The sequence below is a fragment of the Onychomys torridus genome, chromosome 1, assembly GCF_903995425.1.
Source record: "Onychomys torridus chromosome 1, mOncTor1.1, whole genome shotgun sequence".
NCBI classification, from domain to species: Eukaryota; Metazoa; Chordata; class Mammalia; order Rodentia; family Cricetidae; genus Onychomys; species Onychomys torridus.
The window spans coordinates 158,417,606-158,489,694 of record NC_050443.1 but is presented as its reverse complement, the minus strand read 5'-3'; the positions used below and the strand labels follow the sequence as shown (position 1 = coordinate 158,489,694).

Here is a 72,089-nt window from a genome sequence, read left to right as displayed (position 1 = left end):
AACGCTTTCTGTTGAAACTCAAAAGGCTGTAATGAAGAGTAGAAATCTAAAGTCTTGGGTCACCACAAGTCTTCCAAAGCAGTTCTCATCTATTCTTACAAAATTAGAGGGTGGCATCATAGGAGCTACACTACAGCATGCAGCATCTGTAGAAAAAAACACATTCTCACCATGCAGCATTCTTGTCTCAAAGCACAGACTTTGTATGGAATCAAGGGAGATTGGGATACCACAGTATAAGCTAAGATACACTGTTTATGGCATCTCTTTTCTGTGTGAGCCCAGGCCTATTGATTTTATTTCAAATCAAGATCCAATTAATTCTTCAGAGTAAAGCATGAATAAATAATTGAGGAAAAATACATATCTGAAATTATGTCTCATTGAATGAAACAGTCCTCATTCTTCACTATCAGCCACAATAATAGAAAATAAGTATAAAATCAGGATTTGAAGAAGTAGACAAAACTTTGAATTCTATGGTTGTATTATAAAATGCAATGACCTAAATGTTTCTCAACCTGAAACCTTTCTCCTTACTAATTCCCAAAGCAGGACAAGAGGCAAATGTCAGGAAAGTCATAAAACTTTACTGATTTTGACTTTACACTCAATTTTAAAAACATTCTCTTTAGTATTAAAATTTCTGTGAAAGCAGCGTGACTTATATCTCCTTTATTTCTTTTTTAAAATTTTTATTACTAAATTTTTCTATTCATTTTATCTACCTACCACAGATTCCCCTTCTCCCTTTTTCTGCCGCCCAGCCTTCCCCCCAACTCACCCCTCATTCCCACCTCCTCTGAGGCAAGGTCTCCCATGGGGAGTCAGTAGAGCCTGGTATATTCAGTTGAGGCAGGTCCACGCCCCTTCTCCCTGCACCAAGGCTGCACAAGGTGTAACACCATAGGCACTGGGCTCCCAAAAGCCTGCTCATGCACTAGAGATGGATCCCAATCCCACAGTTTGGGGCCCCATAATAGTTCAAACTAAACAACTGTCTCACGTACCCAGAGGGCCTAGTCCAGTCCCATGGGGGCTCCCCAGCTATTGGTATACAATTCATGAGTTTCCACTAGTTTGGCTGGCTGTCTCTGTATGTTTTCCCATCATGATCTTGATATCCCTTGCTTATAGAATCCCTCCTCTCTCTCACTGATTGGACTCCTTTTGCAAATTGCTAGAGGAGCGTAAAGCATACTTGCATTGGTAAAGGTTTGGTGGATATTTTTTACATCTATTTGGAGGATATTACCAATAATTTGTAGAGGAATAGACCCAGGAGAGAGGTTCTCTCTTCCAGAGCTCTGTCTCCAGTGTGAGAGGAGAAGCAGATAGGTCAGAATGAGCAGGAAGACCATGACTGGATCCATAGTGACTCTTATGACTGACACAGATGTGATCAGGTAGCAAAGAATGTTTTTAAGGTAGGTGCAGAACTGACCTCTTGTACTTTGGGGTCTTATTGACTAATCAACTAGGCACTGTTTAAGCTCTCTTCCAAGTAGGCTTTGTCCCAATGATAAGATAATTCAAGTTCTTTAACCTTGTCCTTTTTCATAGTGTGCCATGTAATAATTTTGGCTTAATTTTACTGAGTTATGACCAAATACTGGTGATAAATATTTTTAAAACATATTGATGTCTTGAACGTCTTTCTTTGAAAATAGTGAATTTTAAAAAAGCATTTCATTTTGAGAGTATAGTATAAATAATATCATTCTCCACTTTTCTTTTTTCCTGCAAAAGCTTCCATATTTATATTTTCTTGTTATCTTTCTATTCCATGTTCTCTTTTATTTTTAATTGTTATTGTATACAAACTACATATATGTTTATGGATTTAAACATATATATTGTTTACATCATATATATGTATACATATTTCTAAAGATACAAATACAGCCTGTTAAATCTGTATAACATTGATTGTGTAAAGACTGTCCATTTCAAATTGGATAATTAATTGTTGTTTTCTTCCTTATGGAATCCTATTTCCCATCTGTCATCAGACATTAATTATTATTATTTGCTTGTCATGGGTTGAGGTCTCCTTAGGATCCCATGTCCATGTACACATCTCTATTTGTATTGCCCATCAGATTTTTGGGTAAGATTTTATGGCTGTACCTTCTGACATTCCTAGGAGAAATAATCACATGTGTTAACTTTTTTATAAATAAAGATTCTTCATATCTCTTCATTCTAAGTTTATTGTCATATAGGAGTTAATATTTTATGAATATTTTGTGTATCTTATAATATGTGCTTGTAGCATAAAGTCTTACTGTGTTCCTTAGGCTGGCCTCAAAGTCACAACTGTTCATGTGTTTCCTCCCATGGCTAGGTATATATGCACACCACACCATATGCATATTTAATCAATTTTTAAAATGGTTCTTGCTAAATTAAACCTTTGGACACATGTTCTTAAGAATAGAAGCCGAAAAAGTACATAATATGTACTTTGAGCAATGTAACTAAGACAAAAATACCTTATATTAGTACCAAAACTTATAATAAGAAAAAAAGGTATGTTGTTACTTAGAGAAAGCTATATGGATTTTTCCACTGTGGAATTCAATGATGTAAAATCCAGGCTATTCTTTTTGTTGTTGTTATTTATTTATTTACTATTGGGTACAGTGTAACAGAAGGTCTGCCAGTGTCTCACAGCTCAAGCTAGAATAACTAAGAAATCAATGTGATTGTCTTGTGGCTGCAGGTACTCCATTTGTCTTTCACACAGCTTTGCATGTATTAGATTTCTCTGTCTTTCAGTTCAGAAGTGAGCCTGGCTCAGCATTACAGAGCACAAGACCTATCTGCAAGCTCCTGAGGAAGTGTAACTGGCAGTCTTTGAGTCTTTTCTAGAGACATTACCTCTGTTCTTTTTATTCTGTTATTATTTATATACAGTTGGTACACAGTAATGAGTGTTTGTCAAATGTGGAATAGTTGCCAAGACGGTAATAGAGCATGGATGCTAGATAATATCTTAGTATGAAAGGACCAAAGTGTGAAGAACTGAATGGGTAGAGAAAAGCATTGAAGGGACTTGAATACCAGAAGCATGGCATTTTATTGTGTAAGTGGTAATGGCATTGGGCAAGCAAAGGCTCCATCTCCAAAGAAGTTATGCTTGTTATGATTAAGCAGCTTCTCATAAACCCCCTAAGTATGAGAAACTGTCTTATAGATACACATTAACATCACATTTTATCTGTGATTCCTAAAATGGTTCTGTCAATTTTCACTCTTTCATTTATTTACAATTGATCTTTACTTAGTTTGCTCACTTCTTTACTGAGGCAAAATTATTCCAGTTTGTGGAAGATAACCTGGACAGTTGTCTTTTCAAATAGTACCTATATTAGTAATCATTTAGAGTGAATATCTCCATATAAAGAGAAAGGAGATTTATTAGAATGTTTTATGTGTTTCAGTCCAGTTAATCTAACAATGGCTGCTTGTGAATGAACAGTCGAAGAATGCAGTGGTTGTTAGAGCAGGAGGCTGGATTTCTCCCTGGTCTTTAGTATATGCTTGAATCTCGAAGAAGTAATGGCAATGAAGGAATGGACTTTCTATCAAGGTAAGGACAAGCAGGCAAAGAGCATAATTTCATTCTTCCATGCCTTTTGCAGATTTTCAGTAGAAGTTGTGGCCCAGATTAAAACGTGTGTGTAGCTGATGTTTTTTCCAGTCCTGCCTGGCCCATGGTCAGGACAAATCTCTTTCACACAGCAGTCCCGCAGCTGCTCAGACCCAACCATGTAAACACACAGAGACTTATATTACTTACAAACTGTATGGCTGTCTTTTTCTAAAAGAAGAAAAGGGGATAGTTTAGATATGATAGGATGAAAGGGTAGATTAATGAACGTCCTTTAAAAGAGCAACAACTTGTTTAAAATGTTTTACAATGCTATATATTTTAGTCTATTGATAATACAAGTTTAAGCTTAATTTTGTTATACTGCATATATATATATGTATATATATATATGTATATACATATATATATATATATATATGGTTTCAGGTATTATGTTTATGTATCTCATTTAGATTGTAATGGATAATTAAGAAATACAGATTAATAATTAGGCTTCTACTATAGTTAAACTTGTAGCATGTTAGTTAAGTTTTCTAAGTTTACATAGATATATTTCAGATAGATAGGCAGTCTTCAAACACCTCAAAGACCTACAGAATATGGTATTTAAGTATTTAAAACATTAAAAATTTAGACTTTCTGGACAGTGAGATATGTCTGCTTCTGGCAGCAACAATTTACTTCAGAGAGGAGGATGGGCATCGAAGACACTCTATATGGAGTTTATCTTCTTCTTGGCAAAAATAGCCATTTGTACAAGAAACTGTTCTTGACTGGACTGCTTGATCAGTTGGATATACAGAACTCATAGGAAGGTGATGACTGAACTTTGCTTGGTAAAAATGGTTTTTCAGGTTCTTGCTTCACAGAGGAAACTACTAGACATTCTACAGGACACAAAGAAAAATGACTGAGAAACTAGATCTGTGGGCTGAAGACAGTTACCCAAACTTTACAAAGGAACATTAGGTATTAGGTGACTGTCCAGGCAGCCAACTATCTCTGTCTACTCTTGCAAGATTCCTGAAAGCTGCTTGCATCCTTCTCCCATTTCTCAGGTAATATTATATCCTTCTGGAATCTTTGATGTAGTTGAAGACTAGACAGTTATAATTTCCTTATATGATAAAAGATAAGTTAGATATGAAACCTTAGACTCACAAATATAGTATAGATATGATATCTTCTTTAACTTTGCCTAACGCAAATGGACTAGATATTATAAATCGGCTGGATATTGTGACTGTGGTTCTTGCTTGATAATTGTTTTGCTGTGTAATTTTGCTATGTGAAAGTTAAAACCTTCTTTTTTGAAATAAAAGGAAAAGGGGAAGTGCTGTGGATTTCATCCTATGTAAATAAAATGCTGATTGGCCAGTAGCCAGGCAAGAAGTATAGGCGGGACAAGCAGAGAGGAGAATTCTGGGAAGTAGAAGGCTGAAGTAGAGAGACGTTGCCAGCCGCCGCCATGTGAGAAGCAACATGTTAAGACACCGGTAAGCCATGAGCCACATGGCAACTTATAGATTAATATAAATAGAACAGATACCAAGAAGCCTGCTATAGCCATACAGTTTATAAGTAATATAAGTCTCTGTGTGATTACTTGGTTGGGTCTGAGCAGCTGTGGGACTGGCAGGTGAGAGAGATTTGCCCTGACCATGGGCCAGGCAGGACTGGAAAAAACATCAGCTATAATTCCTTCTCAGGTCTTTGATGGGATTGAAGACTAGTAGTTATAGTTATAAGTTTATATATATACACACATATATTATCTTAGATAGAACGTATGAAGTATTAGATTCAGGTTCTTTAGGATAGGACACCTTTTGGAATGATCTTTGTAACATGCCATTTACCTATGCTCCAGACTTCTCTGGATTTTAGTTTGTGTCTCTTGTTTGATATCGTTTACATTGGTTGTAGTTCCATCTTTTCTAGGTCATTATCCCTTGTTACTCCTGGACAAAATTTGATAATCATTCCTATTGTATATAGTCTTGTATTACGTTAAAACCTTATTTAGACAAAAGGGGGAAATGTAGTGGGTAGCCGTTCCAGCTTTGACCTGGAAATACCACTCACTTTGAGGCTTTGGTAACTGTCATGCCTACAAGGTGGAGCTGAGAGAGGACCCCTGAAGACCTGAGATCTGGATGGGGGATCTCTTGGTTCCTGGACCCTAGATGCTGGAAGTGGACCAAGCAGAGTTCTCCAGAGAACACTGCCAGACTGCTCTACACCTTTCCCAGACCCTGTTACCTATCCCTTTACTTGTAAGTTACCCCACAAAATAAACCTCCCTTTTAACTATGTGGAGTTGCCTTAATATTTTCACCAATATGTGTGACCTCTTACCTCAAGATCCAGATTAGAAGTGGATCTTTTTACTTCAATCAAGGTAAAATCCCCCACTTGTATGTCCTTCATTTTGGTATTTTAGTTAATTTCAGGTTTAGTCCAGTTGACACACAAGATTAGCCATTACAAGTCCATCCCTTCTCAACTTTACACTCAATCATAATTCTTCATACCATGAATAATTTCCAAATGAAAACAATATCCAGGTCATAATAATAACTAAAAATAATATGACTATAACACATAAAATCACATATGTATTATACCTTTAAGCATTCCATAATTATGCCTAACATGATTCAACTGTCCCATGTACAAATGAAAATGCATTGTCAATTTAGAATAGGTGGCAATGTTCCTGGTGGGACACTCTTGTAGAATCTCAAACTGAAATATGATACCCCATATACTAACAGGATGGCAGATGCTATGTTATGTTTTTAAACTGCCATGAACTCAGTAGAACTCAACCATTTATCTCTAAAGCAGCTTAGGCCAGATATTTTGTCCATAGCTAATAGAAAGGCATTAACAATAGTTATGCAATACCAGTGAATTCTTTTTATATGTCCTTTACTTAGACAATAGTTCACAGTGTGCTAACAAGCACATATTCATATCCTCTATGATTAATGCATCCAAAAGTTTTTGAAAATTCTAATTCAATATATTACAAGTGTATCATAGTGTTTTATCATTCCTGGTTTCTAGTCAACTGTAATTTATTGCAGGTGGTGGTGGTGCACACCTTTGATCCCAATACCCAGGAGGCAGAGGCAGGTGGATCTCCTGAGTACAAGGCCAGCCTAGTCTACAGAGTGAGTTCCAGCATAGCCAAGGCTATTACACTGAGAAGCCTTGCCTCAAAAAAAACTAACAATAATAATAAAGAAGAAGAATTTTTTATGCTACTATATTTGGTCTTTGCAAGTATCTTTTCTTCTATTTATTCTTTTTTTTTGAGACAGACTCTCAATTATCCCAAGTTGACCTCAAACTATTTAGCCAAGTATAATTCTGACCTTATGTGCCTGTACTTCCACAATGCTGAGATTTCAGGCATATACCAGCATATCCAGTGGTTTAAGGTGTTGGACAGTGTATATGAAAGAAAACAGCAGCTAGTATAAACTGTTTCAGGGAAGAAGAGACAGGACTATCAGACAGTGTGGACCATGGATGTTGTATTGAAATGGATAGAGAATGGTGTTAGACCAGGTCTACTGCTAAAATCTGAATTTCCCATGTTAAAGATGTGCTTCTCCACCAATGACCTCAACAATTGTAGGTTGAGGCTAGTCTCAATCAGACCTCTTTGGTTTCCCTTGTGAAATCAGTGCCCAGACTGGACTCCCAGCTCAAACATTGAAATACTATTTGATTAATCTTAGTATGCCAGGCACATTGTAAACAATTAACAAAGACGTGTTACAAGAATTAAGTAATTATATAGGCAGTTTGAAATGGGTGTCCAGGAAATGGTACTGACATGCTCATCTGAACTTTGTGGGGACCTGGTATGTGTATGGTACAAAGACTACATGAAAGCAAAACATTTGTACACATAAAGTACAGTAAATAAATCTTTTTTAAAAGGAAAAATATGATATCACGCCATATCACTTAATTGATGTTACATAACATGATAAAGACACCTAGGCACTGGGACATGGAACAGTCCTTAGTGCATGAGCTGGCTGTTTGGAGCCTTGGCCTTATACAGGGACACTTTGCTCAGCCTGGAATGAGGGAACTGGACCTGCCTGTACTGAATCCACCCATTTTAAATGAATCCCCATGGTAGTCTTGGCCCTGGAGGAGACGGGAATGGAGGGGAGGGACTGGGGAGAAGGCGGGGGTGGGATCAGAAGGGAGGAGGGCAGGGGAACCCATTGCTGATATGTAAAATTAAAACACAAATATAATAAAAAAGTAAAAAGAAAAAAATGGGAATTCAAAAAAAAATACCAAATAGCTGTATCAATTTAATTTTAACTAAATACAGCATAAACACTTATGTCAACTATAATCCTCATTTCTGTAGCTGGTCAAGTGGCTTTAACTGGTACAGCTATCTTCCTCCACTACTCATTTTGTTCTTTGCTCCAACCTCAGCAAACATCTCAATTGGTCTTGGCCCTTTTCCTGGCTAAGAAACTCATCCCTTCATTTCTGACTGCTCTCTACCCTTGTCATCCTGCCAGGGGTAGGCTGCTGTTGTTTCCCATGGACCTTGCTCACAGACTTCGCTATCGCCAAGAGATGCTCTAAGTGATCGCCTTTACACCAGACATTCATTTTCCTCTCTCCATTTTGCAGAAGCAGTCTTTTCCCCTTTCTGTAACATAGATCAATCACCCCTCCAAACACTGTTAGTAACTTCTAAGCCTGTTGATTTAAGGGATCCCAAAGACCAAAGTGGCCAGGGCAAATTAGGAGCATCCAGTTCAGAGAAATGTTTGTTGTGGCCTCTGGCAGGAGCATTTTCACAACTGGAACTAAAACTTCTGGGCAAGAAGAACTTAATGTGAGGAGAAAAGAAGCAAACGTTTTTCTAGTGGATCACTATGGGTGATAGTGTGTGCAACTATTTCCTTTTTCTTACCTTGATTCATGGACCAATGGATCTTGGCTACCATATATTAGATGCTGATTCAAAGTATATACTGCCTTCTGGAGAACACTACCCAACCTCTCCAGGATCTGACACTTAATTGGCACTTTAAATGTGTCTTCCAGAAGCTATTTCATCATTTTTATCAGGACATATACTTCATGGTGGTGGGAAACATTGTAAGAAAGTGGATACCATAATATTGGGATTTGAACATGATCACTATTTGTGGAGTGAGTTCCTTGGTCAGAACGAATACTGTATGGACTAACATGGAAATGGATATGCCATTCTGTAAGTTCACAAATGGTGGTTTTAGCAGAGGCATTACAAACAGGAAAGTCAATTCTATAAACAGAATATGTATCTACTCTTGTAAGGATAAAGCATTGTCCATTCCAATGGAACTAGAAAACATCATCCTGAGTGAGGTAACCCAAACCCAGAAGAACAAACATGGTATGTACTCACTCATAAGTGGATTCTAGATATAAAGCAAAGCACAATCAGACTGCAACCCAGTTGTAGTTACAAATTAGTATATATATATTCATATCTTAGATAAAATATAGTAAGTATTAGACTCAGGTTCTTTAGGATAGGACACCTTTTGGAATGATCTTTGTAATATGCCACCTATCCATGCTCTAGACTTCCCTGGATTTTAGTATGTGTTTCTTGCTTGATATTGTTTGGCAAAATGGTCCTTAAAGTTCCTGTTTCACAGAGGAAAGTGCCAGACATTTAACATGAAAGGTAAAACATTCCTTTTTAAATAAAAGAAAAGGAGAAGTGCTGTGGATATCGCTCTGTATAAATAAAACACTGATTGTTCAGTAGCCAGGCAGGAAGTATAGGTGGGACTAAGAGAGAGGACAATTGGGAGAAGAGGAAGGCAGTGGCAAAACCAGCCAGCTGCCGCCATGACAAGAGAGATGTAAGGTACCGGTAAGCCATGAACCATGTGGCAAAGTATAGATTAATAGAAATGGGCTGAATATAAGAGTAATGCTAGACAATGGTAGACCTGAGCTAAAGGCCAAGGTGTTTAAATAATATATGCATCTGTGTGTTTATTTTATAAGTGGGTTGTTGGACCAACAGGGCTTGTGGGGGGTGCTGGAGAGAAGGTCTCCAACTACAGAAAAAAGGCTGGCAATCTACAGAATGGGTCACTCTATCCACTGGATTATTAAACACTTTTTCAATTGAAGTTGCAACTTGATGAGCATTTACATGGGACAAAATTATTTTTATATCCTTCACCAATTTGGAGATAAATATCCTTTAAGTCTCCCATGGGATATCTTGCCTTGGACAAGGTGGGAATGAGAGGTAGGTTGCGGGGAGGGCTGGGGATGGGAGGAGAGAAGACAGGGGAATCTGTGGTTGGTATGTAAATTGAATAGAAAAATCTCTTAATAAAAAATATCCTTAAAGTCTCTCTTATCAATTGTCTAATCATGCTCTGTCCAAATTTTGACCATGCAGCCAATCCAAGAATCAATGAACAATTCCACATTTGGGCATTTCTCCTTCCCAACCAAATGTATAACCATCTGTACTCCACAGTGTCATTTCCACTGTGAAGATTTTCCTTTGCCAGTGTCTTTCAGGGTTGTCCCAGATAGGGGTTGTAGTACTGCACCTGTCTACATCTGGGTAGTGCCTGCGTAATGTGCATGACCACTAGTAAACCCAGTCCTAGTCTTCTCTTCCTCAGTCAACTACTCATAAGGAATACCACATGAGGCTATATACTCATAACAGGCAGTAGATGGCATTGTAATGGGAGTAGAAACAATAAGCATTTGGACAACTCATCATGTAACTTGCTTGTGCTTTCAGTAACTATTTGGAATCTATCTATCTATCTATCTATCTATCTATCTATCTATCTATCACATCCATTTGATAATAGATGGCTGCTGTGCATGTCATACTTTATGACATGTTGAGTCAGGTAATACTGAGCTCATGATGGGCAGCTCAGGTTGCATAGTTACTTGGTAGCCCATTTTCAAAAGTTTAGTTTTTAATAAAGTCCAATAGTAGGTCAAGAGCTTCTCTTTCAAAGGGAGAATAATTATCTGCATACGATTATAAAGACTTAGTCAAAATTCCCCAAATTTTCTTCTGTGATTCACTTACAATGTCTGCCAAAGGCCCCAAACAGCATTCCTATCTGCCAGTGACACTTCTAGTACACCTATCCTCCTATATAATATGGCTCAAGTGATGGAGTAGCATACACAGAAGCCTGCATCTGTCAAAGAGCATTCTTTCATACCAAGCCACACACAAAAGCTAGTAGCTTTTGGAGACACTTTGTATAGGAGTCAAAGTCACACAGCCAATGAAGAATGTGCTATATCCAGAATCCAAAAAGACCCAGTAAATATTGCACTTCTTTCTTATTGGTGAGAGTAGCCATGTAGGTGCAATATATTATCCTTCACATTGGAAGAAATTTCTCTATATTATCCATGTCACTGGACTCCTAAGAAGTTCACTGTGGTTGAGGGCTCTTAAATTTTGTTTGGATTTATTTCCCATCCTCTGATTCACAGATGTGTTTCCAATTAGTTCAAAGTAGCTGCTTATATGGTCCAGTTATTATAATGCCATCACTATAGGCCACTGAGGCAATATTTTGTGGAAGAGACAGATGGTCAATGTGTCTTCTAGCCAAGTTATAACACAGGGCTGGAGAACAAATATGTCCTTCATGTGAAAATGTAAGTGCACACTGCGAGTCTTGCCAACTGAAAGTAAATGACATTCTGTTGGTCTTCATGGACAAGTACAAAATACAGACAATTGCTGGATCAATAGTTGCATACTACGGAGCAGAATATATGTAAATCTGCTCAAGTAAGGACACAACATGTCATTCACAGCTTCAATCAGAGTCACCCCAATTGACTTTTTGATATTCAACTGTATTTTTCACAGTTGATAGTAAAAGTAAAGGGAGATGTTTTGGGAACCAGCATGCCTGCATCTTTCAAGTACTTAATGGTAGCACTAATTTCTGCAATTCCTCCAATAATGTGATAATTTTTGGATTCAAAATTTTCCTTGAAAGAGGCAACTTAAAGACTTCCATTTAGCCTTTCTAGCTATAAGAGCCTTTTCTCTCTCCACAGGTCAGTGAAGGAATGTGAGAATTCTGCCAATTACTAAGTATATCTATCCCAGTTATACATTCTGGGACTGAGGAAATAATGACTAAGTGAGATTGGGACTCACTGGACCTACTTGAAGTCAGACCATAGCCAATTCTCCCCTTCTTATGATCTCCATAAACCTCCACTACTCAGCAGAGAAAAACAATGACATTATGAGGTTTGCAGGCAAACGGATAGAACTAAAAAAATATCATCCTGAGTAAAGTAACCAAGACTCAGAAGGGAGGGGTGGATGGGATCTATATGAACACGCTGGGGGTGAGGGAGGTAATGGAGGGCAATGGACGGGGAATGAGAACAGGTTAAGTTCTTATGAATAAGCATTGCTTTGTCTATGTTGTCCATTATATTAACTACAATTACCTTGCCTTTTGTGATTTAGTGCTACCACATGGCCCTGCAAATAAGGGAGCCAATTTAATGCATTGCATTTAATTCATCCAACTCAGCAGCACCATCTCCAATACTAAGGTTTCCCCCAAGGAAAAGAGCACCAAGTAAACTCTTCAAATGTGTTGGTGTCTCTCTCACTATTTTGTATCTTACATGATTAGTGAAGGTTGTATCTTCTGGGCCTTCATATTGTAGAGGATTGGATTTTATATCTTGTACCCATGCTAACATTACAATTTCTCCAACCTTAAAATCCCTTCAACACTAAGCTAAAGGTTATCAGGCATCTCTAATTATTTTTCAGTAGGCCATCTTTTGACAAATGTTTCACCCAACAGTTCAGACAAGCTTGACACCTTTATATTAAACAGTGAACCTCCATATTAAACCTAGAATCATCACTTAAAGTGGCCATATCAATAACTCAACTGGATCAAATTTTATGTTCCTTTCATCATTATCCCACATTCTTAAAATCCATCCCCACATATATTAACCAAACTTCTACTTAAATGAGTTAGCAAACTCATTAAGCCTTTTGGCAGGGTAATACACCTTGTGAACTACACTTTCTCCCTCCCCTATAGTAGCCTTGTTTAAGTTGGTTATATGTCTAGAGGCAGCTATAGATGGGTCCTGAAGTGACATCAGTATTCACTTGCCTGGCATTTCCTTCAGAAAAAGTCACTGCTTGTTTAACAAACCATGAAGGATTAATTCCCCCAGTTAAAGTGAAAATTCAAGGTCTACTCTAGGAGAGTGCCAGCAGTTAAAATAAGGCCATTAATTGTTAAAGAATGGAATCCTGTGGCTTGGGTTGGAGATATGTGGACAGATCCTACTAAAGCTGGGAACTTTGAGTAAGTATGCACTCACTCATATCAGGATACTTGATGTAAAACAAAGATGAGTAGACTGCTACACAACTCCAGGGAGGTTACCTAGAAAACAGGACCCTAGGAAAGACACAGGGATCACCCAATAACAGAGAAATGGATGAGATCTACATGAACAACCTGGAAGACAGTGGTAGTGATGAAGGGCAATATTTGAGGGAAAGAAAGCTTAGGGGAGCAGAAGATCCCAGCTGGATCAAGAACAGAAAGGGAGAACAAGGAATAACAGACCATGATAAATGATGACCACATGAGAACAGGAATAAGCAGAGTGCTGGAGAGGGCCCCAGAAATCCACAATGATACATCCTCTGTAGACTTCTGGCAATGGTTGAGAGAAATCCTGATCTGACCTAGTCTGGTGATCAGATGGCCAAACACCCTAACTGTCGTGTTGGAACTCTCATCCAATAACTGATGGAAGTGGATGAAGAGATCCTCAGCAAGGCCCTAGGTGGAGCTGCAGACGTCCAATTGTGGAGAAAGAGGAGGGAGTGTCAGAGTGTGAATTGTTGAGACCAAGATTTGAGAGGCACAGGGACAAATAGCCAAATGAATTGAAGCACATGAATTATGAACCAAAGGCTGTGGAGTCCCCAGCTGGATCAGGCCCTCTGGATAAGTGAGACAATTGAATAGTTTGAACTGTTTGGGAGGCAGGCAGGCTGTGGCACCTGGACCTGTCCTTAGTGCATGAGCTGGCTGTTTTGAACCTTGGGCTTACACAGGGACACTTTGCTCAGCCTGGAAGGAGGGGACTGGACCTGTCTGTACTGAATTCACCAGGTTTAAATGAATCCCTAGGGGAGTCTTTGCCCTGGAGGAGATGGGAATGGAGGGGAGGTGATGGGGGAAAGGTGAGGGCAGGGGTGGGAGGTGGGAGGATAGGGGAACCCATTGCTGATGTATAAAATTAAAACACAAATATAATAAAAAATAAATTGTAGTCATTCATATTGCACTCTGAAGAAGGGAGGGTTATGTTGAAATGGCAAATACATAGAAAAATAATGTCAGGAAATGGGAAGTTTTGTTTATACAGACCAATGTTTACTGAAGATAAAGTGGTCTCATCCAAAGTCCAAATACTTCACTGCATTGGAGCTTCATTTATAGACTCTTGGAGTGGAAGCTTTCCAGTGCATTTGTTCAAAGTGTGCCAATGACTCTCTTCATAATCTTGGGGATTTGCCTTTCTTGTTTGAGTCTTCTTTTCCTATGGAATCAGCACCATGGCAAAGGGAAGCTCCCTCCTGGGCCCACTCCTTTTCCAGTTGTTGGAAATATTTTGCAAATGGATATTAAAAATACCATCAAATCTCTGAACATGGTAAGTGTGATTATCTTCCTTTCTGGGGTTTTCAATGAATGAATGGTACATTACTAGTGTTATGATTTGTGACCCCTGTGAAAGACCATAGCCTCAATTCAATTATATTGAAAAAAAATGTGTTGATTACTAAATAGCAGGATGATAGGTTTAAAGCTAAATCCCAGGGATGTCATGATGAGGGGTATAAGGAAGGGTTTTTTTTTTTTTTTAAGTAAAACCACAAAAAGACCTTCAATATCTATGCAAGCAAGCAGAAACTGGTCTGTTCTGCCAAACTGAGAGGTTAATGAAACTCAAAACAATCTCTTAATATCTGTATAAGAAAGTTATAGAAACCAAAAAGCAATTAATCATATTATAACAAGTAGATGGTCATGGCTGTGTATTTCTTGGTGGAGGTCATTCAGTCCTGGTTACTGGCAGCTTATGTATCAGGAACTGGATTTAGGGACAAACAGCTAGTGGGTCCTTAGCATAAAATTAGTTTATTTAGCTATTAAAGTCTCCAGTGGCACTAGATCATATGAATCATATCACTGATTCACATTTATATAGTGCTAAAGGTTTATATTTTAATTGTGTTGAATTTTTTATATATGTGCTTAGCCAGTTTATGATGCAAGAGCCTATGGTAACATTAATAAAAACAGGAGAGCATTTTAGTCCATTACATTACCCACTGGCTCTAGGAAAATGTATTAGGAAATTTAATTTTAGTGCCCCTGATATCTATAGTGTTTGACACTGACATTTACAAATTATGCATAAAAATAGGATATGTAAAGCAGAGAGGCAGAGAAAATAAACTCTTATTTTACTCAGGTATAATTTGGTAGTCACAAAGTAATCCATTAGATTCAAGCCCCCTTCTCGAGTAATCTTTTTGTATGTTTTTGTTACTCTCCAATTTTAACAAGTATTTGTGATAGTGAAGGATCCTGGAAGCAGCATGAGCTTTTATATGCTATAGATATCACAGACATTCATTTGTCTCTTTGTCAGTGACAGGGAAATGGCTTCTTTCATAGAAGGGAACTAGTTTCCCATGGACCTAACATTCCAGCCCTTTGTGGAGATGAACAACAACATACTCTTTTCAGTAAATGCTTCTCAGCTGAAACTAGGACATTATTGTCAGGGCCTTGGAATGCTCAAATGATGATTAAAGGCTGGGACAGGGCAGGGTACATCTGATTTGCTGCCCAGGATCTGTTTGAACACCTGGGGCTAGTGTAGCTTTCACAAGTTTGGAATGCTGGCCCAGTGCTGGGGTTCAAGGTGGCAGGAAATTTCACCAGAAGCATCTGGGTTACAGTGGTTTTCAGCAAGTTCAGGACTTGCTGATTCCAAAGAACCCGCTGAAGTTGGTGTGTTTGGAGCAGTTTGCAGCCTTTAGTAGACTGGAAATCTGCTGGGACAAATGCAGACTACGGATATTGACTTACCTTGCGTGCACCTTTGAAACTTCCAGGCCTGTGGTCCTGGTACTTGGGGGCATGAAAGAAGTCCCAAGATCATGGGAAGACCATGTTTCCTGCTACAATGATAATGAACTAAACCTCTGGACCTACAATCCAGCCACAATTAAATGTTTTTCTTCATAAGAGAGGCTATGATCATATTGTCTTTTCACAGCAATAAAACCCTAACTAAGACACAAGTTAGTACCAGGAGTTGAGCATTGTTACTCTGACCATGTTTTTGTTTGGAGGAATTTGGTCTTTGGGACTTGGGGTTAGGAAAGCACTGGAGTGCTTTAAGCACTGCTTAATGGACCATATTAGTAGAAGCATAGAAGACAGTGGTACTGAGGGTGATTTGTACTATGGGGGTCTGATCAAGAAGTTTCAGAGGATAAAAATTTAAGTATGTTGCCTAGTGAGGTTGTGATATTTTGATGAAGAATGTGGCCATTTTTTGCCCTTGTCTGAAGAGTCTGCCTAAGGCTAAAGTGAAGATATTTGGATTAATTCTGTTGGCAGAGGAAATCTAAAAACAGTCTAACATTGACTCGGTCATGTGGTTACTAGTGTTCACACTTAGGAAGATTTATAATGAAAAGGATTAAGCTGAGTAAGTAAAAAATATAAAATGTGCAGACTGAGGATCAAAGGGGCACCAGGAAGTACAAGAACACTATGTCCTATGTTCAAGGAGATAAACAGATTAACAAATGGAACAAAGGAAATGATGACCTCAGGGAAAGACCCCACACAGCTAAGCTTCTAACTTGTGAAAAGGAATTAAAGAACAGCTTAGGTCCAGGCATGCCAATGCACGCCTTTAATCCTACTACTCAGAAGGCAGAGGCTGGCAGATCTCTAAATCTGAGGCCAGAGTGGCTTACTATCAAGTTACAGGACAGCAAATCTTAGGCAGTGAAAGAAACTATCAAAATCAGAAAGTTGATGCAGATGCAATTGAACAAGCAGGCCGTGTTCTAGCCCCAGCAAGCAGCAAACCTTGGCAGCTTCAGTCATGTAATTCTGGCTTTAGAATTAAGGATAGAAGAGAGGAGTTATGGCATTTCCCTCCACAACTAAGGAAAGCTGCTGATGTCAGCATATGTCAGGGGTGTCCCTGCACAGAGGCTTGCACTGTGGTAAGCTGTGAAGGTGAAGCCTGCATTACCTCTGAAACCCTAAAATTTTGGAGATGCCAGTCATGAGATCCTTTCTGAGAAAAGCTGCTAATGGAGTGGAACCAGCCCAAGAAAAACAAGTGTGTTGCAATCAACAAATCTGAAATGAGTTGGCGATATGAAGAATGCTTTGATATCAGACATGGAGATTCAGTGTTAAAAGTTTTCTCAGCTTGTTTTCAGCCTTGCTTTGGTCCACTATTTCCTCACTATGTCCATCCCCTTTCTTACATTTTTGAAAGGTAATGTATATCTTATGCCATTATATTTGGGAAGTGTGTGATCTGCATTTTGATTTTGATTTTATAGGGGATTATAGTTAAGAGATTAGAGGAATCTTAAAAGAGACTTTGAATTTTGGGCTTTTAAACATGGTTAAGACTGTTATTGACTATGTGGAATTTTGAAGTTGAACTGAATGCGTTTCTGAATTATAATATGGCTACAAGCCTAGGCAGGCCATGGAGTGGAATGTAGTGGTTTGATTAGGAATGACCCTCATTGATTCATGTGTTTGAATTCTTGGACCAAGTGACAGTATTAGGAAGTATGGCCTGGGAGTAGCTGTGGTCATGTAGGAGTAGCTGCGGCCTTGTTGGAGGAAATGTATGACCATAGAAGGCAGGCTTTAAGATCATATATGCTCAAGCTATGCCTGCTGTTTTATAAATCTCCTTTTGCTGCCTATGGATCAAGATGTAGATCTCTCAGCTACTTCTCCTACACATGTCTGCCTGCGTACTGTCATGCTTCCTGCCATGATGATAATGGACCAAACCTCTGGAACTGTAAGCCAGTCTTAATTAAATGTTTTCCTTTATAAGACTTGCTGTGGTCATGGTGTCCCTTCTCACAATAAAACCCTAACTAACTAAGACAGGTAGAGAAGCTTAGGCCGTTGACTAACACAACAGACATACTTATCTGGATTCCATTTGACCTGCTACAGGTGGATCTAAACTGTGACTTCCCAAAGTTTACATGAATTTTTAAAGTTTACAAAAGAGATATCAGCATTATTATTTGCAATCTGTATTGAAACATGCTTTGTAAAAGAAAACAGCAGCTAACATATATCTGTAAGTAGTTGGAATATACTTATGCCTGTCGGTCATATTAAAAGCTTGAGCATGGGACCCAAAAATATTTTGGAGGTTAAAATCATGAACATTCTTTCCTCTGTCCAAAGGATTGGATGCATATAGATTGGACAGACATGTTTTCAGCACAATAAGAAATTGGTTTATTTAATCATTTGTCTTGAAACGTAGGTGGTTGATTAATGAGAGCAGTCATTGGAAAACAAGATTTTTTAAAAAGGAATAGTAAGAGTTGCTTTGAAACCTATTTTTTTTTTTTTTTGCTTTATCTCTTTTAGTGTGAAGCCTGTCAGAATAGTAAACTGCATGAGTTTGCCATTTTTTGGAAGAGACCTAGTAACTTTCAAGAAGGAAGGCCTGGTTTTTATGTGTGCGACAGCCTGAATAGAGAGCTAGAGTCATAGGAGAGGGGAGTTGGGTGCTTGCTGCTACTAAACAGAGAAAGCTACATCCATCAACATCGTCAGAGAACTGAGAAGGATAAGTTTGAGCGGGAGTTTAATACAAATGTCCTTTGTATCAATTAAAATGACAGTGACTTACCTAGATGATTACCATAGGTTTCTCTATGGTGGTTTTTTTTGGGGGGCAGAGGTCTTTGGCAGCCATACAGGATACCATTAAGTTTGTCATTGCCACACAAGGGAGCATTAGAATTCAGTGACAGATTCAGAAGACTCAAGAACTTTCATGGGGATGAGGAACTCACAAGACTTGCCTACCTTGGCCAGGCAATGAGGGGTAGTCAATTTTCCAGTTTCCTGCCTGTCCACAATTTGGGCAGGGTCCTGGTGGTGGGTAAGGCACGGGGCAGTTTTTTTCCTAGTGGTTTGAGGTACCACAATTCAGGTGGAATCATCTGTGTCCCATAGTCTTCTCTGGAGAAGATCTTAGGGCTACCACTAGGATCTGGCAGTTTTGTGTGTCACATTTTAAATGCCATATTCAGCAGATCTCCGAGGCGTTTGAGGGCCATTATTTAATTTATTAAGCAGACCTTATTTTAAATAAACTTTATTTGTTTTAGTGACTTGCTTTATTTTGGCTTCATTTTGAAAACATATACAGCAGACTAAATAAAGCTTGTCCCTGAAAATGAATTACATTTGTACTTAGCATGTTTATAAGCATATTTTTGAGCACAGTAAAGAATTTAATCTTTTTTTTTTTTTTTGGTTTTTTCGAGACAGGGTTTCCCTGTGTAGCTTTGTGCCTCTCCTGGAACTCACTTGGTAGCCCAGCCTGGCCTGGAACTCATAGAGATCCGCCTGCGTCTGCCTCCCGAGTGCTGGGATTAAAGGCGTGTGCCACCACTGCCCGGCCGAATCTAATCATTTTTTAAGGTTACTAATCATTAGCTTGCATGTCTTAAACATCTTTACCAGTTTACAAAAAGTTGGTAGATTTTATAGAATTAGAATATAGTTTTATCCTAGTTAAATTTTAATCTTAAAATTTTGAATTGAAGATTTAATTGAAAATCCTCTGGCAGTAAGTTTAAATTTCAAACCATAAATATAGTCCATAGGGATACTGGGAACCTAACCTGAATTTTTTATAGTGTATCATTATAGAATATTATAGTTTCTTGTACGACTCAGTTTATCCAAATAGCTAAATCTTTTATTTCTATTTTTAATTAATTAATTAATTAATTAATTAATTTTCCAGAGACCTTCACAGTTTCCCCTCCCTCCCTCCTCTCCTCCAAGTGTCCTCCCCAGACCTCCCCCTTCCCCCACATCCATGCCTCCTCCTTCACTTTAGAAAGTGGCAGACTTCCTATGTATATCAGCCAGCCCTGGCATATCAGGTGCAGTAAAACTAAGCACCTCCTTTCCTATTAAGGCTGGATGAGGCAGCCCAGTAGGAGAAAAGGGTCCCAAAAGCAGATAACAGAATCAAAGACAGCCCCAGTTCCCACTGTTAGGAGTACCATAAGAAGTCCATGCTACACAACTGTAACATACATGCAGAGTGCCTAGGTCAGTCCCCTACAAGCTCTCTGGTTGGTAGTTCAATCTCTGAGCTATTATGAGCTCGGCTAGTTGATTCTGTGTGTTTTCTTGTGGTGTCCATGGCTCTTCTGGCTCCTCTAATTCTCCATCCCCCTGTTCCTCAGGATTCTCCAAGGTCTGCCTAATGTTTGGCTCCGAGTTTCCATTAGTTGATAGGTGAAACCTCTCTGATGACAATTGGGCTAGGCAACAAGCTATGAGTACAGCAGAATATCATTAGGAATCATCTCATTGACTTTTTTTTTGCCAGTCATATTTGGTTCTATTCTAGGTCTATGGACTGTTCAGGCTCTGGGTCCCGGCCCTCCAGGCCATGTCAAGGGTGGGCTCCCTCTCATGGTAAGGGTCTCAAGTTGGACCAGTCATTGGTTGACCACTCCAGTAATTTCTGTGCCACCTTTACCCCATAATATCTTTTAGGCAGGGTAAACTGTAGGTCAAAAGTTATGTGGCTCTCCACTAAAAGTAGGAAGTCCGTTTTTACTATGTTAAGCCTAACAATTTATAAGCAAAGGAGAATTTTTCCAATTTTTTTGATAATTTTTTCACTTTTTTCCTTCAAAGATTTAAAGTTCTTGCCTTACAGGTCTTTCACTTGCTTGGTTAGAGTTATTCCAAGATGTTTTAAATTATTTGTGGCTATGGTAAAGGGTGTTGTTTCCTGAATTTCCTTCTGGGTCCATTTATCATTTTTATATAGAAGGGCTGCTAATTTTTTTGAGTTTATTTTGTATCCAGCCACTTTGCTGAAGGTGTTTATCAGCTGTTACAGTTACCTGGTTGCATTTTTTTTGGTTGCTTATGTATACTATCATATCATCTGCAAATAATGATTATTGTATGAATCCCAATTTGTCTTATTATAAAAACTTGGAAGTAGATATTAAGGTGAATGTTAAAAGATCAGAGGAAACAAAGGAACAAACCACTAGAGAAACTTCTCACCACTCCCAAATCCTTAGGCTGAAAGGGAGGCAAGATCCTGTCTCCAGGAATCCTCAGACTAAATGCCTCCAAGTCCTCAGTGGAAATAGCACCAAACTCCTGTCTCCTCCAACCTTACATTCCTTTCTCCATCCAGCCATATCACTTCCTGTCAAACCTTCTTAGTGCTGGGATTAAAGGAGTGTGCCTCCTAATACTGTAATTAAAGGTGTGTGCCACCACTGCTTGGTTCTGTTTCTCTTTTAGACTTGATTAATCTTGTGTGTAGTCCAGGGTGACTTTGGGCTCACAGAGATCTGTCTGGATCTGAGTGCTAGGATTAAGGGTGTGTGCCATCACTGCTTGGCCTCTATGTGTAATCAAGTGGCTGGTTCTGTCCTCTGATCTTTAGGCAAATTTTATTTGTTAGAGTACAAACACCACCACAAACAATACTTCAATTTCTTCCTTTACCATTTGTATCTGCTTGATCTCCTTAGTTATATCATTGCTCTCGCTAAGCTAAAACTCCAAGTAGTATACTGAATAGATATGGAGTGGACAGCCTTGCTTCAACACGATTTTAGTGGAATTGCTTTAAATTTCTCTCCATTTAATTTGATGTTGGCTATTGGCTTTCTCTGTATTGCTTTATCATATTTAGGTATATTCCTTGTATCCCTCATCTCTCCAACACTTTTATCATAAAGGGGTGTTGGATTTTGTTATAGGCTTTTTTAGCATCCAATGAGATGATCATGTGTGTTTTTTTCCCAGTTTGTTTATATGGTGGGTTACATTGACATATTTTCATGTATTGAACCATCCCTGCATCTTTGGGATGAAGCCTACTTGATCATGGTGGATGTTTTTTTTTTTTTTTTTTTTTTTTTTTTTTTTTTTTTTGTGTGTGTGTGTGTGTGTGTGTGTGTTCTTGGATTAAGTTTATGAGTGTTTTATTGAGTATTTTTACATCAATGTTCGTGAGGGAATTTGGTCTGTAATTTCATTTCTTTGTTGAGTCTGTTTCTATTTTGTACAGTATTTTGAGGAGTATTGATAGTAGTGCTTCTTTGAAAGTCTGGTAGAATTCTGCACTAAAGCCACCTAACCCTGGGACTGTTTTGGAGACTTTTGGTGACTGCTTCTAGTTCTTTCAGGGGTTATAGGTCTATTTAAGTTTTCATTTTTTTACATTTCTTTAGATGTTGAATTCTATGGATTACTGGTTTTTGAAGTATGACTTAATGATTCTTTGTATTTCTTTCATGTCAGTTGTGATATACCCATTTTTTGTGTGTCTTATTTGTTAATTTGGATAAACTGTCTCTACCTTTAGTTAGTTTGTATAAGGGTTTGTCTATCTTGTTGATTTTCTCAAAGAACCAACTCTTTGTTTCATTGATTTTTGTATTAGTTTCTTTGTTTCTATTTTATTGATTTCAACTCTCAGTTTGATTATTTACTGCCTTCTACTCCTCTTGAGCATGTTTGCTTCTGTTTGTTCAAGAGCTTTTAGGTGTGCTGTTAAGTTGCTAGTATGAAATCTCTCCAAATTCTTTATGAAGGCACTTAATGCTATGCCCTTTCCTCTTATCGCTGCTTTCATTGTGTCCCCTAAATTTGGGTAAGTTTTACATTCATTTTCACTGAAATCTAGGATTTCTTTAATTTCTTTCTTTTTTCTTCCTTGACCCAGTGGGGGTTCAATAGAGAGTTGTTCAGTTTCCATGAATTTTCTGTTGTTGAAATCCAGCTTTAATCCATGGTGATCTGATATGATACAGGGGGTTATTTCAGTTCTCTTGTATCTGTTGAGACCTGTTTTGTGACAAAGCATTTGATCAATTTTGGAGAATGTTCCATAAGGTGCTAAGAAGATTGTATATTCTTTTGTGTTTGGGTAAAATGTTCTGTAGATGTCTGTTAGGTCCATTTGAGACATAACATCTGTCAGTTTCATGATTATTTCCCTGTTTTGTCTGGATGACCTATCCAAAGGCAAGAATGGTGTACTGAGGTTTACCACAATTAATGTGTAAGTTTCAATGTGTGATTTAAGCTTTAGTAATAAATCTTTTACTGTAGATGAATTCCTAAACAGTCTTATTAATAAAAACCTGGAGCTAGATATTGGGGTAAAAAGCTGAGAGATCTGAAAAGCAGAAAGAAGCCAGCCATATTCTTACCACTTGGAGATCCTCTGCCAAAGAAACCTACTTCTTGTATATCCATGCCTATATGACTTTCTGTTCTGCCTCTCAGTTCCTCTCTCTGCCCAGCTACATCACTTCCTGTTTATCTGTATAGGCCTTCAGACCTCTATGGTTAGTGCTGGGATTAAAGGTGTGTATCACCATGCTTGGCTTTGTTCTCCAGTGTGGCCTTGAACTCACAGAGATCCAGACGGATCCCTGCCTCTCCAGTGATAAGATTAAAGGCATGTGCCACCATTGCCTGACTTCTATGTTTGATATAGTGCCTGGCCTTTTCCTCTGATCCTCAGATAAACTTTATTGGGGGACACAGATAAAATATACCACAATTTACAAATGTGGGTTCCCATGTGTTTGGGTAGAGATGCTGAGAATTGCAATGCCTCTTGGTGAATTTTTCCTTTGATGAGTATGAAATGTGCTCCTTTATGTCATTTGATTAATTTTGACTGGAAGTATATTTTGTTACATAGTATAATAGCTATACCTGTTAAAATTTAAAAGTGGTGTGGGAGATTTATGGGGGTGAGAGGAAGGAAGAAGGCAGTCCCTGGGGATGAGAGCAAAGGAAGAGAAAGAGAAAGAGAGGCGGGGGGGGGGCAGGAGGTGAGCAAAACCCACTTTTTCTCCCCACAATTCTACAATTCTACAGCAGCTTTATTTGCAATATTCCAAAAATCCTTTAAGAATTAATGAGGGAACAGACTATGATACATCAGTACATCAGATCTTGGAATATTGTGAAGGAAGCAACTATTTTTTAACTTTAAACAAAATGTTTATTACATAAAGGTTGTTGCATAATTGGAGACTTTTCTGCTTTAAACACAAATATTCTCACTCTCCACAGAAAGGCTGATTCTGAACTCCTCATCTGGTGACACCTTTTATAAGGAAATGTAGTAAATGTGCACAGGGGATGCTCTTAGTGGCTACAGCTGAGGAAATATCCTGTCAAGACCTAATGTCAGGCCAGGAAGATGCCTAAATGCTAACATTTGGGTATATCCTCAGCTGTAGCCACTAAGAGCATTCTTGTGGGCATTCACTATGTTTCCATATAAAAGGCGGACTCTGCCCATTTTCCTATTTCTCTCCCTCCCTCTCCCCCTCCCTCACCCTCTCTCCCTCTCCCTCCCCCTCCCTCTTTCCTTTTCTCTTTCTCTTTCCCTTCCTTTGCTCTCATCCTCAGGAACCAGTCTCTGCCCCTTTCTTCCCCTCCCCTCAATAAACCTCCCATGTGAGCCCTGTGGACTCCTTCAAACCACTTTATTTATTTATTATATTTGTGTTTTAATTTTACACATCAGCCATGGGTTCCCCTGTCCTCCCCCCTCCTGCCCCCACATTCCCCCCATCTCCTCCCCTCCATTCCCATCTCCTCCAGGGCCAAGACTCCCCTGGGGATTCATTTAAACCTGGTGGATTCATGACAGGCAGGTCCAGTCCCCTTCTTCCAGGCTGAGCAAAGTGTCCCTGTGTAAGCCCAAGGTTCCAAACATGCAGCTCATGCACTAAGGACAGGTCAGGGTCCACTGCCTGGGTGCCTCCCAAACAGTCAGGCTATTCAATTGTCTCACTTATCCAGAGGGCCTGATCCAGTTAGGGGCTCCACAGCTTTTGGTTCATAATTCATGTGTTTCCATTCATTTGGCTATTTGTCCCTGTGCTTTTCCAGTCTTGGTCTCAACAATTCACGCTCTTACAGTCCCTCCCCTTTCTCGACAATTGGACTCCTGGAGCTCCACATGGAGCCTGGCTGAGGATCTCTGCATCCACTTCCATCAGTTATTGGATGATAGTTCCAGCAGGACTGGTAGGGTGTTTGGCCATCTGATCACCAGACTAGGTCAGATCAGGATTTCTCTCAACCATTGCCAGTAGTCTACAGTGGATGTATCATTGTGGATTTGTCTTCCTACCACTTTTAAATAACAACACTAGCTTGCTTCTTAGGTCCATTTGCTTGGAAAAAATCTTTTCCCATTCTTTTACTCTGAGGTAATGTCTATCTTTGGTGTTGAGGTGTGTTTCCTGTATGCAGCAGAATAATGGATCTTTTTTGTATCCATTCTGTTTGCCTGTGTCTTTATATTGGCAAATTGAGGCCACTGATACTGAGAGAAACTAATGACCAATGATTGTTCATTCCTGTTATTTTGTTGTTAGTGTGAGTGTGTATGTGTGTGTGTGTGTGTGTGTGTGTGTGTGTGTGTGTGTGTGTGTTTCCCTTCTTTGAGTTTTGCTTGGGTGAGATTATTTATTGTCTGTGTTTTCATGGGTATAGTTAACCTTCTTGGTTTGGAGGTTTCCTCTTAGTACATTCTATAGGGGTGGGTTTGTGGATAGACATTGTTTAAGTTGGACTTTGTCATGAAATGTCTTGTTTTCTCCATTTATGGTGATTGAAAATTTTGCTGGGTATAGTAGTCTGAACTGGCATCTGTCATCTCTTAGAGTCTGCAAGACATATGTCCTGGACCTTCTTGGTTTTAGAGTTTCCATTCAGAAGTCAGATCCATTTCTAATAGGTCTGCCTTTAAATATTACTTGGCCTTTACCTTTATAGGCTTTTATTTATTTATTTTTATTTATTTATTTTTTATTATTATGTGTTTTAATTTTATACATCAGCCATGGGTTCCTCTGTCTTTCCTCCTCCCACCCACCCCCACACCCCCACTTTCCCCTCTTCCCCTCCCCTCTGTTCCCATCTCCTCCAGGACCAAGAATCCCCTGGAGATTCATTTAAACCTGATGGATTCAGTATAGGCAGACTTCATCTTGTTGGATTTTTCCCTATGATAAATATGTAAAGTCCTCCCAATCTCTTTTGATTGATTTTTGTTTGAAGGCTATTTTATTAGATATTAGGAAGCTACCCCAGCTTGCTTCTCAAATCCATTTGACTGGAAAGTCTTTTTATAGCCTTTTATTCTGAGGTGGTGTCTGTCTTGAAGTTGAGTTGTGTTTCCTGTATGAAGCAGAATGATGGATCTCATTTTCATATCCATTCTGTTAGCCTGTGTTTTTTTATAGTTGAATTGAGACCATTATTATTATTATTATTATTTTATTTTTTCTTTATTATTATGTTTTAAATTTTATACATCAGCCATGGGTTCCCCTGTCCTCCCCCCTCATGACTCCCCCCCTGCCCCCACATTCCCCCAGCCCCTCCCCTCTGTTCCCATCTCCTCTAGGACCAAGACTCCTCTCTCTGGAGATTCATTTAAACCTGATGGATTCAGTACAGGCAGGTCCAGTCCCCTCTTTCCAGGCTGAGCAAGGTGTCCCTGTATAAGCCCAAGGTTCCAAACAGCCAACTCATGCACTAAGGACAGGTCAGGGTCCACTGCCTGGGTGCCTCCCAAACAGTCAGGCTATTCAATTGTCTCACTTATCCAGAGGGCCTGATCCAGCTGGGGGCTCCACAGCCTTTGGTTCATAATTCATGTGCTTCCATTCATTTGGCTATTTGTCCCTGTGCCTCTCCAAACTTAGTCTCAACAATTCATGCTCTTACAGTCCCTCCTCTTTCTCGACAATTGGACTCCTGGAGCTCCACCTGGGGCCTGGCTGAGGATCTCTGCATCCACTTCCATCAGTTATTGGATGAGAGTTCCAAGACGATTGCTGGGGTGTTTAGTCATCTGATCACCAGAATAGGTCAGATCAGGCTTTCTCTCAACCATTGCCAGCAGTCTACAGAGGATGTATCATTGTGGATTTCTGGGGACCTCTTGAGCACTCTGCCTACTCCTGTTCTCATGTGGTCTTCATTTATCATGGTCTGTTGTTCCTCGTTCTCCCTTTCTGTTCTTGATCCAGCTGGGATCTCCTGCTCCCCTAAGCATTCTTTACCTCAAATCTTGCCCTTCATTACTCCCACTGTCATGTAGGTTGTTCTTGTAGATCTCATCCATTTCTCTGTCATTGGGTGATCCCTGGAAAGACCCAGGGATCACCCTTTATAGGTTTTTAATTCTTTTTGTTGTTTTTATTCTATATGTTTTGTGTTTTGATTATTATGTGGCATATAGACTTTTTCTCTCATCCAATCTAGTGTTCTGTAAACTTCTTGTACTTTTATAGGCATGTCCTTTTTTAGGTTAGGAAAGTTTTCTCTATGATTTTGTTGAATATATTTTCTGGGTTTTAGAGATGAATTCTTCTCTTTCTTCCATTCCTATGATTCTTAAGTTTGGTCATTTCATAGTGTCCTTGATTTCCTGGATGTTTTGTGTTGTGAGTTTTTTAGATTTAACCTTTTCTTTGATTGATAAATATATTTCTTCTATTGTATCTTCATTACCTGAGCTTCTGTCTTCTATCTCTCGTATTCTGCTTGCATCTGTAGTTCTTGTTTGCTTTCTCAGATTTTCCATTGAATTCTCTCCACTTGTGTTTTCTTTATAGTTTCTGTTTCCATTTCCAGGTCTTGAACAGCTTCATTTACCCATTTATTTGCTTTTTATTGGCTTTCTTGGCATTATTTAAAGGATTTATTGAGTTCCTACATTTTTTGTTTATCTTCTCCTCAATTTTTGAGGGATTTTTTCATTTACTTTTAATGGAGTTCTATCATCTTTATAAAATTCGTTTTAAAGTCATTTCCTTATGCTTCAGGTGCATTGGAATGTCCAGGTCTGGCTATCATAGGATAGCTGGTCTCTGGTGGTTTCTTATTGCCATTTCTGTTGTTGATTGTGCTCTTACACTGGCATTTATGTTTCTGGGTTTGGGGTGATTATAGTTCTAGTTGTTGATTACTACATTTGTCTTTGTTGTGTGGGTAGTTTTTTCCTTGGTTTCTGTTTCCTCTTTGGCCATATGACCTAAGTAGTCAAAGATTCTGATGACTAGCAAGTCTTCAGGTCCAGTGGGGTGGACCTTGCTGGGGTTTATCTGGTCTGTAAGACTTCTGGTTTGGGGTACTAATGTTACCTCTGCAGTTCCAAATATTTGTGTGGCCTCTGGGGTTCTGGGTACCTGCTTGCTCTCTGGGACTATTAGTATAATGTGGTCTCCAGTACAGCATAAGTTTTCTGTTAAAGTTGTGGGCTGGAATATAGAGCTTAGGGGAGGGGCTGCAGTTGGGGGGATGTTGGGCAAGTTTTAGGTAATGTTAGCTGACTCTGGACAGTATCTTGCTTTTTGTCCCTATATCTGTCCTAGCCTCATGTAAAGTAGAAGTCTTCTACCAAAGCTGTGGCCTGGAATATGGAGCTCAGGAGAGGGGATGCAGTCTGGAGCTGTTGGGTAGGCTTTAATGGAATTTTATCAGGCACTGAGAGATGTCTTACCTGGGGCCCCTAGGATCAGCCTGGCCTCAGTTAAAGCTGTTGTAGTTATAGCTTAGAATATGGAACCCAGAGGAGGGGTACAATTTGGGGCTGTTGAGTGGACTAGGAGTGTTAGTGGTAAGTGGGCAGTGTCATATCTAGATCCCTAGGTCTGACTTGTCCTCTGATAAAGCAGCAAGAGTGGTCCAAATAGCTAAATATTAACTAAATTAGCAAAGACAAAGAAGCTTTACTTATATTTTTAAGTCAGTTATTATAAACCTGCATAGACCTTAGGAATTCAAAAGCTATTTATCAAATACACTTTATTTATTATGTTTTTAATTAAAAATTTTTCCTTTTAGGACAAAAATTATCATATAAAAATTCATCTTAATCCAAAATATTTCACAAACCTGTTGTTGCCTATTTAGTCTAAAAAGGAGATAACAAGGAATCCCCAGGGGTGCCTTGATCCTGGAGGACATGGGAATGGAGGGGAGGGGTTGGGGGTAAGGTGGGGGTGGGGGCTGGAGGGGGGAGGACAGGGGAACCCATTGCTGATGTATAGAATTTAAAACACATAATAATAAAGAAATACTATTTAAAAAAGGAGATAACAAGACTTGATTTCAAGTTACAATTAAGCATGCAGTAACAATAATAAGATTACCTGTGTATAGAATTTTAACTATGAAACTTTTTGATGTAAGTTTAAGCTACCTTTTTTTGCTTGGTGTAGCTGGAAGTTTTCCTATTTCTGGCCTGGTCTGCAGCTTCTCAGACCCAAGTAAATACACACAGAGGCTCATATTAATTAAAACTGCTCAGCCATTAGTTCAGGCTAACTACTGATTAGCTCTTGCACTTAAACTCAGCCCATTTTTGTTAATCTATATCTTCCCATGTATTCTGTGTCTTTACCTGTGTGCCATTACATGCTGCTCCCTGGACAGTGCCTTCCTCTTCCCAGAATTCTCTTTGTCTGCTTACAACACCTGTACTTCCTGCCTGGCTATTGGCCAATCAGCATTTTATTTATCAACCAATCAGAGCAGAACATTCACAGCATATAGAACATCCCACAGCACCTCTCCTTTTCTGTCTAATCAAAAAGGAAGGGTTTAACTTTAACATGGTAAAATTACATATAGTAGAACAGTTACCAAGCAAGAATCACCGTTACAATATTTAGTCCATTTATATTTGGCAAATTTAAAGAAAATATTCTATTTACTCTATATTTGTGAGTCCAAGTTTTCATACCTAACATCTCTTATCATAACCAGGGAAAATCATAATTATAACTATCAAGTTTTCAACTACATCAAAGACCTCAGAAGGATACTCTATTACCTAAGTAAATAGGAAGAGCATTGTAAGCAACTTCCAAAACTCTGGAAACAACAGAGACAGCTATCTACCTAGACAGTCATCCAAAGTTCCTCTGTAGCCTTGGGGCATCCATTTTTAGCCCATCTGCCTAGTCTCTCAGTCACTTTTCTCTGTGTCATGTAGAATGTCTTGCAGTCTCTTCTGTGAAGCAAGAACCTGAATGACCATCTTGTCTTGCAAAGTTCAGTGGTCACCTTCCTTTAGGTCTTGCATGCCCAGTTGATACAACATTTTATTAAGCAGTCCAGGATAGAACAGTTTCTTGCCCAAATGGCTATTTTTGCCAAAAAGAAGATAAACTCCATATGGAGTGACTTCGATGCCCATCTTTCTCTTTGAAGTAAATCGGTGCTTTAAAGAGCAGACATGTCTCACTGTCCAGAAAGTCTAAGTTTTTAAAACACTATAATTGCCATGTTCTGTAGGTCGTTGAAGTGTTTGAAGATTACCTACCTAACTGAATTATATCTTTGTATACCTAAAATCTTAACATGACTATGAGTTTGACTATCATAAAAGATTAATTATTAATCTGTATTTCTTAATTATCCTTTACAATTTAAATAAGTTACATAAAAATACCTTAAATAAGAGTATATATATATATATATATATTCTAACAAAATCAACTCTAAATTTGTATCAATAAACTAAAATCCATAGCAATGTAAAACATTTTAAAACAAGTTGTTGCTTTTTAAAAGTTTGTTCATTAATCTACCCATTCATTCTAATATATCTATATTTTACCTTCCTATACCATATCCTCCTTTCTTGTTTTAGAAAGAGATTGACTATGACCAATAATAGTTTGCAACCAACAACCTAAACAAAGACAAACATCCACAATCCATTTATTAGGATTGTGGGCGTAGTTTTCTAGGCTACTTCCTGCTGATAAAGGGTGCTGTATTCTTATTGGGATCCTGAGAAAATTAAAAATTATGGTCAAGTTCTGACTGGAATAGTCTGTGAGGCTGCTTTGTCTGAGCCAGTTGCCTATAAACTGATTTTGGATATTGGATGATCTGGGCCATGGTATCAATGGAGACCTTTCAGGGGATCTTGACTACTCGAACCATATTTTCCTGGAAGCAATGTACAGGTTCTCATTTTCTGTGGAAACAAAAGCAGAACCTCTTTTCCAAAGCAACATGTTCTTAGACATAGATTTTGAAATCATGATATATTTAAAATATACATATTGTCTTAACTCAGCAGCCTTTTCAATCAAATGTCTCTCCACAGTTAAGAATCCCAAAAACAACACAATCCAGACTCTCTATGTGATATCCTTCTTTATATGGCTTACCTTTTATATTACCTTTACTGTCTCTTTAAAGACTTTATTTTTTAAAACTACTTCTTTATATAACTATATGTACCTTGGAATTTTACAGGTTCCCCTCTGCCCTCCCTTTGTAATGGTCTTACATGTCCCAAGAAAAAGAAAGTTTACATTTCAACAAGAGTTTTGAATATCAATGACATTTAATGGGGAACATTTTTTAAAATTTATTTTTATTTTTATTATTATGTGTTTTAATTTTATACATCAGCCATGGGTTCCCCTGTCCTCCCCCCTCCTGCCCCTACCCTCACCTTCCCCCCAGCTCCTCCCCTCCATTCCCATGTCCTCCAGGACCAAGACACCCCTGGGGATTCATTTAAACCTGGTGGATTCAGTACAGGCAGGTCCTGTCCCCTCCTTCCAGGCTGAGCATGTGTCCCTGTGTAAGCTCAAGTTTCCAAACAGCCAGCTAATACACTAAGGACAGGTCCTGGTCCCATAGCCTGGGTGCCTCCCAAACAGATCATGCTATTCAATTGTCTCGCTTATCCAGAGAGCCTGATCTAGCTGGGGGCTCCACAGCTGTTGGTTCATAATTCATGTGCTTTCTTTTGATTGGCTGTTTGTCCCTGTGCTTTTTGCAATCTTGGATTCAACAATTTATGCTCTTGCAGCCCCTCCTCTTTCTCGACAGTTCGACACCTGGAGCTCCATCTGGGGCCTGGCTGAGGATCTCTGCATCCACTTCCATTAGTTATTGGATGAGAGTTCCAAAATGACTGTTAGGGTGTTTAGTCATCTGATCACCAGACCAGGTCAGATCAGGCTTTCTCTTAACCATTGCCAGCAGTCTACAGAGGATATATCATTGTGGATTTCTGGGGACCTCTCCAGCACTCTGCCTATTCCTGTCCTCACATGGTCATCATTTATCATGGTCTGTTATTCCTCATTCTCCCTTTCTGTTCTTGATCCAGCTGGGATCTCCTGCTCCCCTAAGCTTTCTTTCCCTCAAATCTTGCCCTTCATTACTCCCACTGTCTTCCAGGTTGATCATGTAGATCTCATCCATTTCTCTGTCATTGGGTGATCCCTATGTCTTTCCTAGGGTCCCGTTTTCTAGGTAGCCTCCCTGGAGTTGTGAGCAGTCTAGTCATCTTTGTTTTACATCTAATATCCTCCTATGAGTGAGAACATACCATGTTTGTCCTTCTGAGTCTGGGTTACCTCACTCAGGATGGTATTTTCTAGATCCATCCATTTGCCTGCAAACCTCATGATGTCATTGTTTTTCTCTGCTGAGTAGTACTCCATTGTGTATATGTACCATATTTTCTTTATCCATTCTTGAGTTGAAGGTCATCTAGGTTGTTTCCAGGTTCTGGCTATTACAAACAATGCTGATATGAACATAGCTGAGCAAATGCCCTTGAAGTATGATTGAGCATTCCTTGGGTATATGCCCAAGAGTGCTACAGCTGGGTCTTGGGGGAGATGGATTCCCAATTTTCTAAGGAAGCGCCATATTGATTTCCAAAGTGGCTGTACAAGCTTGCATTCCCACTAGCAGTGGAGGAGAGTTCCCCTTGCTCCACATCCTCTCCAGCATAAGATGTCTTCCGTGTTTTTGATCTTATGAGAACCAAGGAAGGGGGAAGAAGTCAAGGAAGTAGACATCAATAATATACATTTAGCCATCCTAATTTTGCACAATCCTTTTGGTTTAGAACATTTTAATAACATGAGACATACCAGTAACAAAATAAATTTTCCATTTGTTATAACAAAATTTTCCTAAGTGGGTGGTCAACACTCTGGACCCTTTATCCAGTACATAAAACAGCTTTCCCATTGTTGCATAGGTGCACTCAATCCTTATTCTTAATTTTTACCCTGTATACCATAGTTTTCCCTTAAAACCTGAGGCCTTATTAATTATGGCCTATTTGCATGCAACTAGGTAGGAGGAGTGCCTGGATACTTAGGTGAAGGTCCAATGACCTTTATTGTCTTCTTCATTTTGAAGGAACATTAACTTTTAAAAGGTTCATCTCTGATTATTTTAAGCAAGTGTATCCGGAATTATCGTTGAGATTTTAGTCAGAGGGTTTTGTTTTATTTGATAATCAGTTGTGTGTCTGCAGATGGAGGCAGATAATTGAAAAGCTTAATAAGTATTTAATTATAATGTCATTAAGTTGGAGAATGATATAATTATCTGTAACATAGAGGCCATAAAACAGAAAACTATTAAAAACCAGACATCTACAGGAACTCAGAAAATGTTGACATCATTCTTTTTGTTTTCTTTGTGGATTTTAAACTATATTCAATAAGCTTTCAAATCTTAATTTACAGAAAGTTTATATTTTAGATGTTTCAAAGCTCATAGCATTTTTTCTTGGGCTGTTTTGTTTCTATTTTTGCCCTAGAGTCAGATGGCCCTCTGACTTAGGACAGAGATATTGGAGGAAATTTTTAAGCAAACATCTTTTTGGACTGTGAGAGGTTAGGTATTACATAACTCCAGAGCAAGCTTTTTAATATCATACATAGATCAGTGTAAAACTATATTTCAATATTATCCATATGGGAAAGAAACATAAATCCTTGCAAAACTGAATCTATTGATCAGCAAAAGAGAGACCAGAGCGAGCAGAGAACAAAGAAGGTTTAGAGATACAAAATTCTGGGCACAGGCCAGCTATAAATACAGAGAGCAGTAGGCGATGGAAAAGGGGGATTATGGTGCACTCTAGGACTGTGTGCTGGGGGCACCCACATTGTCACAGCCTGGTAGCATGGGGATTGACAACAGCCAGAGCTCCATGGTCAGAGAGAGGAGCCAGCTAGGAGATAGAGAAAGCAGGGAAAAGACATTCTTCTGAAGCAAAGCCAAGGAAAAATATTGCAAACAAGTGGGAATAGGGAGCAGGCTGCAGAAAGCCAGTGTGTGTGTGTGTGTGTGTGTGTGTGTGTGTGTGTGTGTGTGTGTGTGTGTGTGTGTGTGTGTGTGTGTGAGAGAGAGAGAGACAGAGAGACAGAGAGAGAGACAGAGAGACAGAGAGAGACAGAGAGAGAGAGACAGAGAGAGAGAGAGAGAGAGAGAGAGAGAGAGAGAGAGAGAGAGAGAGAGAGAGAGAGAGAGAGAAACTCCATGGGGAGAGCTAGAATGGAGGCAATCAAGAGCAGTATGCCCTGTGGACATCCTGAAAATGGCATACAGCTCAGAGGTGATTGGGCTGTGTTCAGTCTGTCATCCCTGCAACAAACTTGAAAACATAAATATAACAGAAAAGATAACAGCATGAAAGACAATACAACGGAATCAGGGTGACCAAATAAACTCCATCATGTGGTAGCCACCTTCATTCATATACCAAACCCAGAACAGGCAGGAATCACCTCTATTATGGAAACTGGGCCTATGATTACGTCAAATCTCACCTTTCTCTCCAAATGTCTGGACTCCAAAAAAAGAACAGAACAACTCACTTATATGTTAGAGCTTCAGAATCATGTTACCTGGAAAATTGTACTTTTGTTTTGCTTTCAATTCGCAAATGTAGGGTAATTGAAACCTAGGCTCCCTGGGGCCTATTAAGCCCAGCTTTGACTTGTTCCCTCTGGGGCCTCTCCCCTATTAGCAACCTTTAATTTGTGGCAGCCGTGTAGTCTGGGCTTCAGGACACATAAGTCTTCCAGGGCCTCTCCCAAACCCAAGGCCTGAAGTCTAGTGTCTCCTAAGGATCTTGCTGGTGCACTCAAATGTTGTGGAGTTTGTGACCCCTGGAAAAAGACCATAGACTCAATCCAAGTATAATTGAATGATTTATCAATTAGCTGCTAGAAGGGCAATGACTATAATGTTGAATCTCAGGCATGCTGTGAAGGAGGGGATAAGAATGTTTTTAAATGTAAAAACTGCAAGGCCTTAAATATCTACCCATGCAAGCAAAATCTGCATGCCAAGTTAAGAGGTTAAGGTTACTCAAAATAATATTTAGGTATCCAAGTAAGCAAGGTACAATCCCCCCAAAAGCATTTAGCCATATCACAACCAATCAATCATATGGTCTCAATATCTGGGTGAGGGGGTATTCACTGAGTCAGGGTTACTGGAACTTACCTTTTCAGGGACTGGAGTGAGAGATAAGTGGCTAGTGGGTACCAAGATGGATGTCTAGCATAAAATGGAATTTCTTTTCCCACTACACTTAGTACTAAATAATATGTGGTTCCAAATTCCATTCAGATGTTACCAGGGGCCAAGAAGAAAAGCTTAACACTTACGTTTTCAACTGGTTAATTTTTATCATTTGTCTTTAAAGAAGTGTGGGAATAGACGTTAACAGTATGACAAGGTGTAGCAGGAATCTTAACAGGTCGTATTAATAAAATCAAACCTGGAGCCAGGTATTGGGGTGAATGCTGAAAGATCAGAGAAGCAGAACAAGCCACAGCCACCTCACCTCACCAGTTCCTCTGCTGATCCTGTTTCCTTAGACTGGAAGCCTTTCAGTCCTCATCCAGAATGATTTGCAGCTGAACTGTTACTCAAAAGCCTAAAAGCTTAACCAGCTCTAGTTCCTGGTTTTCACACCTTATATACCTTTTTGCATTCTGACATCACTTCCTGGGATTAAAGGCGAGTTACCATGCCTAGATGTTTCCAGTGTGGCTTTGAACCTCACAGAGATCCAGACAGATTTCTGCCTCCAGAAGGCTAGGATTAAACGTGTGTGTGCCACCATTTTCTAGCCTCTGTATCTAGTGGCTGTTCTTTTCTCTGACCCCAGATAAGTTTATTAGGGTGCACAATATTTTGGGTAACATAATACCACCAAAACAAGGAAAGGTATTTTAATATTACTGTAGCCAGTCTGACAGAGAGAGATCCAGGAGCTTTCTTTGGGTTGACAGTTTTGAGGTTTTTTACAAGTGAAAAAACAAAACAAAACAAAACAAAACAAAACAAACCAAAAAACAAAGGCAGGCTTGAAGGGTTTTAACATCACAGTGTTACTTATCAGTGTTGAGGAAATTTCTGGTTTCTGAGGGTAGAGGATGATGCTCATCTTATGCTGAGAAAATTGATTTTATTTACTTTTTTTTGTCCAAGAAGTTGCTAAACTACTCAGGGACAATCTCCTGGGATTCTGGATGGGGTACTTTGGCTGCCATGATGTGGCCACTCTTTGTAGAGTGTGCTGTCTGCAGAGAACTGCTGTTCCTGGTGGTTTAGCATAATACCTAGAGGCTTCCAGGGTCACTGTAGAGGCTCTGTAACAGAACCTGTGAGCTTGAAAAGACCTTAGTCATGTCTATGACTTCAAGCTCGAAGCAGGGGGATTGGCCACTTCAGATAAATGCTTAACTATCATTCAGGTAGAGACCAACAGGAATTGAGCCACAGGTTTTTTTTTTTTTCATTTTACTTATTCTTATATTTGTGTTTTAATTTTACACATCAGCCATGGGTTCCCCTGTCCTCCCCCCTCCCGCTCCCACCCCCACCTTTTCCCCATCCCCTTCACAGTTTAAGGTAAAGGGGGCAGGTACATACTGAAGGCAGTGTGTTAAGTTTTTTTTACTGTGTTTAGTTACTCATCAGGTATCTGAAGGCCCAAGAGAAGAGTGATTGTGTGTGTTTCTGATGTGTATGCATGCATATGTGTGTAGATATGTGTGTTTGAGTGGGTGCACTTGTGTCACATTGAGGAGCAGTCAGAGGACAATCTTGGGTACATGTCCTATTTTGAAACTTTCATCATTTTGTTGACTTTGAGACAGTACCTTTGTCACTGGTGTATATCAGTCACTGCTGTGTATCTCTGGCTTGATGGCTGTGAGTTTCTGAGGATTCTCCTTGTTGTCTCCTTTCTTGTTGTGGGAGTGACACGGCATGTGTCTGTGACTGTGCTCTGCTTTATGTGAGCATAGCAAGTGCTTTATACATGAAACCATTTCCCCAGCCCAAGAATGATAGAACTTTTTAAAGACAAACCTGAGCAGCTGGCAAAGTCTTGTTCTACATAATACTAGAAGGAGATGAGCTCGAGGAGGTGATTTTTTGACACTGTCTGGGGCAGAACAGTCTCTGTTCACATCCTGTCCAAGGTCCCTTTTCAGTAAAGCAATTATTCTCTGATGATCTGCAGTTTAAATGGAACTGTGTTTACTTATATTAATCTGTTGATTTATAAGTTCTCAAGTCTACATTTTCCTAGAGTAAAAATTGATTTGAAGCCAAGGACATAACTAGGGATTCAGGAGTTTTGAGTTATTATCACATTTTCTTGATAATGAGTCAATGACTGCTGTATCATTGATTCAAGTGGCAGTCATTCACTGAAGCTTAAAGGAATGACCAGAAATATATCTTTTCTCTGAAACAGCCAGTCACTATAGCACTTACTGCCCCTACATAGCTCCTCGTTCTTGGGCTAGATACACTGAATTACATCATGACTTGGGGCAAATTTTAAAATCTTTCTGAACTTTAATTTTTGTTTCCTTAACATGCAATTATCCTCACAGATTACTTGACTGTGCTTGCATTCAATAGTGATGAATAGTTGCTTGGCATCAGGTACCATGCTCTGTGCATGCAGCTGAATTTAAGGATGATTAGAATGTATGAAGCCTTATAGAAGGTACAGTCAGGAGATCAGGAATTCCCTTCCTTCTGTATTCTAAATACTGTTAAAACTCAGAGACCTGACCATAAATGATGACATGGAAAATGGATGACAGAAGATGATTATTAGTTTATAGGTGGGGTACCAGAGAATGATACCCTGTACTCAGGAAAAGAAACATATCATGTATTGCAAGATCAGGCAGGAAAAGAAATGTGATACAATTGTATGTTAGACAGGGAAAAGTAAAAATGAAACTTGGACAAATATGCTGCATAGAATAGTAGTAATAGCAATGTTAGAACATAATTACTATGGCTGTTTAAGTGAAGTTTCTTATTAAATTACTGGGTCTAAAGATAATTAGTGGGCAAATATTAAAATGTCTCTTCATCATGAATGAAAGTATTTCTCTCATGTCACCCCTGCTCTGTTTCCAGCTAGCGGAAGAGTATGGCCCTGTATTCACTGTGTATCTGGGAATGAAGCCCACGGTGGTGCTGCATGGATATGAAGTACTGAAGGAAGCTCTGATTGACCGGGGAGATGAGTTTTCTGGCAAGATGCAATCACCATTACTCTGTAAAGTCAACCAAGGATTAGGTATAGCTCTGTGTTGGGCACTTCCAGGTCTATACAAGTGGGAATGAAGTTATATAGATAAGGAAACTGAGAAACTAGAAACAGAAAAAATGAGGTATTGTTTTTAAGATTCTGATACTTTTACTTGAAATAATAACTTAGAGTTCCCTCCATTTTGCTGTAAACGTGATATTATTTTGCTTTGTGTTTGGACAAATTTTTATTCACACACACTAGTAGATGTTAATGGCATTTTGTGTTCTATTTCAGTACACAGATACAGCATCCACTGTCCATTTATAAATTCATGTTCTTTTTTCTTACCTTTTCCCATCCCCCATTCCCTCTAGTGATCCCTATTGAAATTAGCATTAATCCATTTTCTAAACTGATTAACATTATACACACTGTCCTTATGAAAGATTAAGATCAAACTTGTGACTAAGACATAATATTTTAAGTTACGTGAAGTAAACATAATGATAAAGATAATTAGACAAAAGAAAGGAAAAGAAAGAAAAATGACAAAACATCCGAGTCATCAAATATTATGCCTAATGTACTGAAGCATGAGTCTATAGTGATTTTAAAAGTGTGTATATCAAGGTAACTAGTATAGATATGAATAGTTTATGGCCTGTGATATGGATCTAGATCGGTGGTTATCAACCTAGGGGTTGTGGACCATTTGTAGGTCAAATATCCGGCATCCTTTTTATCAGATATTTACATTATAATTAATAACAGTAGAAAAATTAAAGTTATAGAATAGCAATGAAATAGTTTAATGGTTGGGTGTCACCACACATGAGGAACTGTCTTAAAGGGTCATAACAACAGGAAGTTTGAGAACCACTGATCCAGATGATTTTAAAAATGTATGTGGTGTGGGAACCATTATAGATACAAATATTTCCAGACTTGTACCCAGTCTTTTATTTTAAAAAATCATGAGTAATATTTGAATGTAGCGGAATGGGAAAGAAAACATAGCCATACTACTTTAAGAGAGGTCCATAGGGACACTCAGTGTTTATGTAGTGCATTGATATTGTAAATGCTTTTTTTCTGTAAATCATTTCTAAGACTATATTAACGTAATTATAACATTTCTCCCTCCCCTTTCCTTCTTCAAACCCCTAGCAAAGAAGCCAGAAGCTGAAAACTGATAGCTAGAAACCAAATATATGCTAGTTATTGGTTTTTGGAGCTGATATAAAGATGTTCAGTTTTGTGATAGAACACTGGGTACCTGCAAAAGTGACAAGGGATCTTTTGTTCTCTGCATTGTTCTCTAAGACTCTTCCTTGACAGTCTTTGGTTTTTAAATGAGCTCATTTTGTACCTTGATCATGTTTTAAATTTAGAGAATTCATGTTAATATTTCTAGATGCAAGGCTAACAGAATACATGAAAAGTTTAAGCAAGCAGAGAGTGAATGTTAAATACAAAGAACAATCTGCCAGTTACCATCTCCCTTATCCAGGAACACAGTTTTATGAGAATATTTCCAATGCAGATGTCTTGTACTCCTACCCCATATCTGCTCCAGGTTAGGCAATGACTTCACTACCCATACTTATTTCAGTATTCACTTCTCTGGAGAATTTCCTTTTGATGATTTTTTAAAAATTGACATACAATCTGAAAAGCTAGCTCTGACTTGGTTTCACTACAATTTATTATCTATGTGATCATAAAGGAAACATTTTACTTTCATGGTCTACATCACTGTCAGCAAAATGGAGGAGACCAAAGATTTACAGAATTACACTGAGGTTTTGAGATATTAATGGGGAAAACAAGTTTTTCAGTATTTGAAATCCAGACTCCTCATGGTAAAGTACTAGTTTGTGTTAAGAGAGGTATCAGGTAAGTGAGTCTGACACAACCTTGTCTTCTATGTCTGAATAGGAGTCAGTATTATTTCCTGAGATGAATGCTCTCAACTAGAATTCATGACAAAAGATTTTTTTTTGTTCCAACAGGAATCATTTTCAGCAATGGAGAAATATGGAAGCAAACACGGCGTTTCTCCCTCACAGTCTTACGGTCTATGGGGATGGGAAAGAAAACTATTGAAGACCGAATTCAGCAGGAAGCACTTTGTCTGGTGAAAGCATTGAGAAAAACCAATGGTGAATTGCTATTTCTGTAATCAACAGATAGGGAAGAAGAGCTATGGCAAATAGGCTGTTTATAAAAGTCATGGAGTCAGAAGTATGATTGAAGGTTACTCTTCTTACATGACAACAGTAAGAAATAAATAAGTTACAATGCCAGCTTTTCCAAGATCCATGCTGACTAACTTTTGCCCAATTAACTTTCAGTATTATCCATGGTTCTTGTTTTCTTTTGATTATGGAAGGAGAGAAAGCTACATAAAATGAAATATTTTTAAAGTTAGACACGAAAGTAGCACAGAAAATTAACCTTACATTAGTAGGCTCTATCTAGTAACAGGACCCCATGTAACTACAGGAGGTTGTTGGAAAAGTTCCAATGAACACAGGAAGGAAAACATGCAGTTTGGATACATTAGTTTTGAAAAGTAAGAAAGCTGTCAATTAATTTCTTGAGAAACGTTACAGGATGACCAAATTATCTAATATGTCAGGTACAATTATTTACATGGGAGGATATGAAATGATGGATCAGCTACAGGACAAATCTCAGTGCATGACTGTGTGCACATATGCAGGTATAAGGCATGAGGAAGGAGAAAGGGTGGGCAGGAGAGCAGGTAGGAGGGGATGAGGTCAGGGTCACAAAAATATATAGTTCTAGGACTTCGGTATCTAAATATTTTTAACATCATTAAAATAATAATATTTTGGTTTCTGTGTTGAATAATGTTTTAAATCAATATTCTAAAATTGTTTAAATACATATTTACCATTTTTATTGCATAAAATGCAACTATTACAGATAATGTTCACATAATGTGGTTGATCTGTGGAAAAATATGTGGAAGTGAAATAAATGTGTCAATGAAGGTTATTTGGATGATATATGCAGAAATAAAAAGCATACTGCATGTATTATGTATGTTATTTTTATGAATTCATTTAAAAATGAAATGTGTTGTTTATCCTCATGTGTTTACCACTTGATGGATTTCAGAATGTTAGTAGCTGAGTAGTATAGTGTTCTGCAGATTTAGATGCAGTATAGTTCACTCAATCACTCTACTTCTGGTTGATAAATTTATCTCACTCAGTCTTTGATGTTAGGCACATAAAAATATACAATATATGAAAATCACTGTAGATGTTTGAGATCTTTGTCAATTTCTTAAAATAATATTTTTTTCTTTTTAAAATTTTTCCTTACTAAGAAATTTTCTACCCACTCTACATACTACCCACAGAGCCCATCTCCTCCCTCCTTGAACCTCTAGCCCTCCCTCCCAAGCCACTTCACATCCCCACATCCCACAAATCAAAGTCTCCCATGGACAGTCAGCAGAGCACAGCACACAGAGCCTAGGCAGACTGAAGCCCCTCCCCATTGCACCAAGGCTGGGCAAGGTGTCACACACAGGCACTGGGCTCCCAAAAGCCTCCCCATGCACCAAGGATGGATCCCAATCCCCCTGTCTGGGTGCCCCCCAAACAGTTTGAGCCAAACATCCTTCTTCCATATCCAGAGGGCCTAGTCCAGTCCCTTGGGGACTCCACAGCCACTAGTCTATAGTTCATGTGCTTCTACCAGTGTGGTTGGTCATCTCTGCATGTCTTCCCATCATGATCTTGACATCCTCCTCCTGAAGAATCCCTACTCTCTCATCCATTGGATTCCTGGAGTTCAACCTGGCTCCTGGCACCTGGCTGTGGATCTCTGCATCTGCCTCCATCAGTCACTGTACAAAGGCTCTATGATGATGGTTAGGGTATTCACTAGACCAGTCACCAGAGTAGACCAGTCTAGGCACCCTCTGGACCACTGCCAGTACTCCTAGGTGGGATCATCCTTGTGGATTCCTGAGTGCCTCCTTGGCACCCTGCCTCTTCTTATTCCCCTGATATCCTCATCTATCATGGTATCCCCCTCCCTGCCCTCCCACCCAGTCCCTGTTTCAGTTCAACCCTCCCATTTCCCTATGTCCTCATCCCCCACTCCTCACCCCCACACCCCCACACTCCCAGTCTGCTCATGTAGATCTCATCAATTTCTTCATTGTTGGGCTATCCATGTGTCAATCCTAGGGTCTTTCCCTGTTAGCTAGCCTCTCTGGAGCTATAGTTACTATAGTTCTATAGTAGAGCTTGAGGTCAGAAATCTGATGCCGCTAGAGGTTGCTTTATTATACAGGATCCTTTTAGCTATCCTAGGTTTATTGGTTTTCCATATAAAGTGAAGTATTGTTCTTTCCAAGTCTGTGAAGGATTGTGTTGGGATTTTGATGGGGATGTTATTGAATCTGTAGATTGCTTTTGGTAAGACTGTCATTTTTACTATGTTAATTTTACCTATCCATGAACATGGGAGATATTTCCATTTTCTGATATTTTCTTTGATTTCTTTCTTCAGAGACTTAAAGTTCTTATCATACAGGTCTTTCACCTGCTTAGTTAGAGTTATCCCAAGGTATTTTATATTATTTGTGGCTATTATAGAGGGTTATGTTTCTCTGATTTCTTTCTCATCCCATTTATCATTTGTATATAGGAGGGTTACTGATATTTTTGAGTTAGTCTTGTAGTCTGCCACATTACTGAGGAAATTTATCTGCATTTGGAGTTCCCTGGTAGAATTTTTTTTTGGTCTCATATGCATACTATCAGATCATCTGCAAATAGGGAAAGTTTGGCTTCTTCCTTTCCAATTTGTATCCCATTGATCTTCTTTCATTGTCTTATTGTTCTGGCTAGAACTTGAAGTACTATGTTGAATAAGTATGGGGAGAGTGGACAGCCTTTTCTTGTTCCTGATTTTAGTGGAATCATTTTGAGTTTCTCTCCATTTAATTTGATGTTGGCTGTTGGCTTTCTGTAAATTGCCTTTGTTATGTTTAGGTGTGTTCCTTGTATTCCTGATCTCTCTAGAACCTTTATCATGAAGGGGTGTTGGATTTTGTCAAAGGCTTTTTCAGCATCTAATACGATGATCACATGTTTTATTTTCTTTCAGTTTGTTTATATTGTGTACTACACAGACAGATTTTTGTATGTTGAACCATCCTTGCATTCCTGGGATAAAGCCTACTTGGTCATCATGGATAATTTTTTGATGTGTTTCTGGATTTGGTTAGCTAGTATTTTATTGAATATTTTGGTATGAATGTTCATGAGGAAGATTGGTCTGTAGTTCTCTTTCTTTGTTGCATCTTTGTTTGGCTTGGTATTCTGGGTAATTGTAACCTCATAGAAGGAGTTTGGTAATGTTCCTTCTGTTTCTATTGTGTGCAACAATTTAAAGAGTACTGGTATTATCTCTTCTTTGAAAATGTAGAATTCTGTACAGAAATCATCTGGTTCTGGGCTTTTTTTGGTTGGGAGACTTTTAATGACTGTTTCTATTCCTTAGGGGTTATTGGTGTATTTAAATAGATTATCTGGTCTTGATTTAACTTTGATATGGGGTACCTATCCAGAAAATCATTCATTTCTTTCAGATTTTCCAATTTTGTGGAGTACAGGTTTTTGAAGTATGACCTGATGATTGTCTGGATTTCCTTGTTGTCTGTTGTTGTGTCTCCCTTTTCATTTCTGATTTTGTTAATTTGGATGCTCTCTCTCTGCTTTTTGTTAATTTGGATAAGGGCTTGTCTATCCTGTTGATTTTCTCCAAGAACCAACTCTTTGTTTCATCAATTCTTTGTATTACTCTCTTTGTTTCTATGTTATTGGTTTCAGCCTTCAATTTGATTATTTCCTGGTGTCTATTCCTCCTGGGTGAGTTTGCCTCTTCTGTTCTAGAGCTTTCAGTTGTGTTGCTTAGTTGCTAGTGTGAGATTTCTCCAACTTCTTTTGGTGGGCATTTGGTACTATGAATTTTCCTCTTAGCGCTGCTTTCATTATGTTTCATAAGTTTGGGTATGTTGATGTTGTACATTTGTTTTCATTGAATTCCATGAAATATTTAAATTTTTATTTGTTTCTTCCTTGACCCCATTGGTGATTGAATTGGGCATTATTCAGTTTCCATGACATGGTAGGCTTTCTGTAATTTTTGTTGCTGTTGAAATCTAACTTTAAGCCATTGTGGTCCAATAAGATACAGGAGGCTATTTCATTTTTTTTTTTTTTGTATCTGTTGAGATTTTAGAGAAGGTATATTCTTTTGTGTTCAGGTGGAATATTCTGTAGACATCTATTAAGTCTATTTGAGTCTGTTAGTTCCCTTATTTTTCTGTTACATTTCTGTCTGACAGACGTGTCCATTGGTGAGACTGGTGTGTTGAAGTCTCCCACTACTAGTGTATGGAGTTTGATGTTCAATTTAAGCTTTAGTAATGTTTCTTTTACAAATGTTGGTGCCCTTGTATTTGGGGCATAAATATTCAGAATTGAGACTTCATCTTGTTGGATTGTTTCCCTATGATAAATATGTAAAGTCCTCCCAATCTCTTTTGATTGATTTTTGTTTGAAGGCTATTTTATTAGATATTAGGTAGCTACCCCAGCTTGCTTCTCAAATCCATTTGACTGGAAAGTCTTTTCATAGCCTTTTATTCTGCGGTGGTGTCTGTCTTGAAGTTGAGTTGTGTTTCCTGTATGAAGCAGAATGATGGATCTTATTTTCATATCCATTCTGTTAGCTTGTGTCTTTTTATAGTTGAATTGAGACCATTATTATTAATGGATATTAATGACCAGTGATTTTTTAAACTTTTAAAAATTATACTTGTGTTTTAATTTTACACATCAGCCATGGGTTCCCCTGTCCTACCCCCTTACGCTCCCCCCCCCCCACCTTCCCCCCATCCCCTACCCTCTGTTCCCATCTCCTCTAGGACCAAGACTCCTTTGGAGATTCATTTAAACCTGATAGATTCAGTACGGGCAGGTCCAGTCCCCTCTTTCCAGGCTGAGCAAAGTGTCCCTGTGTAAGCCCAAGGTTCCAAACAGCCAACTCATGCACTAAGGACAGGTCCCGGTCCCACAGCCTGGATGCCTTCCAAACAGTTCAAGTAATTCAATTGTCTCACTTATCCAGAGAGCCTGATCCAGTTGGGGGCTCCACAGCCTTTGGTTCATAATTCATGTGCTTCCATTCATTTGGCTATTTGTCCCTGTGCCTCTCCAATCTTGGTCTCAACAATTCATGCTCTTACAGTCCCTCCTCTTTCTCGACAATTGGACTCCTGGAGCTCCACCTGGGGCCTGGCTGAGGATCTCTGTATCCACTTCCATCAGTTATTGGATGAGAGTTCCAGCACGACCATTAGGGTGTTTGGCCATCTGATCACCAGACTAGGTCAGACCAGACTTTCTCTCGACCATTGCCAGCAGTCTACAGAGGATCTATCATTGTGGATTTCTGGGGACTTCTCCAGCACTCTGCCCATTTCTGTTCTCATGTGGTCATCATTTATCATGGTATGTTATTCCTTGTTCTCCCTTTCTGTTCTTGATCCAGCTGGGATCTTCTGCTCCCTACAGGGGCTGGAGAGATGGCTCAGCGGTTAAGAGCACTGACTGCTCTTCCAGAGGACCTGGGTTTAATTCCCAGTAACTATATGGTGGCTCACAACCATCTGTAGTGAGATCAGATGCCCTCCTCTGGTGTGCAGGTGTACACACAGACCAGTGATTGTTAATTCCTGTTATTTTTTGGTGGTAGTGTTGTATGTTTCCTTTCTTTGGTATTTGTTTGTGTGGGACTACCTATTGCCTGTGTTTTGTGTGTGTATCTAAACTCCTTAGGTTGGACTTTTCATTCTAGTGCTTTCTATAGGGCTGGATTTGTGTAAAGATATTGTTTAAATTTGGTTTTATCATGGAATGTTTTGTTTACTCTGTCTATATTGATTGAGAGTTTTGCTGGGTATAATAGTCTGGGTTGGCATCCATGGTCTTTTACTGTCTGCATAACTTCTGTCCAGGACATTCTGGCTTTTAGAGTCTCCACTGAGAAGTCAGGTGTTATTCTTATGGGTCTGCCTTTATAAATTACTTGGCCCCTTTTCCTTGCAGCTCTTAATATTTTTTCTTTATTCTGTATGTTTAGTGGTTTGATTATTATGTGATGAGGACTTTTTTTTTTTTTTTGGATGCAGTCTATTTCGTGTTCTGTAACCTTCTTGTATCTTTCTAGGCCTTACCTTCTTTAGGTTGGAAAAGTTTTCTTCTATGATTTTATTGAATATATTTTCTGTGCCTTTGAGTTGGTATTCTTCTCCTTCCTCTATCCCTATTATTCTTAGGTTTGGTCTTCTCATGGTGTCCCAAATTCCCTGGACATTTTGGGTTATGACTTTGTTGGCTTTAGTGTTTTCTTTGACTGATGAATCTATTTCTTCTATCGTATCTTCAGTGCCAGAGATTCTCTCTTACATCTCTTGCATTCTGTTGGTTATACTTGCATGTGTAGTTCCTGTTCATTTACTCAGATTATTCACTTCCAACATTCCCTCAGTTTGTGTCTTCTTTATTGTCCTGATTTCAGTTTCCAAATCTTGAACTGTTTCCCTCACTTGTTTAACTGCTTTCTCCTGCCTTTCTTTAAGGGATTTATTAATTTCTTCCTATTTTTTGTTTGACTTTTCCTTGATTTCTTTAAGAAAGTTTTTCATTTCCTCTTCAAAGATCTCTATTATCTTCTTAAGGTAATTTTTAAGATCAATTTCTTCTGTGTCTTCTGTGTTGGGATGTTCAGGTCTTGCTGATGTAGGTTCTGATAGAACCATATTGTTTTTTATGTTGTTGACTGTATTTTTGCACTGGCATCTACCCATCTCTTCCTCCACTTGGTACAAGTGGTGTCTGTGTCTGAGGGAGCCTCTCTTGGTCTGATTGACACTCTTGGTCCAGTGGGAGCTCTTGGTCTAATAGGTGCTGATGGACTACTCTATGTCTCAAGGAGCAGGTAGTAGTCCAATTGGCACTCCTTGGCTCTGTCTCAGGGAGTAGCTGAAATCTTGCCCATGGGTGGGTTGGGGGTGGGTGGGGCTTGTGGATTACAGGGTCTGGTGGGGGATGGTGGTAGTCTGTCCTGTCTGCAGGAGGTCTGCCTGTTGAGTGGACTGAAACTGGGACTGCAATGTGTGGTGATATAGGAGTGCATGGTTGTGACCCTGGGCCCAAAGCCTAGGGGCTGGGGTATTGGTGTATGAGGATAGAGACTCACTTCTTAGTCCAATCAGGTGCTGGAGGGCTCTTTAAAATAATATTTTGAAGGCTGAATAAATAAATCAATGTATTGGAATTAAAGGATATATGGGAAGTGACTTTGCATATATATAAATTTTAATATAACAATTTAGTATAATAAAATACAATAAAAATCTTGTCTGCAAATGCTGTGAAGAACAAGGAAGAGGTAGTGCTTTGAATATTCCATCTTAAGAGGTGGGTCTAGGATGTGGAGTCTCTGTGTCACCCAAGGCTAGCATGAGTTGAATTTATTGCCTGCATTAAACTAATGCACACTGGGTCTTTTAGTCCATGTGTCCACATGTATGTGCAAAAGGTTTAGTATGGGATGGACCTGAGAGCTGGTAATGTGTGCATCACATTCTTTAGTACATTCCTCAAACTACCACTTACAGTTTAAAAATTTAGCTATATTTACACTTTCTGTCATCCTTACATCAGAAAAACCCATTTAAGCTGTCTTAAATGTACTTTGTTTAATGCAGTTGCATGTTTCTTATGTCTGTCGATCCACATTACCAATTACTGATGTCTTTATTTCAGGGTGGGTTATGTGGAAAACAGCACACAAGAATACATACTTTGGAGTTGGCAGTACCTCAGAGGACAAGGACATCTGCTACAGGAAATTATCCCTTATACACATCAGGAAAAATGTACTGATGAACTCTCAATGATATGTTGCCTGAATAAGAGCAGCATATACAAGTATTATTTTTGAGAACTTGGCACATGAGCCCTGGTCTATATCACTTACACTACCTCCCCCCAAATTTATGATCTCTTCTTTATTGTTTTTATTATTGTTACACATATAAACACATGTATGCACACTTGCATACTCAACCTACTGAGTCCATTTATTGTAGCTTTTATGTACGTATGCCCAGAGCTGACCACTGGGAAATGGACAACCTCTGTGGGAGTTTATCCTTGGAATAATGATTGTCCATCTCAGCAGTCATTGATTGCTTGTAGCTTTTTCATCTATAGATAGGAACATGTGGGATTTTCATTGTCCTGGTTGCCAAGTTAACTATGGTCATTATGCTGCTGTTATTCAGGCAACCACATCCTTGAAAGTTCTTCAGTGTATTTTTTTCTGTCATGTCTAGGGGATAATTTTTAATAGCAGATGTCCTTGTTCTCTGTCTCCTACTCTCTCTTCTATTCCTTTTGTGTGATTTTTTTCCTGAGCCTTAGGTATAAAGTCAGCGTTGCAGATACATCAGTTAAGGGTACCCCAGAGTCACTTATTCTCTGCATTCAGTTGTGGATTCTGTAATAGTCTCGATCTGGCAAAAAAGAAGCTTCTGTGAAATACGAGGATAATTATCCATGATATTGTTATAAGTTAATTAAGAATCTAATTAAGATTTTTTATTCAGAAAATGATTAGAAATTGATATTTCTACTTCCTCTCTAACATCAGAAAGCTCTGACCTGTTATCTAAGCTTCCCCACAAATAGAGGGACTGTATTTCCTTATGCATAGCAGGTCTCAGCCTATGTATTAGTGAAATTATTAAGGCCACTTCATGTAGTTGAAAGGGGGTTTATTTTGTGGGGTAGCTTACAAATGAAGGGATAGGTTGTAGGCCCTGGGAAAGGTGTGGCACAGTCCAGCGGTGTTCTCTGGAGAACTTCAGCTTCCAGGGTCCTGGAACCAAGAGAAGCCTCTCCTTTTGATCCTGGGTCTTTAGCATCCTCTCTCATCCCCGCCTTGAAAGCGTGACCATTACCGAAGCCTCAATGGGGGTTGGAACTTCCAGGCCAAGGCTGGGATGGCTACCCACTGCACCTATGTGCCCTGCATTCTGCCTTGTTATCCCCCACTTCCTTCACTCCAGTATTTACTAGGAAATTGAGGAGCCCCATTCTCGTGGAACTGTGAAAGTAGATGAGCTGCAAATATAAGGAATACCATGGGTTTGCCGAGAATGTGAATATCTCATTTCCAAGTTGAAAATATTTATCACACACTGGCTCCTTTGAATATTTTGGATTTAATAAAACATATTATAAAAGTTTTTGGAAGAAAAGAAATTGCTTTAAAACTTAAATCTTTAAGATTTCTGTAGACTCTATGAGGAACAGCCATAATTAGATTTAAATTGAATGCATTTATACATATTTTAAAATGATCTATCTTTATGGTTTTCCTATTCTGAATGTGGACTTAAGGAGCCTATTTAAAAGAAGAAAATGTTTACAAATTAGATGGAGCTTATCAGATAGTTTATTTGGGGGACACAGAATAAAGTGTCTCTCAGGCCTATGGAGGTCACAGTGATGATTCTTCTCTAAGTATCTCATACTCCCAACTGTTTTAATTTGAAATTTTAAGGTCTATATGAGGATTGGATATTAACTTTGAACTTCATTTGTTCTAGGGTCTCCCTGTGACCCAAACTTCCTTCTGGCCTGTGTTCCCTGCAATGTGATCTCTGCTGTCATTTTCCAGCATCGTTTTGACTACAATGATGACACTTTCAAAGGCCTCATGAACAATTTTCAAAGAAATATTGAAATTTTAACATCTGCTTGGATCCAGGTGAAGTTCAGTTTTATTTATATGTGGTGGTTTGAATAGGGGTGCCCCCTGCCCAGACTCCTGTGTTTTAATGCTTTGTCCACCGACAGTGGCACTATTAGGAGGTGTGGCTTTGTTGGAGGAAATGTGTCACTAGGGTGTTGGCTTTGACTTCTCAGATGCTCAAGTCACTCTCTGGTTATCACTGTCTTCTCCTGCTGCCTGCTGATCCACATGTAGAACTCTTAACTCCTTCTCTAACACCATGTCCACCTGCATGCTGGCATGCTTCTCACCATGATGATAATGGACTACACCTGTGAAACTGTAAGCCAGCCCCAATTAATTGTTTTCCTTTATAAGAGGTGCTGTAGTCATGGTGTCTCTTCACAGCAATAGAAACCCAAACTAAGACATTGTATGTGAAAATATTATGTGACACAAGTCTATGCCTTCACTGTTCAAAAGCTAATATTCTGGTTATGACCTTTGTGCATCTGAAATCAGATTTTTGAAGGGCTGGAACTCTGAGAAAATGTGGGTAGTTTTCACCTTCAAAAAAGAGGCCATTTGAGTAAACTCTGGATTATGAAATGTCTTCTACAGGGTGTTGAGGGGAGTAAGAAAGTGTGCACTGACTGGTGCATTCTCTTCTATAACTGTCCGCTTTACTGGAGGATCTTTTTTTTTCCTCTTTGACTCTCTTCTTTCTTTTCATCCTTTCCTCCTTACCTCCCTTATTTATTTATTTTCTGTAAGAATATACTTGCACAAAACTGATTTTCATATGATAGGTGATTTTTGTAACTATTTAGCCAAACACATCCTTGCATTAGTTCTCCATTTAATGATCACTATTAGGAATTCCTTGGCTCACATATTATAACATAGCCAATGGGAGATTAGTATGTTGGTATGCTTTGTAAACTGCAATATTTGTTTGTATTATTATTTTCTGTAAGTTTCAAAATATACCCAGGCTAATCTTGAACTCTTGATCTTTCTGATTTAGTCTCCTGAGAAGTTAAAGTTACAGATACAATCCTGTTTAGTGTTTAGCATTTTAATAGGCATAGGCCCCAGGTTCCTAACAGCCAGCTCATGCACTAAGGACAGGTCCCAGTCCCACTGCCAGGGGACCTCCCAAACAGTTCAAGCTAATCAACTGTCTCACTTATCCAGAGGGCCTGATCCAGTTGGGGGCTCCACAGCTATTGGTTCATAGTTCATGTGTTTCCACTAGTTTGGCTATTTGTCCCTGTGCTTTTTGCAATCATGATCTCAACACTTTTTTTTTTGATTTTTTGTTTTTTGTTTTTTGAGACAAGGTTTCTCTGTAGCTTTGGAGCCTGTCCTGGCCTCGAACTCACAGAGATCCACCTGCCTCTGCCTCCTGAGTGCTGGGATTACAGGCGTGTGCCACCACTGCCTGGCTCAACAATTCTTAATCATACATCCCCCCCCCTATTTCTCACCGACTGGGCTCCTGGAGCTCCACCTGGGGCATGGCCATGGATCTCAGCATCTGCTTCCATCAGTAATTGGATGAGAGTTCTAGCACAACAGTTAGGGTGTTTGGCTATCTGATAACCAGACTAGGTCAGTTAAGGTTGTCTCTTGACCATTGCCAGTAGTCTATTGTGGAGGTATTTTTATGGATTTCTGGGGACCTCAATAGCACTTTGCTTCTTCCTATTCCCATGGGGGCTTTATTTATCATGATCTCTTTTTCCTTATTCTCCCTCTCTATTCATGATCCAGCTGAGCTCTCCGTTCCCCTAAGCTCTCTTTCTCTTGATCCTTGCCTTTCATTACCCCCACTCACATCCAGTTTGCTCATGTAGATATCATCTATTTCTCTGTCATTGTGCAAACCCTGTGTCTTTTTTAAGGTCCTGATTTCTAGGTAGCCTCCCTGGAGTTGTGAGTAGCAGTCTAGTCATCCTTTGTTTTACATCTAGCATCCTTTAAGTGACTACATAGCATGTTTGTCTTTCTGAGTCTGGGTTACCTTACTCAGGATGATTTTCTTCTAGATCCATCCATTTGCCTCCAAACCTCATGATGTCATTGTTTTTCTCTGCTGAGTAGTACTCTATTGTTTATATGTACCACATTTTATTTATCCTTTCTTCAGTTGAAGGGCATCTCGGTTATTTCCAGGTTATGGCTATTACAAACAATGCTGATATGAACATAGCTGACCATGTACCCTTGTGGTATGATAGAGCACTCCTTGGGTATATGCCCAAGAGTGGTATAACTGGATCTTGGGGGAGATTGATTCCCAATTTTCTAAGGAAGCACCATATTGATTTCCAAAGTTGGATGTACAAGCTTGCATCCCCACCAACAGTGGAGGAGAGTTCCTCTTACTCCACATCCTCTCCAACATAAGCTGTCTTCAGTGTTTTTGATCTTAGCCATTCTGATGGGTGTACGATGGTATCTCAGTGTCATTTTTATTTCCATTTCCCTCATGATTAGTGATTTTGAGCAATTTCTTAAATGTCTTTCAGCCATTTGATCTTCCTCTGTTGAGAATTCTCTGTTTAGTTCTATAGACCATTTCTTAATTGGACTGTTGGGCAATTTGATGTCTAATTTCTTGAATTCTTTATATATTCTGGATATCAGCCCTCTGTCAGATGTGGGGTTGGTGAAGACCTTTTCCCATTGTGTAGCCTGTCACTTTGTCTTGTTGACTGTGTCCTCTACAAAAGCTTCTCAGTTTCACGTGGTATCATTGATTGATTGTTTCTCTCAGAGTCTGTGCTACTGGTGTTATATTTAGAAAGTGATCTCCAATGCCCATGGCGTTCAGGACTACTTCCTAATTTCTGTTCTATCAGGTTCAGTGTAACTGGATTTATGTTGAGGTCTTTAATACACTTGGACTTAAGTTTTGTGCACAGTGACAGGTATGGATCTATTTGCAGCCTTCTACAAGTTGACATCCAGTTATGCCAGCACCATTTGTTGAAGATACTTTCTTTTTCCCATTGTATAGTTTTGGCTTCTTTATTGAAAATTGCATGTTCATAGCTGTGCGGATTAATGACAGGGTCTTCAATTTGATTCCATAGGTCCACATGTTGGTTTTTATGCTGGTACCAAGCTGTTTTTATTACTATAGCTCTTTAGTAGTGCGTGAGGTCAGGGATCGTATTGCCTCCAGTGGTTGTTTTATTGTACAGGATTCTTTTGTCTATCCTAGGTTTTTTGTTTTTCCATTTGAAATTGAGTATTGTCCTTTCTAGTTCTCTGAAGAATTGTGTTGGTGATTTTATAGAGATTGCATTGAATCTGTATATTGCTTCAGGTAAGATTGCCATTTTTACTATTTTAATCCTGCCTACCCATGAGCATGGGAGATCTTTCCATTTTCTGACATCTTCTTCAATTTCTTTTTTCAGGGATTTAGAGTTCTTGTCATATAGGTCCTTCACTTGCTTAGTTAGAGTTAGTCCAAGGTATTTTATATCATTTGTGGCCATTGTAAAGGGTGATGTATCTCTGATTTCCTTCTCAGCCTATTTGTCAATTGTGTATAGGAGGGCTACTGAAGTTTTTTGAGTTGATCTTGTATCCTGTTATGTTGCTGAAGGTGTTTATAAGCTGTATCAGTTTCTTGGTTGAATTTTTGGGATCACTCATTGTACTATCATGTCATTTGCAAATAGGGAAAGCTTGATTTCTTCCTTTCCAATTTGTATCCCCTTAATCTCCTTATGTTGTCTTATTGCTCTGTCTAGATCTTCAAGTACTATATTGAATAATTATGGGGAGAGTGGACAGTCTTGCCTTGTTCCTAATTTTAGTGGACTTGCTTTGACTTTCTTTCCATTTAATTTGATGTTGGCTGTTGGCTTTCTCTGGATTGCCTTTATTATGTTTAGGTATGTTCTCTGTATTCCTGATTGCTCCAAGTCCTTTATCATGAAGAGGTGTTGGATTTTGTCAAAGGACTTTTCTATGTCTAGTGAGATGATCATGTGTGTTTTTTTTTCCTTTCAGTTTGTTTATATGGTGTATTACATTGACGGACTTTCATATGTTGAACCACTATTTCTTCACTGGGATGAGGCCTACATGATTGTGGTGGATAATTGTTTTGATGTGTTCTTGGAGTCTGTTTGCCAATATTGAGTATTTTTGCATCAATGTTCATGAGGGAGATTGGTCTGTAGTTCTCTTTGTGTGTTGCATCTTTGTTTGGTTTAGGAATCAGGGTAATTGTAGCCTCATAGAAGGAGTTTGGTAATATACCTCCTGCTTCTATTGTGTGGAACAATTTCAAGAGTATTGGTATTAAGTCTTCTTGAAGATCTGGTAGAATTCTGCACTGAAACCATCTGGTTGTGTATTTTTTTTTTGGTTGGGAGACTTTTAATGACTGATTCTATTTCCTTAGGAGTTATTGGACTATATAAATAGTGTATCTGGTTTTGATTTAACTTAGGTATGTGGTACCTATCCAGAAAATTACCCATTTCTTTTAGATTTTCCAGTTTTGTGGAGTACAGGTTTTTGAAGTATGACCTGATGATTCTCTGGATTTCCTCATTGTCTGTTGTTATGTCTTCTTTTTCATTTCTGATTTTGGTAATTTGGATTCTCTCTCTCTCTCTCTCTCTCTCTCTCTCTCTCTCTCTGTCTGTCTTTTGATTAGTTTGGATAAGGGCCGGTCTATCTTGTTGATCTTCTCAAAGAACCAACTCTTTGTTTCATTAATTTTTTGTATTGTTCTCTTTATTTCTATTTTATTGATTTCAGCTCTCAATTTGATAATTTCCTGGCATCTGTTCCTCCTGGGAGACTTTGCTTCTTCCTGTTCTAGAGCTTTCAGGTGTGCTGTTAAGTCACTAGTGTGAGATTTCTCCAACTTCTTTATGTGGGCATTTAGTGCTATGAATTTCCCTCTTAGCACTGCTTTCATAGTGTCCCGTAAGTTTGGTTATGTGGTGTATTCATTTTCATTGATCTCTAGGAAGTCTTTAATTTCTTTCTTTATTTCTTCCTTAACCCATGGGTGATTCAGTTGAGCATTATTCAGTTTGCATGAGAGTGTAAGCTTTCTGTAGTTTTTGTTGTTGTTGAAATCTAACTTTAAGCCATGGTGGACTGATAGAAAGCAGGAGGTTATTCCAATTGTTTTGTATTGATTTGAATCCCCAAGGGAGTCTTGGCCCTTGAGGAGATGGAAATGGAAGGTAAAATTAAAACACAAATATAATAAATAAAAAAAGGAGGAAAAAAAAAGAACAAGAACAAATCTATAAGGAGATGGGCAGACGTCAAGGCAGAAGTACATACAACAAAATAAAGCATCACCAGAACCTAGCCCTCCTCCAACAGCCAGACCTGAACTCACAAAATGGAAGAAGCAGAAGAAAGCAACCTTAAGAATAACATCATGAAGATGCTAGAGAATTTTAAAGAAGAAATCAAAACTAAAATTGTGGAAAAGACAAACAAAAAATGGGAAGAATGCTAGAAAACTAGAGGAAAAGACAAATAAACATAAGAAAACAATAAATCCCTGAATGAAAACCATGAAAAAGCAATGGAGCAGATGAAGGAAACAGCCCAAGAGCCAGAAAGGGAAATGGAAAAAATGAAGAAGACACAAACAGAGGGAATGATGGAAATAGAAAATCTTAGTAAATGAACATGAAATACACATAAAAGTATAACATCAGAATGTAAGAAATGGAAGAGAGAATCTCTGGTGATGAAGATACAGTAGAAGACATAGATTCATCAGTCAAAGGAAACACTAAAGCCAACAAAGTCATGACCCAAAATGTCCAGGAAATTGGGAACATCTTGAAAAGACCAAACTTTCAAATAATAGGGATAGAGGAAGGAGAAGAATACCAACTCAAATGCATAGAAAATAATTCAACAAGATCATAGAAGAAACTTTCCCAGCACAAAGAAGGAAATGCCTATGAAGATACAAAAAGCCTATAGAACACCAAACAGACTAGATCCCCCCCACCCCAAAGTCTCCTTGCCACATAATAATTAAACAACTAAACATACAGAATAAAGAAAGAATAATAAGGGCAGCAAAGGAAAAAGGCCAAGTGACTTATGAAGTCAAACCCATCAGCATAACACCCAATTTCTCAATGGAGACTTTGAAAGCCAGAAAGATCTGGACAGATTTAATGCAGACACTAAGAGACCATGGATGCCAGCCTAGACTAATATATCCAGCAAAACTATCAATCATCTTGGACTGAGTGAACAAGACATTCAAAGACAAAGCCAGATTAAAACAATATTTATCCACAAACCCAGCCCTACAGAAAGCACTAGAAAGAAAATTCCAACCTGAGGAAGTCAGTTTCACCCTCAAAAACACAGACAATATATAACACCACAGCAGTAAACCCCAAAGAAGAGAAGTACACATACACTACCACCAAAAAATAAAAATAATAACAGGAACAAACAATCACTTTATATAAGCCCTCTGTCTGATGTGGGGTTGGTGAAGACCTTTTCCCATTCTGTAGGCTGTTGCTTTGTCTTGTTGACTGTGTCCTTTGATCTACAAATGCTTCTCAGTTTCAACAGGTCCCATTGATTGGTTGTTTTTCTCAGTGTCTATGCTACTGGTCTTATATTTAGAAAGTGATCTCCAGTGCCAATGAGTTCAGCAATACTTCATACATTCTCTTCTATCAGTTTCATAGTAACTGGATTTATGTTAAGGTCTTTGATCCACTTGGACTTAAGTTTTGTGTACAGTCACAGATATGGATCTATTTGCAGCCTTCTACATGTTGACATCCAGTTATGCCAGCACCATTTGTAGAAGATGCTTTCTTTTTTCCATTGTATAGTTTTGGCTGCTTTGTTGAAAATCATATGTTCATGGTGTGTGGATTAATTTCAGGGTCTTCAGTTTGGTTCCATTGGTCTACATGTTGGTTTTATGTCAGTACCAAGCACTTTTTATTACTGTAGCTCTATAATAGAGCTTGAGGTTGATGATCATGATGCCTTCAGAAGTTGTTTTATTGTACAGTATTCTTTTGGCTATCCTGGGTTTGTTTCTTTTTCCATATGAAGTTGAGTATTATTCTTTCCAGGTCTGTGAAGAATTGTGTTGATAATTTGATGGGGATTGTGTGGAATCTGTAGATTGCTTTTGATAAGATCGCCATTTTTCTATGTTAATCCTGCCTATCCATGAGCATGGGAGAGCTTTCCATTATCTGACATCTTCTTCAACTACTTTTTTTCAGGGAGTTAAAGTTCATGTAATATAGGTCCTTCACATGCTTAGAGTAACCCAAAGGTATGTTATATCTTTTGTGGCTATTGTAAAGGGTGATGTATCTCTGATTTCCTCTCAGCCTGTTTGTCTATTGTATATAGGAGGGCTACTGATTTTTTTGAGTTGATCTTGTGTCCTGCTATGTTGATGAAGGTGTTTATGAGCTGTATCAGTTCCTTGGTTGAATTTTTGGGGTCACTCATGTATACCATCATGTCATCTGCAAATAGGGAAATCATGACTTCTTCCTTTCCAATTTGTATCCCCTTAATGTCCTTATGTTGTTTTATAGCACTGGCTAGGACTTCAAGTACTATATTGAATAAATATGGGGAGAGTGGACGGCCTTGCCTTGTTCCTGATTTTAGTGGTATTGCTTTGAATTTCTCTTCTTTTAATTTGATGTTGGCTGTCAGGTTTCTGAAGATTGCCTTTATTATGTTTAGGTATGTTCCCTGTATTCCTGATCGCTCCAAGACCTTATCATGAAGGGGTGTTGGATTTTGTCAAATGCCTTTTCTGTGTCTAATGAGATGATCATGTAGTTTTTTTCTTTGAGTTTGTTTATATGGTGTATTACATTGACAGACTTTCGTATGTTGAACCACTCTTGCATCCCTGGGATGAAGCCTACTTGATCATGGTGGATAATTGTTTTGATGTGTTCTTGGAGTCTGTTTGCCAGAATTTTATTGAGTATTTTTGCATCAATGTTCATGAGGAAGATCGGTCTGTAGTTCTCTTTCTTTGTTGCATCTTTGTTTGGTTTAGGAATCAGGGTACTTTTAGCCTCATAGAAGGAGTTTGGTAATGTTCCTTTTGTTTCTATTGTGTCCAACAATTTAAAGAGTATTGGTATTAAGTCTTCTTTGAAGGGCTGGTAGAATTCTGCACTGGAACCATCTGTTCCTGGGCTTTTTTTGGTTGGGAGTCTTTTAATGACTCATTCTATTTCCTTAAGGGTTATTGGGCTATTTCAGTGGTTTATATGGTCTTCATTTAACTTAGGTATGTGGTACCTGTCCAGAAAATTTTGCATTTCTTTTAGGTTTTCCAGTTTTGTGTAGTGGAGGTTTTGGAAGTATGACCTGATGATTCTCTGGATTTCCTCATTGTGTGTTGTTATGTCTTCTTTTTTGTTTCTGATTTTGTTAATTTGGATGCTCTCTCTCTCTCTTTTGGTTAGTTTCAATAAGGGCTTGTCAATTTTGTTGATTTTCTCAAAGAACCAACTCTATGTTTCAGTAATTTTTGTATTTTTCTCAGCTCTCAATTTGACAATTTCCTGGCATTTGTTCCTCCTGGGAGACTTTGCTTCTTCTTGTTCTAGAGCCTTCAGGTGTGCTGTTAAGTCACTAGTGTGAGATTTCTCCAACTTCTTTATGTGGGCATTCAGTGCTATGAATTCCCCTCTTAGCACTGCTTTCATAGTGTCCCAGAAGATTGGGAATGTGGTGTATTCATTTTCATTGAACTCAAGGAAGTCTTTAGTTTCTTTCTTTAATTCTTCCTTAACCCATTGGTGATTCAGTTGAGCATTATTCAGTTTCCATGAGATTGTAGGTTTTCTGTAGTTTTTTTTCCTTTTTCTTTCTTTCTTTTTCTTGTCTTTTTTTTTTGTTGTTGTTGTTGTTGTTGAAATCAAACTTTAAACCACAGTGGTCTGATAGAACACAGAGTTTATTCCAATTGTTCTGTATGGGTTGTGATTAGCTTTGTGGCCAAGTATGTGGTCGAATTCAGAGAAGGTTCCATGGGGTGCTGAGAAGAATGTATATTCTTTTTTTGTTTGGGTGGAATGTTTTGTAGATATCGCTTAAGCCAGTTGAGTCATAACATCAGATACATCCATTATTTCTCTGTTAAGTTTCAATTTGGCGGATCTTTCCAGAGGTGAGAATGGTGTGTTGAAGTCTCCCACTATCTATATGTGGGGTTTTATATGTGATTTAAGCTTTAGTAATGTTTCTTTTACATGTGTGGGGGCCCTTGTGTTTGGGGCATGAATGTTCAGAATTGAAACTTCATCTTGGTGGATCTTTCATGTGACAAGTATTTAATCAATATGGCGCTTCCTTACAAAATTGGGAATCCATCTCCTGTAAGACCCAGCTGTAGCACTCTTAGGCATATACCCAAGGAATGCTCAATCATACCAAAAGGACATTTGCTGAGCTATGTTCATATCAGCATTGTTTGTAATAGCCAGAACCTGGAAACAACCTAGATGCCCTTCAACTGAAGAATGGATAAGGAAAATATGGTACATATACACAATGGAGTATTACTCAGCAGAGAAAAACAATGACATCATGAGATTTGCAGACAAATGGATGGATCTAGAGAAAATCATCCTGAGTGAGGTAACCCAGACTCAGAAGACAAACATGGTATGTTCTCACTCATAGGAGGATACTAGACATAAAACAAAGATGACTACACTACTACACAACTCCAGGGAGGCTACCTAGAAAATGGGACCTTAGGAAAGACACAGGGAACACCCAATGACAGAGAAATGGATGAGATCTACCTGACAATCTGGATGACAGTAGAAGTAATGAAGGACAAGGTTTGAGGGAAAGAAAGCTTAAGGGAGCAGGAGATCGCAGCTGGATGAAGAATAGAAAGGGAGAACAAGGAATAACAGACCATGATGAATGAAGACCACATGAGAACAGGAATAGGCAGAGTGCTAGAGAGGTTCCCTGAAATGCACAATGATACATCCTCTGTAGACTGCTGGCAATGGTCAAGAGAAAGCCCGATCGGACCTAGTCTGGCGATCAGATAGCCAAACACCCTAAGAGTCATGCTGGAACTCTCATCCAATAACTGATGGAAGTGGATGCGGAGATCCTCAACCAGGCCACAGGTGGAGCTCCAGGAGTCCTATTGTTGAGAAAGAGGAGGGACTGTAAGAGTGTGAATTGTTGAGCCCAAGATTGGAAAGAGCATAGGGACAAATAGCCAAATGAATGGAAGCACATGATTTATGAACCAAAGGCTGTGGACCCCCCCCCCCCAGCTGGAACAGGCCTGCTGGATAAGTGAGACAATTGAATAGTTTGAATTGTTCAGGAAGCATCCAAACTGTGGGACCTGGACCTGTCCTTAGTGCATGAGCTGGCTGTTTAGAACCTTGGGCTTATACAGGGACACTTTGCTGAGCCTGGAAAGAGGGGACTGGACCTGCCTGTACTGAATCCACCAGGTTTAATTGAATCCCCAGGGGAGTCTTGGCCCTGGAGGAGATGGGAATGGGGGGGGAGTACATGGGAGAACGTGAGGGTGGGTGCGGGAGGGGGAGGATAGGGGAACCCCTGGCTGATGTGTAAAATTGAAACACAAATATAATTATTAATAATAATAATAAGAAAAGAAAAAAAGGTCTTACAACATCATTGTAATAAACACACAAGCAATGGTTTTTGTATGTGTATGTGTGTTTACATGCAGATATATGTGCTCAAGGAGACAGAATAGAGAATCAGAATAACTGTAAGCATACAAATAAACACTATTCCTAGAATAAAAGTGAAATAATATTTGCAGATGATAGGATTTCTATACTGCAAAATGCCATTGAAAGGCAACCAAAATTAATGAATATAACAAAGAATTCAATTTACCCCATATACATGTATTTGCTCTAATAGTTATTAGTTAACTAGATCTATAAATAAGTTGGATGAACATTTCCATGAGATTTAATGTAATGATTTTCAGTATTTCTAAAAGTACCAGTTTATATTTACTACTGAGTGGCCATTGCACAGCTAACAAGCCACTCTTAAATATTATAAAGTCATAAGAGATATGTGGACATAGTAACATATAAAGGTTGGCATTTAAAAGTAATCTGAATATCATTAAATAGATAGACATGTACTTAAATAGGAAATAAATTTGAAAGTTATAGAATAGTTGAGCAATAAGGTATTATGAGTTATGTTTAGACGTTTATAAAAACATCAATAATATGTCATATAAACAGCACATACTGATGAGTTAACTTTAAACTCATACATGCATATACTTATTTTTGTGTATATGATGTTATATGGAGACATGTGAAGTACGGAACAGTAGCTCTGGAGAAAGATAGGAGAACAGTACCCTTTGAAACAGATATTCAAGTTTTATCTCATGTTACTCCTCTTGGTAGGCATGATCTTCCCTTGCTATCTCCCTGTGTGCATACACAGACATCTGCCAGTGTGCTTATATACATAACCATTCACATCACTTATGAAGATTTGTACATATAATCATACTTTAATAGGTTATGGAGAAAAGACAAAACATACACATGACACATTATCAAGAGATTATTCTAGTTAGTGACACATGAGTGAGTGATGATTGGGTTCCATATTTAATTAGTTTTCTTGACAATCACAGAATAAGTTCTGTTCGCTAATTTTTACTAAAACAAGACATGTATTGTCCATTTACTCTGCACCCAAATGAAAATGTAATGATCTGACAAACACTGCAACAAAATAAAATTTCATTAGTGCTGAATCAGTGAGGGTTTTTAATATCTGAAAATTGGAACTGGTTCCTACAAATTGAAAAAATTTTAGTATAGTTCAGAGGTAGCAGCTCTGCCATTAAGAAAGATTGCAAGGTACAGGCATATAGGACAGGAAAGACCTGTTTGCTCACACATAGAAGCAGGGTCTCAGTCATCTATAAGAAAGACTACCCAACTTCAGACTGGAATAAAACAGAGCTCATAGGATGGAGGCAAAGACAACAGGCCATTTTGAACTGGGGTGGTATCAATATCCTCTGGATTGACCAGAGGTTTTAGAGTAAAATGCTGTAAAATGCTGGTAAGGGTTAAAAACAATTCCATGAAGGCCAGACCTTCTCCAATACAAGCTCTTCTTCCTAAAAAAAGAAGTGGCAACTGATAAGTCATTTAATTCTGATTCTGAATTAACACACATAGAATAGATGCTAGTGAATGACTAATTAATCCAGAATAACGGCCAAACAACTGACTGCATTTTTGCACTGTCTTGATTTCTTTCCTGTCCTTCCATTCCTCAGGACAAATTTCTTTTATTTACATTTTTCAAATCCTTTTTGGGTTTTTTCTTATTTTAATATTTTTTTATTTCATAAATGAGCAAAGTATTTGGATCATTTTTATCCCTCCATTTCCCGACTTCTAGTGCTTCTGTGCCCCACCTTTCTCACTCTTAAAATGGTGACTAATTTAATTATTCTTTTTTTTTTCCCAAGACAGAATTTATCTATGTAGCCCTGGCTATGCTGGAACTTTCTGTGTAGACCAGGCTGACCTTGAGTCACAGAGATCCACTTGCCTCTTCCACCTGAGTGCTGGGAATAAAGGCATATGCCACCATGTCTGGTTGATTGTTCTTGTTAAATATATGCATGTATGTGTACTATGAATATATAGAGAGAACCTACTGAGTCCATTTTGTGTTGCTTAAATGTAGATGTGTTTAATCTGAGTATTTTTATATTTTGACATTAATTTATTAATTGATAATTTCATACATGTACATAATAAATTCTAGTCACACTTATTCTTCCATACACTTTCCAAATTCCTCAGGGCAAGATACCACCCTGCAAAGCATACAGTTTCTAAAAAGGAATTGAGGAAAAGCTTACACCTGAGAATGGTGAGTCATGCCTTTATTCCCGCACTCAGGAGGCAGAGGCAGGAATATCTCTGATTTTGTGGCCAACCTGGTCTACAAAGCTGATTCCAGGATAGCAAAGTGTAGTTGAAGTTTTCCTGTGTCCCTGCTGGCCAGCAGTAGGAACAATTCTCTCTCACCCGCCAGTCCCACCACTGCTCAGAACCAAGTATACACACAGAGGCTTATATTAATTATAACTGCATGGCCATGGCTCAAGCCTTTTGCTAGCTAGCTTTTGTATCTTAAACTAGCCCTTAACTATTAATCTATGTATTGTCACATGTTCTGTGGCTTTACCTGTGTTCCATTACATGTTGCTCCTTGGGCAGCTCAATGGCATCCCTCCTAGGCTTCTTCCTGTCTCTCCCTTTGAATTTCCTGTCTGCCTCTAAGCTGCCTTGCCATAGGCCAAACAGCTTTATTTATCAACCAATCAGAGCAACACACATTTGCAGTGAACAGAAAGACATTCCCCCATCAATGAAGCTTGGAAAGTGAAGGAAACCACAAAAAACAGGAAGATGGTTAAAACGTATTTGAACAAGGGGGCGACATTCCAACCCCAGCAACCAGAACTTAGCTGCTTCCAGCCACTGGTTCTGGTTTTAGAGTCCAGGATATAAGAAAGAGGTTGTGGAATACCCCTCCACAGCTAAGGAAAGCAGGCGAGTCAAGGTGTGCAGCATGGGGTCCTTTCATAGAGGTGCAGAGAAGTCAGTGTGTGAAGCTAAAAATGAATCATGGATTTCAATGCCAATCCAAAGACATTGAAAATGCCCTAATCATGGGATGCTGTGGAGCTCACAAAGATTCCAACTTGTGGTTTGTTTCTATTTAGACTCAAGGTCAGAGAGTCAGAGTTTATGTTGCTCTCCAAGACTGCATAATGGGATATTTTGGCCAAAGGCATGCTTACCAGTTGCCTTATGCTTCAGGGCCTAATTATCAGGTGCTTTGACTTTAGGCATGGCTGCCAGGTGTTTAAAGAATTAATAAAGGGTCTATACTTGTTTGTACTTTGTACTTTGATCTTGAAAGGGGGAGGTCTCTTGCATCACACCTTGCTAGTGTATAAAAATTCCATAAGGGATAAACTTGAGGCAACTGGGTATTGACCCAGAGCACTCCCTAAGCTATCTTATGTCTCTATCATTGTCTCCGTTTATGTCTATATCTTTTCCTATCTAGCATTTCTTAATTCCTGACTCCCTACTTCAAGGACCCTTTGATAGGTCAGGGCAGGACCCCAACAGGATACCTGCCAGGGAAAACTGCTAACAGGGTGTGCAACCATCACAAGAAAGAAAAGTATGTTGCAGTCGGACAAAGGAGAAAAGAGATCTGGGGATCTGAAGAGCTCTTTGACGTCAGACATGGAGATTCAGTGTTTGGAGTTTGGATGGTGTTTGGTCTTGCTTTGGTCCAGTATTTCCTTACTATGATCACTTTGCTCTCTTTTAGAATGGTTAATGGGTATCCTGTGCCATTATATGTTGGAAGTATGTGATGCGCTATTTTATTTTGATTTTACAGGAGTGATTACAGTTAAGAGATTGCTATGAGTCTCCAATAGACTTTGAACTTTGGAGTTTTAAACAGTGATGAAACTGTGATAACTATGGGGACTTTTGAAGTTGCACTGAATACATTTTTGCATTAGGATATGGCTACAAGCTTACAGGGGCCAGGGAGTAGAATGTGGTGCTTTGGATGTGGAATGGCTGTTATAGACTCATATATTTGAATTCTTGATCATTAAGAAGTGGCACTACTTGACAAGCATTAGGATGTGTAGTCTTGTTGGAGTTGTGTGGCATTACTGGAGGAAGTGTGCCACTGGGGGTAGACTTTGGGGTTTCAAATGCTCAAACCAATACCAGTGTCTCTCTCTTCTTGATGCCCGCCAATCCAGATATAGAATTTCCAAATACCTCTCTAGCATCATGTCTGCTTATGTTTTACCATGCTCGCTATCATCAGAATAATCAACTAAAGCTCTGAAACTATAAGCCAGCTCCAATGAAATGCTTTCCTTTATACAAGTTGCCATAGTCATGGTGTCTCTTTACGTAATAGATCAATGAGGCAGACACTCTATGTTCTTTGGGTTTACAGTTGCCTGGGGCCTCTGTATGGAGAGAAAGGACTCAGAAGAATAGTATTTCTTTTAGAAAGAGTTCCTGAGAAGCACAACTCTAGGACTGGAATCAGAATCAGTGGGTGAAGCCTCTAATCTGATGAGAATCACCCTTCACCTTGGGGTTGCTGCCTCTGGCCTCATGGAGATAGCTATTTATACCACCCATGCACAGCTCTTATCACCTCTCCTGGACTCTAAAACACTTAGAAACAAAGCTTGCTTGCCTGCTGAGAAAGCCATGAAGTAGTCACTCTTCTTGAAGTTGCCTCTCTCATCCAGAAAATGGCCAGGGTCAAACTTCTCTGGGTGGGGAAATTCTTTGTCATCATTCAGGACAGAAGTCAGACATATCATTACTCTTGTACCCTTGAAAGAAAGAGAACCAAAGTCATTTATGATGAAAGTTGTAAACCTAAGAAAAGTTCCAACATCTCTCATTTGATCTCTTTGTTGTGTAGATGAGCAGATTAAGGCACAAAAATGAAGGCATTTGTTCCATGTTAAAGAATATGTCAATACCAGGCCTTGCTGTAGGATAATGCTTTTGTATATTGGTTTAATAAAATGCTGATTGGCCAGTAGCCAGTCCGAAAGTATAGGTGGGATAAGCAGACATGGATAATTCTGGGAAGAGAAAGGCTGAGTCAGGAGATGCCAACCTGCTGTCCAGGGAGCAGCATGTAATGGCACACAGGTTAAGACACAGAGCATGTGGCAACATATAGATGAACAAAAATGGGCTGAATTTAAGTGTAAGAGCTAGTCAGTTGTAGGCCTGACCTAATGGCCGAGCAGTTTTAATTAATATAAGCCTTCTGTGTGTTTACTTGGGTCTCAGCAGCTGCAGATCCAGGCAGAACACAGAAAAACTTTCAGCTACAAGACCTAATGGTCTTATATACTATAATTCTTTTTCCAGGTCTCTGTGCATTGTCTTCACAGCCACCTTCACTAATTTTTGGTCTGCTGTCAGCAGCTTGCAGAATTGAAGAAGGTTCCTTGAGTGCATCAGTCTTGATGATACTCATCAGTGTCATCTCACAGTGTATTGCCATTGAAAATTATATTTGACTTGGTAGAAGAGGAGGTTCAAAGGTTGCAAGAGCCAGTTGGGAATGAGGATACCAAGGAAACAAGGACTTCTAGACACAACAGTACTGGCATGTTTGCAAACTAACCAAGACTGACTGCTGCACAGAACCATCAACGGTCTAAGGCATATATAGTACAAACTCTGAGAAGGGAAGTTGACATATGCCCCCATCCTTAAACCAGAAACTATCTCAAATTAATAACCACTCACATAGTAAAAATTAGTTTTCCCCAAATGTCTCATTGGGGAAGCCAACCACAGTTTATAGCTGGCAATGTGCACAATAGTAAATAGCCAACAGAAAACTGACTCAATGGTATTTTTGGAGCATTATTTCATTAATAATTTATTCTCTTGGCATTTTTTAAACTTACATGTCTTTTGTTTATATATTATGGCTTCTGCTTTGTGTTTTTATGTAACTTCTCTGGTTGCAAATGTGTGCCTCTGCATCTGTGTATTTCCTGTGCTTTTTCTTTGTCTCCTTTTCTTTTGTTTGTTTTGTTCTATTCTGGTTTGTTTTTGTTGGTAGTGGGTGTTTTGTTTGTTTTGTTTGTTATCTATTTTTGTTGTTTTGTTTGGTTTTTAGTTGCCCGTTTGTTTTCTGATGAGAGAGAAAAAGTGCAATCAGAATTCAGTGTATGAAAAAAATCTATTCTAATCAAAATGACAATTTATCTCATTGACTTCAGAATAAAAGGTGAGTCATTTTTCAAAACCACATTACCAATTTCTTCAAAAACCTTCTGTCTTCCATCATGTGAGCAGCTGAAAAGGACCTCCTCTCTGACTGTGTTCCTCCACAAGCAAATTGTACGATTCTGATGGAAGGAGGAAAGCACTTCCAAATTCAAGATTATGTTTTTGCTGAGAGTAGTAGAATTATAGATGAATACAATGAATTTGAGTTTAGTTCTCGGAATCAATGGAGTCTTAGCCTGTCTTAGCCTTAAACTCTGTAACCATCTAGAGGTCAGCATTTCAGTGGTTCATTTTAATCACACAAAAAATTATCACACTTGTATCAGATCAGTGCTGCTATACAGTAACAATATATAAAATGCTTTTTTATCTTAGGTATTAGAGGTTATATACTGGAATTTCCACATGCTAAGAGCATTATGAGAATTATAGCATCATAGACATAGACAGCTATGATAGGTCCATGAAGGTAAAGTGCTTTCAAATTTGACATCTCTCCTGTATCCATTTAGAGAGGGAGTGGGTGCTCTGGCATGATGTATCATAGCTTAGGGTACAGGGAATGTGTTATTTGGAGGCACTACATAAAAAATAAGGCCACAATTCAGGGTCACTTTGGCTGTAAACCAGGGCTTGGCTGCTTGATGTTACAAAAGGCAGATGAATCAAGGCCACATCAGCCTTTACTTACCAACTCTCTTTCTGGAGAGAGTTTCAGAGGAACATATCCTGATTTCTGGGATTGAGGAGGCTGCACCTAGAGTGTTTCTAACCTAACAGCACCTACAGTAAAGAGGGTACAGAGAGAAGGAGGGACTTGAAAGGACAGTGGATCTTGAAAAGCATAGTAGCATCTCTTCTGTAAGGCTCTGGCTGGGGGATTGATGGCTTACATGAAGGAGGGAATCCTATGGCACTATAATAGCACCACAGCTCAGAGGGTGAGAGCTGAGATCCATACACTATTGTTGAGCAATACCCCAAGAAAGGAGAAGCTGAGGTCCCAATATGTCCAGGGCAAAGTGAATATGAACAGACTACTGGATATTATATGGTAACTCTCAAATTGCCCCCAAAACCACTTGACAGAGAAACCCAACCTGAGTTAATTCCTGTGAAAATGGCTAAACCACAATGGCAAGAATAGCGCTGAGACTAACACAAAGAGAACCATCTGCAAGTAGTTTAACTTCCTGTGAAAATACCAACCAACATCCTTACAGGAAGACAGTATAACAAACTGCCCTAAAACAACATTCAAAATGCTTAACAAAGCATCAAAGAAAACAATTAGTAGGCATGGAAAAGAAGGAAATGCAGCTTTAATGGAGAAAAAACTATCAGTCAATGACAACAGGCTGTATGATTGTATTGCTTTAGAGTGATCATACAGACTACTAAATATAGCTGTTACAAATGTACCTAAGTTCTTGTAGGAACAGTTGTAAAGAACATAGAGCCACTGCATTTGTAAGTGAAGAAGTTTGTCATTAATATAACCAAGTACTATAAAATATTGAATATTAATAAATGGAAAGTCCAAAGACTTAAATTCTAGAACTAAGAAAAGCAGATTTGAGGATTAACTACATGAAAGGAAAAGCATGGGAATACAAAACATAAAGACATTTGTGAGCATAGAGGTATATAAACTGAGTGCCAGCACTCTACATGAAGGTCTCCAGTATACACATATGTTCTTAGAATGGAACATTGACAAAACTGTGGATATTCTGGAACATAGAAGTTTCTCGTAAAAGGAAAATAATACAAAGTGGTGTTTCCATGATTGTGGTATTATACAGGTGGCTTTTTCCAAGAGGAAAGGATTAAATGACTATATCTTGGCTTTAGAGCATTAGTCTCACTGCTTAAGCAACCAGTGTCAAGCTTCCCTTGTAAGGCCCACACAGAAGCCAAAAGGGAAGGGAGTACATCCCAGAAGCAGAAAGGCCATAGTATGAGAACCCTAAACTTTCTGGGTGAGATCAAGAACATCTTTGGAGACTTTTATGAATTAGGGATGTTTAGACAAATGATAAATGTATGGTTAATTACTCAAAACATTTCTTGTGACCCCTACTGAATCAGACATTTTCAGACATAGATAAGCTCTGTCATTGCCTCCAGCAAAATCAAATTTCAACAAATATTAATCAATATTCAGTAATATTAATAATATAAAGGCCAGGGTATTGTTTCAGTGGAAAAAGTGCTTACCTAGCAAATTTAAGGATTGGGCAGCTGTTTGAGTGGCTTATTTAAACCAGCTGTGTGATGTTTTTAACTTGTGAGTTAATTGAATATAGTGGTTGTATTTACTAAAAGCAATAAAATAAGTGTTAATTAAAACTAAGTAGGAAATGGTGGCACAAGCCTGCAAACTCTAGTGTTCAGGAGCCTAGAGATGGAATATTATTTTTGGATCCAGAATACACTCAAGTTTCAAAATTACATATATATATATATATATGTGTGTGTGTGTGTGTGTGTGTGTGTGTGTGTGTGTGTGTGTGTGTATGTATGTATGTAATATCAACATGGTTGACAATACACCAACTTACTAAGATACATTGATGAGTTCATTGAAAGCAAGGAAGATGAAATCCACTGTTAGATTGATCTCTCTTAAGTGAAACAAAATATGAAAATGGAAATATACAGTTGTGGCTAATTGGCAAGAGTATTAAAACACACTGGAAAGCAAGGATGTTGACAGCAGATTGCATTAACAGACAGGAAGTGTGTGAACATATCAACATACTGAAAAGTTTGTGAGAACCCAAGTCTGTGACATTTAGAAAACTGTATCAACAGATGACAGGCAAAGGAGCATAAAGTGAGAGGGTGAGATGTTCGAGGTTTGATTCTGGTATGCCTGTGAATGGTCAAGCCACCTACAATAATATTAATTGATTGTTGACAGGCAAAGATGCCTAGTGAGGTAATAGATAAAATGTATCTCACCTTGGGAATGTGGTATCCTCTGAACTCCACATCCTGTGTTGTTTCACGAGGCAAGGGAATGGGTACAAGATCAATGCATCTCTGAATCTCATGGAGCACAGCATTTGTGTAGGGCATGTGGTTCTTGTCCTGCATGCAGGGGCTCCGGTGTCTGCCAATCACTTGTTCAATTTCTTCCCGAATTTTAGCTTCCAGGGCAGAAATCATAATTTTTATAAAACGGAAAAGAATTATTTTTGTAATGGGGAAAAGAAGATGCCTATTCACTATACAGTGCTGTTAAAACTGGACATCCATTTGCAGAAGAATGAATTATGTTTATGCTTTTCTCTCTATGCGAAATTAATCAAACTAGATCAAAGCCTTTAATTAAAACCTGAGATGATGAGACTTCTAAGGAAATCATCAAAAATACACTTCAAGAAGTAGTTGTTGGGGCTGGAGATATGAGTCAGACATTAAGAGCACTGGGTGCTCTTCCAGATGTCCTGAGTTCAATTCCCAGCAACTACATGGTGGCTCAAAACCATCTATCCTCATATTGAGTGCCATCTTCTGGCATTCATGCATACATGCAGGCAGAACACTGTATACATAATACATAAATACAGATATATATTTTTTAAAATAGAAAGTGTAGGCCCAAACTTTCTGAACAGTGCTTTGATAACAGGGTACTGGACCCAAGAATCAACAAGACTCTTAGGAGCACATGAAATAACAAGTTTCTGCATAGCAAAAGAAACTAACAGCCAGCTATTTTTCAAACAGGGCACTAATATTCAAAAACTACCAAAAAACTTTAAAGAATAAGCAAAAAAATTCTGCCAATCTGCAAGTGGGCAGATGAATACCAGTTCTTATAAGAAGGAACACAACTAGCTCAAAAATATTTTTTAAGTGTTCAACATCCCTAATCAGCAGGAAAATGCAAATTAAAATACGTTGAGATACTAGTCAACCCAGTCAGAGTGGCTATCCTTAAGGAATCTGACAGCAAATGTTGCTGTGGATATAGGGAAAGGGACCTTTATATCTGCTGATATGAGTGCAAATTAGTGCAGCCATTATGGAAATGATTAGGAGGTTCCTCTGTAAGATGAAAATATATCTACCATATGACCTTACCATACTTCTCCTGAACATATTCCCAAGAACTCTGTATGCTACCACATACACATTTATAAATACCCAAGAACTCTGTGCTTCCACAGACATATGTATAGATCCTTATTTTTTAGTAGCAAAGAAATGGAGCTAACCTAGATGTTCATCAATGGATGAATGGATGATGAAAATGTAATACATATAGAGAAGAGAAGAGTTTTCAGCTGTGAAGCAAAACTACAACATGAAATTGTTCAGTAAAAGGAATGGATAAGAAGAACATAATCCTGAGGTGAACCAAACTCAGAAAGGAGAACTGCATGTTCTTCCTCGTTTGTGGATCCAAACTCATTATGTCTGTACGTATTGTGTAAACAGTTGTAAGTGTGAAGACCAAACCAGGGTAGTATTAGACGATAAGGAAGGATGAAACACAGATAAAAAGAACACAGGGGCGTGAAGGAGGAAAAGAATGTTGGGCAAGTGTCATGAGCCATGGCACAATATAGCACATGGCAATTTACATTCAAGCATCAACCCAGCAGGTGAATAATTCAAGCAAGGGGAACCTCATTCAAGCAAGGCTTAAGAGCCACTGACTGAACACTCTTTGCTTCTGTCTGTAATTTCACACGTACAAAAATAGCTGTGGAATCTTCCCACTACCTGTACTGTAATATATCTATCTCATGATTACATCTCAATCTGTGGGAATTTATCTTTATGGATTGTCAGGAAATTGCTGT

At 38.7% G+C, this 72,089-nt stretch overlaps 2 protein-coding genes and 1 pseudogene across 4 annotated transcripts in view; 1 reads left to right on the top strand and 2 right to left on the bottom strand.

Moving 5' to 3' along the window:
• The window catches only part of LOC118582005, a 2,279-nt pseudogene extending 906 nt beyond the window's left edge, over positions 1–1,373 (bottom strand).
• A 12,863-nt stretch (positions 1,374–14,236) lies between these two features.
• On the top strand, positions 14,237–50,413 carry LOC118578272 (cytochrome P450 2C70-like). Its single transcript, XM_036179081.1, has 4 exons — positions 14,237–14,404; positions 38,359–38,521; positions 40,489–40,638; positions 50,214–50,413. The coding sequence occupies exons 1-4, from the start codon at positions 14,237–14,239 to the stop codon at positions 50,411–50,413; spliced, it is 681 nt and encodes a 226-aa protein (XP_036034974.1).
• An 11,951-nt stretch (positions 50,414–62,364) lies between these two features.
• LOC118586837 (cytochrome P450 2C70-like) overlaps positions 62,365–72,089 on the bottom strand; it is a 45,890-nt gene continuing 36,165 nt past the window's right edge. For 2 of the 3 annotated variants that reach the window (XM_036192203.1, XM_036192213.1), the window contains exons 7-9: positions 70,237–70,424; positions 65,695–65,840; positions 62,365–62,542 (exon numbers count right to left, since the gene is read on the bottom strand). In XM_036192203.1, the coding sequence (XP_036048096.1) occupies positions 62,365–62,542; positions 65,695–65,840; positions 70,237–70,424 (512 nt within the window). Of the gene's footprint in view, positions 62,547–65,694; positions 65,841–70,236; positions 70,425–72,089 lie in introns of all 3 variants that reach the window. The other variant, XM_036192195.1, reaches the window with a different exon arrangement.

Excerpts from the sequence above, each read along its gene's own strand:
- LOC118578272 (XM_036179081.1), top strand. The coding sequence starts at position 14,237 with ATGACTCTCTTCATAATCTTGGGGATTTGCCTTTCTTGTTTGAGTCTT. Across the intron at positions 14,405-38,358 it reads CCATCAAATCTCTGAACATG|CTAGCGGAAGAGTATGGCCC; the intron begins GTAAGTGTGATT and ends CTCTGTTTCCAG. Across the intron at positions 38,522-40,488 it reads TAAAGTCAACCAAGGATTAG|GAATCATTTTCAGCAATGGA; the intron begins GTATAGCTCTGT and ends TTGTTCCAACAG.